Raw genomic sequence first — 72,089 nt, 5'->3', positions numbered from 1 at the left:
ATATATCCAGCTGACTCACTGCCGAGTTTGCCATAATGTTATTTTCCCTAATGATGCATTTATTTACTTCTGTCTACTCCTTTCACCAATGAGTGAAAAGGTTTTAAAAAGTATCAATTGCTGAGAGCTTTCTTAAGTGAAAAAATGGCAGCTTCATGAAAGCAAATACCAAGTAAAAATCATTACGTATGTTCGCAATTCAAATCATTCCTATGAAATTAATTTAGGAAGTGACAGCATAGATCTGTACTAGTTACCATATATAAAATACTGAGGACAAAAACCCTCCCCACAAGGAATTTATCACACATGATTTACTTCCATTGCATATTTAAGATGAGCCAGTCAATGTGCTAAGAATTTTATTGGCATTAACTCATTTAATTCTCACAGTAATTTAATGATATTTATGACAATTTCCCAGAATACATAATTTAATATGATACAAAGAAAACAAAGCCATTGAAGTCATTTGCATGCAGAGGCATGTGCATAAGCTAAAAAGGTAATAAGACTGAAAGATCAAACAGAGTAAAATTAAAGAGACTGCATTAAGTCCAGAAGATAAGAAATGAACAGTTTCTTACAGAAGGAAGGAAGAACACACTACTCCTCAGAGTCAGTAATTATAGACTATATTGTTTCCAGGGATCAGATTTTAAAACACAAGAATTACAAATGTAAAGGCAGAATTTTATTTCTGAGATTTTTTTATTACTAACCTGGGAAACCAAGACCTTTCAATTAATCGGTTAGTGAATTGTGGGATTACTTTCACCTTGCAACATAAAATTAACTCAGTGAGCACAATGAGCTAATCAGTAGTTTTATAAGATAAAACTTATTTTAGTTGGGATAAAATGAGGATTTTTTTTTCTGTCTTTATAAAAGAATAGATGGCTAAGGTCATTCTCAATTTAAATTTACTAGGATCAGGGAGATTATCTTAGACCCATGAAGACGGATAAAGCCTTTCTTCATGTGCTTCAGTAAAACATGTCAAGAACCCTATATCCAGTGCTGACACTGCTCTTGGGCACAACTACCAGAAAACCTTAGAGAAACAAATTAAGTGAAAATCTTTTTCCTTTCTCCCCAGTGGTAATATTTTTGGTTATCATTTTTGGCAATTCTACCTTTGGATAAATTATCAAGTCTTTTGAAATATGTGTCAGAGTACCTCTCTTTTCCTGACAGGTTCAAATCAAGAATCATCATAATTAAAATGCCAAAGGTTAAAGACAATGGGAGAATTCTAAGAACAGCAAGAGAAAGGTAACTAGTTGCTTACAAGGGAGCTCCCATAATAGTGTCAGCTGTTTTCTCACCAGAAGCTTTGCAGACCAGAAGGGATTGGTAAGAAATAGTCGAAGTGATAAAGCAAGGATCTACGACCAAGACAACCCATCAAGGCTATTAGTTAAAATGGAAGGTGAGACATAAAGCTTCCCTGACAGAAAAAAAAAAAAAAAGCTAATAAATTTATCACCAACAAGCCAGTGTTACAAGAAATGTTAAAGGGACTTTTTAAAGAAGAAGTGGAGAAAAATGTAAATATGAATAAAGATGGACAATAAATATGTAGCTATAATCACTCTATATGTAAATGGCTTAAATGTTCCAAAAAAAGACCGGGTAGCTGAATGGATAAGAAAACAAGAGCCATTCAGATCCTGTCTACAAGATAACCACTTCAGATGAAATGACATACACAGACTGAAAATAAAGGGATAGAAAAAGATATTTCATGTAAATGGAAATGAAAAAAAGCTGAAGTAGCAATACTTATACCAGAAAAAAATAAACTTAAAGAATATAATAAAAGAAAAAGAAGGATATTACATAGTGGTAAAGGAATCAATTCAACTAGTGAACATAATCCTAGTAAATAATTATGCACCCAACATAGGAGTACCTACATATATACAGCAAATATTGACCAAAATAAAGGGAGATATTGACAGTAATACAGTCATAGTAGGGGACTTCAATACTCCATCAGATCTGTCTGATCTTCTAGACATAAAATCAACAAGGAAATAGCAGCTTTAAATGACACACTAGACCGTATGGATTTAATTGATATTTTTAGAGGATTACACCCCACAGCAGCAGAATATACATTTTTCTCAAATGCACATGGAATATTTTTCAGGGTAGACAACATGTTATGTCACAAAAGGAGTCTCAATAAACTTGAGTGAAATCATAACAAGCATATTCTCTGACAACAATGGTGTTGTAACAGTGTAAAAAAATGTATTTCAATAACATCTTCCTTGTTCACATCTCCCCTCTTTATTCTGGCCATTACTACCTTGGAAAATATGTTGTTATGGTTATTGGTATCAATTCCTCAGTAAGTCAACCCCAAGGACAGAGCAGAGAGTGATATCTCCAGGTGCCAGCTGCCTAGGAGGAAATAGCTCCAAGGCTCCCAAGAAGAAAACTAAAACAATATTGCCGCTGAAGTACAGATAACATAGCTGTCCACTAGAAACCATATTTCTTTGCGGAAGACGCTAACAGCTAACTTCTGCTTTTAGTAATCTGCTTGCTTGCTTGATCAAGGCCAACCAGGACGTAGTTTCGGGCTTTATAAGCTGCCTCCTCCGAAGGCTCGGGGCTGATTCTCTAGTGGGGAGGGTTAGTCGCCAGCTGGCTAATGAAGGTGGCCTCTCTAGTGGGGAGGGTCAGTCGCTGGCTGGCTAATGAAGGCTGACTCTCTAGTGAGGAGGGTCAGGCTATGGCTGGCTAATGAAGGCTCATTCTCTAGTGGGGAGAATCGGTCACCAGCTGGCTAATAAAGGCTCGTAATTAATTTCAATTGGCTCCGTGGGTCTTAGATTTGAACGCGCCACAACAGTGAAACTAGAAATCAATCACAATAAAAAACTGATAAATATGCAAACACATGGAGGCTAAATAACATGCTACTAAACAATGAATAGGTTAACAATGAGATCAAGGGTAAAAAATCAAAAAAAATCTGGAACAAATGAATATAAAAACACAATGACCCCAAATCTATGGGTCACAGCAAAAACAGCCCTAAGAGGGAACTTTATAGCAATACAGGCCTACCTCAAGAAATAAGACATATCTCAAATAAACGCTCGAACCATACACTTCTTCTTAAAGAACTAGAAAAAGAATAGCAAACGAAGTCCAAAGCGAATAGAAGAAAGGAAATAATAAATATCAGAGTAGAAATACAATGGAGTAAAAAAAAAAAAAAAAAACAAAATATCAATGAAACCAAGAGCTAGTTCTTTGAAAAGATAAACATTATTGATAAATCTCATCAAGAAAAAAGAGAGAGGACCCCCAACAATGAAATCAGGAATGACAGAGAAGTGACAGCTGACCCCACAGAAATACAAAGTATTATAAGAAAATACTACAAGTAATTATATGCTAACAAATAGGACAATTTGGAAGCAAAAAATAAATTTCTAGAAACATACAATCTCCTGGGACTGAGTCAAGTAGAAACAGAAAATCCGACCCAACTGATTACTACTAATGAACTTTAAACAGTCATCAAAAAACTCCCAAGAAACAAAAGTCTTGAACTAGATGACTTTATAGGTGAATTTTACCAAGTTTTCAAAGACAAATTAAAACCTATTCTTCTCAAACTATTTGAAAAACTTCAAGATCAGGGAAGCCTCCCAAGAGCATTCTAGACCAACAGGACATATTAGACCAATTTCAGAGCCTTTCCTTTCAAAACAGCTGTTTATACATTCTTTTCTAGTGTACATGGAATGTTCTCAAGGATAGATCACATACTGAGGCACAGAGATAGCCTCAACAAATATAAGAGGTATGAAATTGTACCAACCATATTCTCTGATCATAATGCTTTGAAACTAAAGATCAAATGCAAAAAGAAAGCTGGAAGAACCACAAATACATGGAGATTAAATAACATGCTACTGAAGAATAACTGGGTCAGAGAAGAAATAAAGATATCAAGAGATACATAGAAATGAATGATAATGATAGTACAACATATCAAAACTTTTGGGACATGGCAAAATGGTCATAAGAAGAAAGTTAATATCATTACAGGCTTATCTCCAAAAACAGGAATGAGCCCAAATAAACAACCTAATGTTTCATCTTAAAAAACTAGAAAAGGAAGAACAAATGAAGCCTAAAGTCAGTAGAAGGAAAGAAATAATAAAAACTGGAGCAGAATTCAATGAAATTGAATAACAACAAAAAAAAAACAATAGAAAAAATAAATGCAACAAAGAGCTGGCTCTTTATGAAGATTAATAAAATTGACAAAACTCTGGCTAGGCTCACTAAAGAAAAAAAAGAAAGGACACAAATAAACAAAATCGGGGATGAAAGAGGAGAAATTACAACAGGCACCAAAGAAATATGCCGGAGCCAGCTGGCCTAGATTGAACAGCACCTGAGAGGGGGAGTGAGGATTAAGAAAAAGACAGAGACAAGAGATAGATTCGGGAGGGCTAACAGTCAATACTGCAGCAGCGAGTTTATTTTGCACAGCATATTTATACCCTACAGAGTGTGTAAGGAGCAAAACACCTCTAAGTAACAATCACTGAAACTTTGTAGCTATCTTAACACCCACATTCCCATGGTCAAAAAACATTCAGTGTCTCTCCCCCAAGCCAGGTATACTTCCCCCTGAGTCAGCAGACTGTACAGCTCGCCAACTCTGCAAAACTCCCAGCTTTACTGGCAGTTCAATCCTGCCTCAAAATGGCTCCCAAAAGAAATTCAAAGGCTCATACAAGAATACTATGAAAAAGTATAACATACCAAATTTAACTACCTAGAAGAAATAGACCAGTACTTAGAAAGATACAACCTTCGTAGACTGAATCAAGAACTGGAAAATCTAAATAGATCCATCAGCAGTAAGGAAATTGAAACAACCATCGAAAATCTTCCAAAGAGTAAAAGTCCAGGACCAGATGGCTTTACCAGTGAATTCTACCAAACATGTAAAGAAGATTCGACACCTATTCTCCTCAAACCCTTCCAAAAAATTGAAGAAGGAGGCAATACTTCCCACCTCTTTTTATGAGGCCAATATTACTCTGATACAAAAACCTGGTAAAGATAACACAGAAAAAGAAAACTACAGACTAATATCTCTCATAAACTCAGATGCAAAAATCCTAAATAAGATACTAGAGAACCAAAAACAGCAACATATTAAAAAGATTATATACCATGATCAAGTGGGCTTCATCCCTGAGGCACGGGGATGGTTCAACATATACAAATTGATTAATGTGATACATCACATAAAAAAATGAAAACATAAGAATCATATGATCATATTGTTGTGGCACGTTCAAATCTAAGACCCACGGAGCCAATTGAGATTAATTTCGAGCCTTTATTAGCCGGCTAGCAACTGATTCTCCCCACTAGAGAATCAGCCTTCATTAGCCAGCCAACGACTGACCCTCCCCACTAGAGTCAGCCTCAAGCCTCTGGAGGAGGCAGCTTATAAAGCCCGAAACTACGTCCTGGTTGGCCTTGATCAAGCAAGCAAGCAGATTACTAAAAGCAGAAGTTAGCTGTTAGCGTCTTCCGCAAAGAAATATGGTTTCTAGTGGACAGCTATGTTATCTGTACTTCAGCGGCAATATTGTTTTAGTTTTCTTCTTGGGAGCCTTGGAGCTATTTCCTCCTAGGCAGCTGGCACCTGGAGATATCACTCTCTGCTCTGTCCTTGGGGTTGACTTACTGAGGAATTGATACCAATAACCATAACAACATATTTTCCAAGGTAGTAATGGCTGGAATAAAGAGGGGAGATGTGAACAAGGAAGATGTTATTGAAATGCATTTTTTTACACTGTTACAATATCAATAGATACAGGAAAAGCCTTTGGCAAGATGCAGCATCCATTTCGATGAAAACACATTAAAATTAGTATAAAAGGAAAGAATCTTAATATAATAAAGCCATATATGATGAAACCTCAGCCAACATTATACTTAATCATGAAAAACTAAAAACCTTTCTTCTAAGATCAGGAATAAGGCAAGGCTGTCCACTATTGCCACTGTTATTCAATATAACATTGGAGATCCTAGCAAGTGCAGTATGGCAAGAGAAAGATTTGAAAAGCATCCAAATAGGAAACGAAGAAGTCGAATGGTCACTATTTGTAGATGGCATAATTCTCTATATAGAAAACCCTAAAGACTCCATAAGAACACTTGTAGAAACAATAAGCCAATACAACGAAGTCTCTGGATACAAAATCAACATTCGAAAATCTATATCATTCCTATACTCTAATAATGAAGTGTCAGAAAAATAAGTGGAAAAAATTCCTTTTGCATTTGCAAGGCAAATAATAAAATACCTAAAAATAAATTTAGAAAAACATGTGAGGACCTATATAATGAAAACCATAAGACCCTATTAAAAGAAATTGAGGAAGATACAAAGAAATGGAAAGATATTCTGCATTCTTGGATTGCAAGAATCAACAGAGTTAAAATGACCTTATTACCTAAAGCATTATACAGATTTAATGCAATCCTCATCAAAATCCCATCAACATTTTTAAAAGAAATAGAACAGAAATCATCAGATTTGTATGGAAACACAAAAGACCCCAAATTGCCAAAGCCATCCTGAGAAAAAGGAACAAGGCTGGAGGCATCATTCGGACCGACTTTATATTATACTACAAGCAACAATAATAAAAACGGCAGGGTATTGGCAGAAAAACAGACAGACCAGTGGAACACAATCGAAGAGTCCAGAAGTAAACCCATGTTTATATGGGCAAATAATTTTCTCCAAAAAAAAAAAAAAAAAAAAAGCCAAAAACATACAGTGGAGAAATAAATGCTTCTTCATTAAATGGTCCTGGGAAAACTGAAAAGACACCTACAAAAGAATGAATCTAGACTTTTTTCTATCACCACGCACCAAAATTAACTCAAAATGGATTAAGGACCTGAATATAAGACCTGAAACAATAAATTGCATTGAAGAAAACATAAGAACTAAACTCATGGCCTTGGACTTAAAGAGGATTTTATTATTTTAACCTCAAAGGCAAGGAAAGTAAAAGCAAAAATACATGAATAAAACTACATCAAACTAAAAAGCCTCTTTACGGCAAAAGAAACTATCAACAAGGTAAAGAGACAACCATCCAAATGTGAAAATATATTTGCAAACAATGCCTTCGATAAGGGCCTAATATAAAAAATATACAAAGAACTCATACAACCCAATAACGACAACAACAAAAAATGATCCAAGCAGAAAATGAGCAGAGGACCTGAACTTATCCCAAGAGAACATACAAATGGCCAAAAAACATATGAAAAGATACTCAGCTTTGCTAGCTATTATGGAAATGCAAATCAAAACCACAATGTGGTATCATCTCATACCTGTTAGAATAGCTGTTATCAAAGGACAATTAATAACAAGTGTTGGAGAGAATGTGGAGAAAAGTGAACCCTCATCCACTGCTGGTGGGACTGCAAATTGGTACAGCCACTGTGGAAAACAGTATGGAGTTTCCTCAAAAAACTAAGAATTGATCTACCATATGATCCAGCAATCTCTCTACTGGGTATTTATTCCAAAGACTTGAAAACCTATATCCAAAAAGATGTTTGCACACCGATGTTCACAGCAGGAATATTCATGGTAGCCAGGACGTGAAAGCAACCAAAGTGTCCTACAAAAGATGATTGGATAGAGAAACTGTGATACATACATACAATGGAATATTATTCAGTCGTAAGAAGAGATGAAATACTGCTATTTGTGACAACATATTGGACCTTTGGTTATTCATGCTATGCAAAATTAGCCAGACAGAAAAAGTTGAAAACCACTTGCTATTATTTATATGGGGGATATAAAGCTAAAAGCAACAAATGAACAAGACAAACATACATAGACTCATGGACATGGGCAATAGACTAGTGGTTACAAAAAGGTAAGGGGGGAGGATGGTGGAGGGAGGTAGATGGGGTAAAAGGAGTCAAATATGTGGTGACAGAAAGAAATCTAACTATGGTTGGAAACACACAATACGAATATAAAATATATATATTGTGTATAGTTTATACACAATAAAATATATATACATATATATACACATACATATATGTATATATATGTACATAAATATATATATATATGCCTTACTGTTACATGGTACACCCGAAACTTACTGGATTTTGTTAACCAATGTCACCATAATGAATATTAAAAACAACTAGATGCACACACACAAAATTAATAAAATTAAAGATTAATTAGAGTCAATAATTTGTGGGACAATATTAAATGATCTAGCACACCTTTAACTGAAATCCCAGGAGGAAAAAAGAATGATAATTGATCAGAAAATATATCAATATATATTGGCCAAAAACATAATATTTCATATTTGTTTAAAAAAAACCCCATATATCAAGGAAGTTTAGGAAAGACCAAGAAAGTCTAATAGAAGCCATATCTAGACACATTATTGTCAATTACAGAAAAATAAAGGATAAAGAATATTATCTATTCAGGAGCAGAGGAAAAAGGCACTTTATATATGGGAGACTCCAATAAGAATGAAAGTTATCTTTTCATCACTAAAATTGTAGATCATCAGATAATAAAACAAGATATTTAAATGCTAAGAAATAAAGAATTCTGTTAACCTAGAAGTCTGTATTCCCCCCTCCAAAAAAGATGTCATCCAGAATATAGGCCATATAATGACATTTAAGATAATTGTGTTGATACAAATTTCTGCCTTCACTATGGTAAGAAATTTCTATTACAATATATATTTTCCATGACTACAATTTAAAGCTTTAGGTAAGATACAAAAATCAACCACCTGAGGATTTTGAAATGTGAACAAAAGTAGATGGCTAATGAAGGGAAGTCAAAAATTAAGCAATCCGGAAGGTTTGTGGTGCACGCGCATGTGTGTGTGTGCATGTGTTCTATTATTTTTACACAGCTGCGTAGTAGAATAGTGGCATGGGAAGCCAAAACTTCTGTAGAAATCCTGTATACTTAATTATAAAAATCTGGAAAAGAAGCAGATCGTGTCAGAGTGCAGGGGGAAGGCATGGAGGGAATTTCAGGGAAAAGAGAGGGATTCCCTAACTCTGTGAACCTGCATAAGTCTTAGGCTCATCCCTTAGCTGTGCATAAATGAGACAGACTCAAAACAACACAACAAAGATGTTGATTGTTGAACTGCTTTGGACACTGGCCAAGTCTCAGACTAAACCTTGATTGTTATATGTGTGTGACAGAACCAAAGCAACACGGCCAAAGCTTTGAAAACTAAACTGATATTAGAACCATCACCTGCAGAAGGCAAGACAGAATTTGTGGTCTGAACCTAACTGCATTGATTACCTCCTGAAATAACAACAGTGAAAGCAGCACTTTCTAGAAGAGTTTAACATATGTGTGTGTGTGTGTGTGTATACACACATATATAATGGAATATTACTCAGCCATTAGAAAAGATGAGATGAGATATGCCATATGCAACAATATTAATGGATCTTGAGATTATCATGCTAAGCAAAATAAGTCCAACAGAAAAATTTAAGAACCATATGATTTCACTTATATGTGGGATATAAAAAAAACTGAAATTGACAAATGAACAAGACAAACAAACAAACATTCATAGACACAGACAACAGTTTAGTGGTTACCAGAGGGAAGCGGGGGAGGTGGATAAGGGTAAAGGGGGTCAAATATATGGTGATGGAAGGAGTTTTGACTCTGGGTGGTGAACACACAATGCAATATACAGATGATGTATTATTGAGTTGTACGCTTGAAACCTATATAATTGTATTTACCAATGTCACATCAATAAATTTAATTAAAAATTTTAGTCATATATATATACATATCATATATACCATCTTATACCCTATTTAATTTAATTTAATATTACAGCGGGAATACTTTCCAATGACTTTTCTCTATTTTTCTTTGTATAATATATATTCATACCTGGATTCTTATTGTTAAAAATTTAGGTTACTTTTGGTTTTTTGCTTTACTTTTCTAAATAATGCTGTGATAAATGTATCATAAATATCTTGTACAAGAAACTGCGCACATTTCAGATTGCTTATGCTGAATAAATTCCTAAAAATGGATATGCAGGGTAAAAGATATTTAAGACTTTGATAATGTCACCAGTGGCCCTCAAGAAAAATTAAATCACTTTACATTTGCACCAGCCTTGCGTAAGAGTCCATTTCTTGCATCTTTATTAAACCTAAGTATCATCTTTAATTTTTAATCTTTGGCATTTTGATGGATGAAATAGGATTTTACTGTATTGTTTTGCACCTCATTTTTAATGAGTTTAAAAATAAATTAAATACATTTATAAGTCATTTGAATTCCTTTTTATAAATTTTTATTCTTCAGTGAGTGCTATTAACACTGTATCTTCCATATATATTGAAAACAATTTTTTTTTTCTTTCTTGAGAGAAATTCCTGGACCAAGCAAACTAAGAGAATAGACAACTGATCAAAATTAATTATCAAAATTGTAGTTAATTTGATCACAAGCAACTCAACAAATTCTTTTTCTGTGTGCCAAGAAGCACACGGAGCACAGAGTGAGAACAGATAGACCCTGTGTTCTACACAGTACACAGTACTGTGAACAGTACATCCAGTACACACAGGTATGCAGGTGCATAAACAGCTAACTATGAAAAATGGCTAAGGCTTGAGGCATTTACCTGCTGTGTGGCTTTCCTAGGAGAAGTGAGGAGCCTGTGTTGTTACCAAATTCCTTTCTAATTCTTATTTTGCCTTGAAAATAGACACATGCACATGTTATACAGACATCACATACACACAAATATACCACAGAGCACATGCACGCTCTCTCTCCCTCTCCTCCTTCTCCTCTCTCATTTCTCTTTTTCTCTCTTCCCCCCACTCATATATCTTTTTTCCAGATGTCTTTCTCTCTACTGTTTATAATAAAAGGCAACTTGGCAGGCAAATATGGAAACAAAGGATGAGAAAGTTCTGTTGGAGCCATTATTTCCCTCATGCAGTCCTTTTGAAATTCATGTTCTGGAGACATTGTTCACGCATACAGTATTTTGCTTCCCAAGTTCTATCTGGCCGCCTGCCACACTAATCACACCGTAACACAAGCCAGGCTTAGCTGTTGGTTAATTACTCCACATCCCACTTACTTTCCCTGAATTTCCAAAAAGTGAGCTGAGAGCACAGCTTGGCTATTTATCGAGTTAAAAAACAATAAAGCTTGTTTCAGGCAAAATGATAAAAATAGTTGTCTCTGTCAAATTTAACAAAATTTTTAAATACTTTCTGGGATTATAATAAAATTTGCATTTAGTGTTCAGAATATAGGCAACATTTGAGTATAAGAAATATAGGCTTACTTTGCCACCCACTTATCCAAGACATAGTATGTAGGCCATATAAGGTATCTTAAGTGAATGTTGGAAGAAGGTGAGTGAAAGGCGGGGATTCAGTGTGACCTGCAGATGTCATTTCCTAATAGGTTAGGAAATGACATCTGCAGGTCACACTGATATCTAGATAAGGAAGGCCTCTGTCATCCTCATCATGGTTATCACCACCATCAACCACGTCTCTTGCTCTGTACTACCATAGCCTCCTGACAGTGGTCACTGTTTCAAATCTTATTCTCCTCAAGATTTGCGTGTGTCAGCCTACTCTTCAGCCTCATCTTCCACTGCTCCTTGATTTGAACTTGGCGCTGAAGACTTAGTTTATCCTTGTAGGAGGACTTCCTTATCTCCTTTATCTGAGTTAAGTACCAATGTTGTAGCTCCAATATGTTGTGTCCTTACTACACATAAAATATTTTATTAATATATTTAACAAAATCAGTCTTTTTTCATTATTGATATATTTAATTTTGACAAAGGAATCAAAGCAAATTTAGGAGGGTAATTATATTTGTATTATATATTAAATTAAATTATATTCATAAGTATATATGTCCAGAAAAACAATGAGCATCTTAGTATTATTATATTCTGGATTTATATTAACATTAAATTGCTGCTTACTTATCCATGTTTTATCTGCTGGCTTTTTAAAATAAGTTTTTAAATATTTCCATTACAATTAGCATATAATATCTGTAAGTTTTGGTACAAAACATGGTGGTTAGACATTTATATAATATATGAAGTGATCACCTTAATAAATCTAGGACCCACCTGACACTATACATAGTTATTACAATATTATTGGCCACATTCCTTATGCTGTAATTTACATTCCTATAACTATTTTGCAAGTATCAACTTGTACTTCCTAATCCCTTTCCCTTTTTTAGCCCCCTCCCTCCAAATTTGGCGGCCATCAAAAAAGTTCTCTGATCTATGAGTTTGTTTGTTTCATTTTCATTTTGTTCTTTAGAATCCACATGTAAGTGAAATCATATGGCATTTGTCTCTCTGACTTACTCCACTCAGCACAATATGCTCTAGGTCTATTGATGTTTTTTGCAAAGGGCAAGATTTTATTCTTTTTTTTTTATGGCTGAGTAATATTCCATTGTATATATGTACCATATCTTCTTTATCCATTCATCCACTGATGGACACCCAATTTGCATCCATATCTTGGCTATTGTAAACAATAGTGTAATGAACACATGAACTCAATGTCCCTTTGAAGTAGTATTTTGGGCTACTTCAGATAATTATCCGTAAGAGGAATTACTTGGTCCTTCCTTGTCTCTTATTATATAGTCTTTGTTTGAAAGTCTATTTTATCTGGTGTAAGTATTGCTACCCCAGTTTTTTTGTTTTTGTTTTTTTTTCCATTTTCATGAAATGTCTTTTTCCATCCCTTTACTTACAGTCTGTGTGTGTCTTTAGACCTGGTGTGAGTTTCTTGAGGGCAGCCTATGTAAGGGTCTTGTTTTCTTATCCATTCAGTCATCCTATCTTTTGATTAGAGCATCGAATCTATTTACATTTAAAGTAATTGTTGCTGGGTATGTAGTTATTACCATTTTATTTTTCATATTTTTGATCTTTATTTTCTTCTTAAAGAAGTCTCTCTAACATTTCTTGTAATACTGGTTTGGTGTCAATGACTTCTTTCAGGTTTTTGTTTGTTTGTTTGCTTGGTCTGGGAAGCTCATTATCTGTACTTTGATTCTAAAAGAGAGCTCTGTTAGATAGATTAATCTTGGTTGTAGATCCTTGTCTTTCATCACTTTGAATATTTCATGTCAATTCCTTCTAGCCTGCAATGTTTCTGTTAAAAATATCAGAGGACAGTCTTATAGGAGCTTCTTTGTAGGTAACTGCTTTTCTCTTGCTACTTTTAAGATTCATTTTTTGTCTTTAACTTTTGGCATTTTAATTACGGTGAGTCTTGGTGTACCCTCTTTGTGTGGGACTCTGAGCTTCCTGGTCTAAGATATCTATTTCCTTCACTACATAAGGAAAGTTTTCAGTCTTGATTTTAACAAATAGGTTTTCAATTCCTTGCTCTCTCTTCTTTTGGCACCCGTATTATGCAAAATTTGGTCTACCTATACTGTCCCAAAAGCCCATTAAACTATCCTCATATTTTTGAATGTTTTTTCTTGTTGCTGTTCTGATTGGGTGTTTTCTACTAATTTATCTCTGAATCACTGATTCCATCCTCTGTTTCACCTAATTACTGTTAATTCTTCCTAAGGTATTCTTCATTTCAGTTACTGTATTCTTCATTCTGACCAGTTCTTTTTTATGTTTTCCATATTTTTGTTAAAGTTCTCATTGAGTTCCTCTACTCTTCTAAGTTCATTGGGCATCCTTAAAACAAGCGTTTTTGGCCTCTGCATCTGGTAGATTGTCTCTATTTTGTTAGTCCTTTTTCTGGAGCTTTGTTCTGTTCTTTTGTTTAGGATACGTTCCTTTGTTTTCTCATTTTGGCGGACTACTTGTATCTGTTTCTATATATTAGGTAGGGCTGCTATGTCTCCCAGTCTTAGTAGAGTGGCCTTATGCAGGAAGTGTCTTGCGGGGCCTAGTGGCACAGTCTCCCTGGTCACATGAGCCCAGTGATCCAAGTATGTCCTTTGTATGAGCTGTGTATGCCCTTCTATGGTAGTTAAGCCTTGGTTACTGTCTGCACAACAAGGGGAGGGACTGACCCTCAGAATGATTAGTTCTGAAGACTGGCCAGTGAGGGGCTGACCTTATGGAGCAGAATATACTTTAGCAAGGCTCCGGTGGCTGCCCAGTCAGCTCTTTGGATGTGTCATCTTAGGATGTAGCCTTGGGTGGTGCTCAGTCTCTTTCCAAAGCCAGCCACCAGGTGTGCTGCTCCTGGAGCCTTCTAGAAGGAGCCCTGCCACAGGTCAAGTTTAACCACAGCCTGTTCCCTGCCTGGGTCCAACTGGCATAAGCACCCAAGTAATCCACAGATGGCCTCTACCTGCACTGAGCTTAGAGGTTCCCCAAAGGCCAAATCAGAAACTGATGCTGGCCGCCGCTAATGCTGGGCTTGAGGCTGTTCAGAAAGAAGCACATGGCATGCCAAGGTCAGATGCTGCTTGTTTTGGGCCATTTAAGAGAAATGTCTGCAACTCCTGCAGCCCTCTGTCTCATTCAGCCACAATCTCCATGTTTTCACAACCAGAATTTGTGGGGACATCTCTTCCTGGCACTAGAACTCTGGTTTGGGGAGCCTGATGTGGGATGTGGAGATGGGACCCCTTACTCCTCAGCGAGGACTTCTACAGCTGAGATATCCCTCCTGATTTTTAACTGCCACATGTGGGTATTACACCAATCTGTTCTGCATCTCTGCTCCCCCTACCAGTCTCAAACTGGCCTCTTCTGTATGGCCCCAGTTATAGGACTTCTGTTCAGCTAGACCTCAGGCGACTCCCAATGATGGGAGTGGTTCTGTAATTTATGGTAATTTTAATGTGGTAACGAGAGGAGGCAGGCACAGTATTTACCTACTCCGCCATGTTGACCAGAACCTATCGAAGTCTTATTTTTGTTTTAATCTTTAGTAAGCACTGAGGACATGTTTGCTAGGTAAGGACGTTGAATTTGGTAGTTTAAGGAATCAGATTCTGAGTTCCTGTCATGATGGTAGAGTAGGTAAATGCTGTGCTTGTCTCCTCGCACAACCATATCAAAATTACAACTAAACTACAGAATAGCCATAATTGGGAGTTGACTGAAACTAGCTGAACAGAAATCCTACAATTGGGAACATACAGAAAAGGCCACTTCAATACAGGTAGGAATGGCAGAAATGCAGAACAAGCTGGTTCCATACTCACATGAGGAAGTTAAAAATTGAAAGAGATATCTCAACTGAGGAGTTCCACACTGAGGAGCAAGTTGTCCCAGCCATGTACTGGGCATCCAGTGCTGGGAAGAGAAGTCCCCACAACTTCTAACTGTGAATACCAGTGGAGATTTTGTCTGAGTGAGACGAAGGGCCTCTGGAGTAGCAGGTGCTCCTCTTAAAGGGCCCGTGCATGGACTCACTTGCTAATTGACTTGCTCATACTGAGCTTCAGCACCGACATAGCAGCTCAACAGGTGCAAGGGACATATAGGGAGGAAATCAATAGTCTGGCTTCAGGGCAAAAGCTGCAGCAGCAGCTTTCTCCCAAACAGGAATACTGAAAGAGGGCATTGTTTCTTTGTTGAGCCCTTCCCCACCTGACTAGCAGACCCAGGCAGATGCCATATCTGAGTCTCCATCAACATAGCTAACAATGGTTGCCTGGCCCTGGTGATTCCCTGAGACACCACCCCTCCCAACTTGTGGCTTGCCCAAGCTGCTCCCATTGGATTTCTCATACAAACTGCCTGTCTTGGCTCATGCTACAGATTTTCCTAAAATCTCTAAAAGGCTCACAAAATTCAAGCAGCATCTGGCCTTGGCATGACCCATACTTCTTTCTGACCAGCCTGAAGCCTGGAACTAACAGCAGTCAGCCTTGGTTTGAGGCTTGGCCTCTTGACACTTCCAAGCCCAGCATGGGTGGCTACATTCTGTGGATTTCTTGGTGGCTCATGCCAAACGGCCCTGGGCAGAGCACAGGCTACAACTGAATTTGGCCTGGTGTAGGGCCCCTTCCAGGAGGCCCTGGCCTGCACATCCACTGTCTGGTTTTGGTCTGAGCCAGAGCACCACCCAGGATCATATGTGAGGATAACACACCCAAAGGGTAGACAGGACAACCAACAAAGCCCTGCTGGGGCAAATCCTGCTCTATGGGGTCAGCACTTGCATAACAACAGCTCCACTACTGGTCACAACCAGTCCTAACAATCAATCAATCTCTCCCATTGCTGAAACAGCAACCAAAAATCAACTACAACAATAGGGCACACACGATCCATACAAGGGGCACACAGCTCAGTTGACCAAGAAAGACTGTGCCACTGAGCCCATAGCAAATCTATTACATAAGGCAACTCTACTAAGACTAGGAGACACAGTAGCCCAATCTAATACATAGAAACAAACACAAGTAGGCAACCAAAATAGGAAAACAAAGAAATATGTCCCAAACAAAAGAACAGCATGAAGCTCCAGAAAAAAAGAACTAAACAAAATAGAGTCAAGCAATCTACCAGATGCAGAGTTCAAAACACTTGTTTATGAGGGTGCTCAAAGAACTTAGGGGAAGAGTAGAGGAACTCAGCGAGAACATTAACGAAAACATACTAAGCATAAAAGTGGAAATAGAAAATATCTTTAAAAAGTCAAAAATGAATAATAACTGAAATGAAGAATGTCTTAGAAGGAATTAACAGTAGATTAGATAAAGCAGAGGTTCAAATCAATGGTTTAGAAGATAAGGTAGAAGAAAGTACCCAATCACAACAGCAATAAGAGAAAAGAATCTAAAAAATGAGGACAGTTTAAGGGGCCTTTGGGAGAGCATAAAGGATACCAACATTCACATCATAGGAGTATCGCGAAGAGAATAAAGAGAGCAGGAATTGAAAACACATTTCAAGAAATAATGACTGAAAATTTTCTTAACCTGGTGAAGGAAATAGACATACAAGCCAGTAAGCATAGAGAGTCCTAAACAAGATGAACCTAAAGAGGCCCATACCAAGGCATATCATAATTAAAATGCCGAAAGTTAAGAACAAAGTATGAATCTTAAAAGCAGCAAGAGAAAAGCAGTTAGTTACCTACAAGAGAACTCCCATCAGAATGTCAGCTGATTTCTCCATAGAAATTTTGCAGGCCAGAAGGGACTGGTATGAAATATTTGATGTGATGAAAAGCAAGGATATATATCAAGATTACCCAGCAAAGTTATTATTTAGAATCAAAGGTCAGATAAAGAGCTTCCCAGACAAGAAAAAGCTAAGGGAGTTCAACACCAAACCAGTATTATAGGAAATGTTGGAGAGGGTGTGTGGGAGGAGAGGAGGGTGTGTGAAAGGAGAGGAGGAAGAGGAGGAGTGGGAAGGGGAGGAGGGGAGGTGGAGGAGGAGGAGGAGGAATGTAAATGGTTTATACGCTCCAATCAAAAGATAGGGTGGCCGAATGGATAAGACAAGACCCTTAAATATGTGCCTACAAGAGATTCACTTCAGATTGAAGGACACAAACAGACTGAAAGTAAAAGAATGAAGAGAGATGTTTTATAAAAATGGAAACACACAAACAAAAAGAGATAGGGTAGCAATACTTAGACCAGACAAAATAAGACTTTAAAACAAAGGCTATAACAAGAGACAAAAAAGGACCCAGTAATGCCACTTCTGAGTATTTATTGAAGAAATCCAACACACTACACATAATCCATATGCTCACTGCAGCATTACTGCAATACCTAAAATATGGAGGCAATTGAGGTCACCTAGGTATCCATCAATTGATGAATGGATAAAAAAGAGGTGGTACATATACACAATGGAATATTACTCAGCCATAAAAATAAATGAATTCTTGCCATCTGCAACAACATGGATGAACCTAGAGGATATTGTGGTGAGTGGAGTATGTCAGATAAAAACAAATATCATATGTGGAATCTAGAGAACAGGATAAACAAACAAACAACAGAAACAAGCTCGTAGATACAGAGGGCATTTTGATGGTTGTTAGATTTGGGGTTAGGGGATGGGTGAAGGGGGAGATTAAGAGGTGCAAATTGGTAGCTGCAAAATAGTCATGGGGATGTAGAGTATAGCATTGGGGAATATAGTTAGTATTTTATGCATGTAACTTTACATTGTGTTAGATGGGTACTAGATTTATCAGGATGATCACTTCATAAATTATATAAATGTCTAATCACTGTGTTGTACCCTTAAAACTAATATAATATTGTATGTCAACTATAATTTTAAAAAATAAAAAATATAAAAAGTAAAAAAAAAAAATTCAGATTCTGGATCCTGACTCTGGATTTGAATCATAATCCCATTTTTTAACTGTGTGACTTTGTGCAAGTTATTCAAGCTCTCTGTTCCTCAGTGTTTTGTCTATAAAATGGGATAATACTCTATAGAGTTATTGGGAATGTTAAATGAGTTAACATATACATAAAGCACTTAAAACAGTGGCTGGCAAATACATGCTATATAAGCTATATACATATTTGCTATTTCGATTGTCGACATAAAAAATGTACTTGCCCTTAAAGAGCGCAAAAAGAACTGCTAGAAAGAGAAAGCATATGTGTAATAAGAAAACTAATATTGTATTTAGACTATATTAGCAATGAACACAGAGGAATAGATAAAAAGTCTTTCTAAATTTCCTATGAGAGGCAGATCATTTCAGGTATGAGGGTAAGGGACATCAAAAACTTCATGGAGATGGTGGGGCTTGAGGAATGAATGAGATTCAGAGTCAGTGTTGTCAGAGTGTTGTATGGGCATTTGACACAGAGCAATTCTCTTTTGTATGGAGTTGTCCATGCAGCATGACACTGCAGATTGTTAAGCAGCCTCAGATTCCAGGAGTGTCATGCGAATAGCACCCCCATGGTGATAACCATGAATGCTGTGCACACTTCCAAGCACCTCCTAGGATAGTGGCACTGCACCTGGTTATGAATTTCTTGCAGATAGAGAAGAGTAGAAAAGGACATTCAAGGCAAAAAGAATAGATATAAGAGCATCCATAAAGGGTTTGTGGATCAGGGTGTAGGGTGAGGTGTAGCAAAGATACAATTCTAATAAAGACACCAGGGACCAGAATGTGAAAAACTCTGATGACAGGTTAAGAAATTAACGAACTATGTGCACTCTCTTCCTATGCCTCAGTTGATGGTACTAAGTGAAAGGAATATAAGCTTTGGTCTTAAACAAACATGGGTTTGAATCCTAATTCTACCATTTACTTGGTATAAAAGACATCTCATCACCCATCAAATAAAGATATAAATAGATCAATGCGAAGAACTAAGAGGTACCTTAGATAAAGCACTTAGCAAAGTCTATAAAACATATGATGTGCACCAAAAATGTAAGTTTGCTTTTAGTAGTCTGCCTCTGTTCTGCCATTCCTTCAGTTTAATGACTTGCACCTGGATAACTTTCCACTACATTTTACTTTTAACTCTAACTAAACACACCTAATTATCAAGTTTAGAGACTGGGAAAGAATGTATTTTGCTCAAAGTGTTTGGAAAAAATTATATGTTCGAGGCTCAATGGAAGAGTCCTAGAGGGTGTTGCTCTTAAGAGGGCCACATGGGAGCAGATTATTTTGAACATATAAAGCACCACAGAGAGGCAATTATTCTGTGCCTAGAATCTGGTAAGAGAAAGAAAATTATTACTTTGGCAGGCAGAAGGTATGTTCTTTTTTACATATGCTCTATCATTATTTTTTCCAATTTTACTGAAGAGAGCCTTTAGAAGCAGATTTTTAAAACCTTCTATTTGAGGTCTCTTCAAGAAATGTACCTATAATTGACGCCACTGCTTCTATTTCTCATTTAATGTGAAGCTTCCACATTAACTACTTCTCCCTGCTTACAGGTTGTTTCTTTAGAGAAAATTTTGGGCCCACACTTTTTTATATCAGATAGGTAGTTGAATGATGAGTACAGCTTCTTAGAGCTTTGCTAAGTAACACAGGCAATGGGAAGTAGTCTGGCTACTGAAAAGAAAAACAAAAAAGAACTATTTATGTGTTTGAATGATATGGTTGTATACAGTAAAATGTCCAAAGCCAAGAAATCTCCTTTCAGCAACTGTTAGAAACTTGAGCTGATAACTGGGAACTGTTTCTAAGGTGTCTAAATTACTACTAGCCAGAACTTCTGTTCCTTTCAGCTTCTTAACTTTAGAGTATTCCTCTGATCTTTGTGTTTCCAGGGAAAGATCTAAAGAAAAGAGAAACTCATAGTGTCATAGTGCTGCTTATCAGTGCTAGGCAATGGATTGTTGAGAGGCTAAAGTGAAAGGTGGGAACAAACAAGACAAACAGATTCATGGACACAGGCAACAGTTTTGTGGTTACCAGAAGGAAAGGGAGGAGCGAGGTGGTAGATAAGGGTAAAGAGGGTCAAATATAGGGTAAAGGAAGAAAATTTAACTTTGTATAGTGAATATACACATTATTGAATTGCACACTTGAAACCTATTTTTTTTTTTTTTTTAGGCGAGGCAACTCTTGGTTGACCTCACAGATTACAAGGACCTTGTCATCTTGAGATCCCTTATTTTTTCTTATTTTTTACATCTAAAGCACCTGGTCTTCCTAGGTGGTCTCCCATCCAAGTACTAACCAGGCTTGATCCTACTTAGTTTCTAAGATCAGACGGGATTGGGCTTGTTCATGGTTCATGGCCACAGACTTGAAACCTATAATTTTATTAACCAATACCACCTCAATAAATTTAAGAGAAATAAATAAGTTGCCTCAAAAAATTGTAAAAAATAAAGTCAATGCTGGGGATTAGTAATGCATTTCACTTTCTGTTTCCCCTTCCATTTATTCTAATTCATTCAATCGACTCTTAAAATTATGGAGCTTCATTCCTAAATTTCTGATTGGACTTGAGAATTGTAATTACATATGCAAAGCTTTTTGTTAGGATACATTTTGTAATTCATGTATTTAACATGTATACAGTCTTATCTGGAAAACTGCAACTGATTAATAGCATAAGATGGGTTCCTATAAATTGTGTTCCCCTTGTGAAAAGATGGTGTTGGATTCTGAACTTTAGTACCTCAGAAAGTGGCCTTATTTGGAAATTGTGTCATTATAGATGTAATTAGTTACAATGAAGTCACTAGAGTGGGCTCTAATCCAATATGATGGGTTTCCTTATAAAAAGAGAAAATTTGAACAAAGAGACAGATACATATAAAGGAAAGATGTGAAGAGACATAAGAGAAAGACTACCATCTATAAGCCAAAGAGAGAGGCCTGGAATAGATCTTCCTTTCACAGTCATCAAAAGAAACCAACCTTGCAGACACCTTGATTTTGGACTTCTAGGTTCCAGAATTGTGAAAGATACATTTCTGTGGTGTAAGTCACTCAGTTTCTGGTACTTTGTTAGAGCGGCCTTGGCAAATAAATACTAGGGTTACATTTTAAAATTGGTATGTCTTTCTTTAGACACCATGTTGTTCATTGACACTAACTTTGTCACTCTAGGTATTTGTTACAAGAACAGTTTTAGATGAAAAATTAATTTGAAGACATTGTTAATCTGACAGTTGAAGTTTCTAAAAAGTATTTGCCAGCACCTGTGTCTGTTCTTACTGACACCACACCATACTATATTAAACCTATTTAGTCATCTTCTTAATGTGGTTCTTCAGTTCCCACCAAGAGGCATTGGACAGATCAAGCCCTTGACTTCAGATTACCTCCCGCTTCTTAGCTGGGAGTTTGAATCCTAACCAGTCTTCCAGTTTAGTTTTTAGTTCCATCTGCATTCCTGAATTCTAAGCTTTGCCTATTTTTGTCGCTTTCTTCAGGTCACTACCTTGTTTCCTGGTCTTGCCTATTTTGCTTTACTTATGGTTTCTCACCCTATCTTCAGATTAATTGACCTTGGCCCCAGGCAGGGATCCTCTGCTCTTTAGTAGACACCATTTGAATTATACAACGTAGGCTAAAGTTTTGTGAGTTGAAAGCAGTAATGGGGTTTGTCAAACCTTAAACAAGGGGTGGGAAAAGCCAATGAGACCTATGAAAGATGGTTAAAGTAATTAGAAACTGCTGCTCAAGCCTCAGGATTTTTAACTTGGAAGGGCAGTGAACAGGTCTAATTCATCTTTGTAATCTTGATAAATGCCTGAATAAAAGGAATGAGAGAATCTCAAAAAGATAAATATGAAGAAATATGGATGTTAACTGTAGAGGCTTCCATTTATGTCACCCCCCTCCAACCCCACCCCGGCACCCTTTCTCAATGGCTTTAAGGTATATGAAAGGCTGAGAGAGTAGGACAGTATAAATAAGGAAGTAAGAGAGACAGAAGAGGTAGCACAGTTGCAAGTACCTGCATTCTGAGTTTTGAACTAGGCCCCTGAGAGAGGCTGTGTAGTATACCTGCTAAGAGTATATGCCCTGGGGCTTCATAGGTAGGGCTTGATTTACACTTTTGCTGCATTTGAGTTGTGTAACCTTGGAAAAATTACCGATCCTTTGACAGTTCTGACTTCTTTAAGTATGATGAAAAAACATTATTGACCTCAAAGACCATGACAAGGATTAAGTAAGCGTAACACATAAAACAGTGCCTGATACATAGTAAACACTCAAAAAATATTAGTTGTTCATGTGCACTACCTTTTTAAGTAAGAAAGACGTTAACAGTGATTCTTCCTCTATAAGACGTCAGGTTTAAGGCTCAAAGCGCCAGGTGTATCCTTTCCACACACAAAGATAACCAACCAACAAAAACAACTTACTAATTCAACAAATTTGTTTAAGTATCTTCTAATACTATGCCAAAACTGACAATATTGAGTAAGAGTCCAGCGGGCTCTTTATGGCAGAAGTCACAAAGGATCAAGACCTCTGTGACTCATTTATTTATTCATTGTCTCTTTTATTTAATTCCTACATAATTTGAGGATAATCTGAAGATAATTCAAAAATCCCTATTCCATCCATACATTTATCTAGAAAATCAGAAAAGGTCGCATCTCCACTTAAGATATCAAAATGCTTGTGGTAGTGACAACAAATATATAGTTTATAGCTCATCAGTTGAGAATTGTGCATTTAAGAATTTATTAAATCCAGTGTTACTCAGCTAAACAAATATTGACATAACGTATCATCACAATATGCTCTCAATAACAGCTTTTACATTGCTAATGAGTTTTGTCAGAAAATCAGAGATTTATGCCAAAAATTGGCTCCGCGTTTGTCGGCCAACCTTAGCCAGTGTTTTGTATGCAGTGACAAAATTACCAAAACATCCTCTGTATAGCAAAGCAGACAATGAAGCCATAAACCTATTTTTCAAATGCTCACAGTTCTGTTATAAATGTGTATTTACTAAAAGGGTCTATAAGTCTATTTATGGAGATTACTGAATGTTAAATATTCTCAAGCAAAGTGAGATCACAGCAATAGCAAGCTTGAGGACCCTTACAGATGTATCCTTTCTTAATTTTTGAAAAATATTTCAATAGAATTCTAAGGAAATGATGGTGAATATAACGATTGGCAGGGTGGACTTTTTAATTATATGCACCTAGGAGCCAATCTCATTTTAACTGTGGACACATTAACCTAAATCTTGTCTTCCTTTAACAGTAAAAAGAAGTCAACACTAGTATTTTCTAAACAGATTAAGAATTAAATCATGTATGTAAAGTGCATAGGACTGTGCCCATACTGTGCCCACAAAAAAGGAATGAGTCTTACTCATATTTCATCTCGTATTTAGCAATATCCATGATAAAGCTAATTTTAATATACATTTGTCTAAAAATGGGAGAACGTTTTTAATGTCCGAGACAGTAAACGCTTTGCTACAAGAAATGGTAAGGAATATGAGTAAATTGGTTAATCAAATATTCTGGCTAAAGGAGTTATTTCATATGTCTCAAATAGTTGAAACTTTCAAAGTTTTCATTCTTTTACGTAGTCTTTCAGTTATAAAGTACTTACAGAGTATCTATTATGGGCAAAGCATTTGGAAATCATTAGTCATCTTATGCTTTTATAAAATTTGTACATTAAATCAAACATTATAATTCTATATTTAACAATTGCTATAATAGAGGAATGTACAAATGTAATGGTCGTTAGACAGCTGATCACCTAACTGTGCTTAGGAGGAGTGAGGAAAGGCCCAAGGGCTTTTGAACTTGAAGAATGAGTCCTAGTTTTCCCAGGCAGACAAGTGGAGAAAGTATAGGCATAAGGCATAAGGACATGATACATCAAGATACTATTTGTAGTTCAGGGTAGCTGCAGTGTGAACTGGAGAAGGAAACTGGAAGAGTAGTGGTAACAGATGATTCTGAACAACGACCAGTTCATGAAGGGCCTCATATCGTGAAAAGTATAATTTTTATTCAATAGGATTTTGACAAGTTGAACTACATGATCCTCTCTCCACATCAAAAAGCTAATTTCAACAAGTGTAAAAGATGAAATATATCCGAAGCTAGACATTTGGGATGGCTAGAAGATATATTTTTGTAAAAAAGAATCAATAGAATTTTGATTCATTTGCTATGGTTAAGAAAAATTTTAAAAAACCTAGTAAGTTCCAAATATCTGGCTTAGACAATTTGGAGGATGAGGATAAGATTGGATAGATTGAGCCTTGTGAGAATGTCTCTTTTAATTAAATAGCCTGGTTTAAATAATGATTTATCTCTAACACTATCAGAGAGTAGTTCCATAATTTCTGTAGTGCAGGGCCTTATGAGTAACAGTCTAGTTGGAAAAGCAGGTAACTAGGGGACTAATCTTTGTAGCTGCGTGTGTGTGTGTGTGTGTGTGTGTGTGTGTAATTTGCAATTTTATAAATAGCCTTGGGAATATTAATATGCACTCACCTAATTCATGGTATATTTAATGCTCCATTATAAAGTATGTTGATGCTTCCAAGTCACAAATATTCAATTTCCTTAGGTAAAAAGACATGGTAGATATTTTTGATATCTTAATTCAGGAAGAAAGGGGCTTAAATGAAACTTTCTCCCCATTGACTTTCCTTTCAAATAACTAATCTTAAGAAATAAAATATTCCAAAAATAATTGGACTTGAAACACTTTAAAAAGGCAGCTTTATTACCAGTGAGACAATTAACTAGCATCTTTGCATTTACTCAGATACTGGAGAACCAAGCAGTGACATGTGTACTTTCCAAGATTCTATAACATCTGCTAGTTACTTTGACCCCTTAGATTTCATTTTGTTCACCTATAACATGAAAAAGCTGGCCTTATCATTCTCAAACCCAGCCATACAAAAGAACTCACAGGATTGCTTTTTGTAAAGAGATTCTTATACATTATTCCAGATTTAATAAATCGGAACTTTAGGGGTAGTTTGCAGAAATCTTTATTTTTAATCCTCTAAGTGATTTGGATGATTTGGATAATCACCCAGTTTTGGGATTAACTAGCCAAGACAATTACGATAAACTTTTTTTTCTTTCCTGAAATAGGACTGGCATTTGAAAGTATACACCCATTCCATGACCTAATGGTTATTATTCACCTTTGCCTTTTTTTTTTTTTTTTTTTTTGCGCTGGCTCTATAGGCATTCTGATTAAAAGCTTTAATAATAAAAGAGTAGAAAAAATGGCTTACAGAATAACAATGTATTTTCATAACATATTATGTCAATAATGCATTTAAACTAAATACAATACTTCAAAATATTCCACACAAAGAACTTACAGATCACATTTACTTAACGAAATGTCTAGTTTTTTAAGAAAATGTTTTTAAGTACTACCATAAAAATTTCAAAACCACAGAACAAATTACTTTGAAGTATAGGACATCATAAATTTATTTAACACAGCAGGCAGATTTTGTGCTAGAAACAGAGTAGGGGGAAATCTAAATTAAACAAAAACTTCAGGGAATGGGTATTCATAAGTTTCTGGTTAACTGAGGCTTCATACTGTTAAGGACCAGGAAGTCCTTCAGCATCAAATTTTGTTCATCAAAATAAAGACTTCCCCAAACATCATTAAGTATATTTTTCTACCTTAGCAGAGATTTTTCTGCCTTTACAATTCAGAACATTGCTGCTCATTCGTCAAATATATAAACAATATCTGAATAATTTCTTAAACTTAACTATCGATGCCCCCTTCAGATGCTGATTTTGTTGCATTTCCTAATACTTTTTTCTCCAATGAACCTAGAGCTTATGCTTAGATAAAAACTGGTCTTAGAGAAACTTTATTCGTGAATAATTCAGCAAGTATTTATTGAAATCCCACCACCTTACCAGGTCTAGAAAGAGCAAGAGAGACACAGGGCCTATCTCCACAGAGCTCATCATCTATAATATAGCAAATCGAGCATGGGTTCTGAACCGCCTTGAGCTGTCATTTTATTTTTAAAGATTTACATAGATACTGATCTCTGTAAGGGCATATAAAATCACCCCTTACACATATCACTTTTTAGATTCTCATAAAGGAAATTTTGAAATCTGTATATTGACAAGGACTGTGCTTTTTCCAATTGCCTTCTGCTCCTTATTACAATATAGCCTATTTTCTTTTCCTTCAATTCTCCCCACATAGCCTCTGCACTTCTGCCTATCCAGCTGGCTTTTTCTGTGACACTTTGCTACAGCTTTCTGTTCCCTTTCTTTCATTTCCTCCTTCCTAGAAACTTGATAATCTGAGCTTCTCCATCTTCCCTTAACTGGCTTCTTATTATCTGACTAATCTTAACACTTCCTAAATGCTTGACTTCAGTGAGTATAATTAATCAGCATTTCCAATTAGCATTTTCTTGAGCTTTGCTGTGAACTTCAAATCTTTACAATACTCTCTTCCTGAATGCTATTTAGAAATACTATCCTCAGAAAGACAATGTATGTTGAGGATTCCTGTTATAAAAGTTCTATTAGGAGACTAAAAAGGGAATGGATAACTCAGCAAAGGATGCTTCTACTTTAATTTCAGTTCTTACCATTACAACTATTGGATTCTGCAAGATTATAGTTAAAACTCTGGTGTGGGATAGCAATTTTACGCATAAGGGCTATATCAAAAATTCAGTTTTTGGCTCTTCAATAACTCAATTAAAAATCATAAAAACACATGAAGCTTGAAACTTAAAAAAAAAACCTAAATGATAAAAAGTTAAGACAGTTAAGTATTCAATTACATGTTTACATCCTTTATCAAAAATGACATATAATTCAGTATTCAATTACTTTTGAGTCTGCAAGTCAGATGCTGTCAAACAAACTGCCATGGATGATCAATAATCATTTTAAAATTTTAACTCAAAGACAAATAGGAAGATTCCATAAATTTTAATTTTCCAAATGTTCTCAGAATTATTAGAAGCATCCTCCAGTAATAGAACACAGTTGGATAATCCATTTAATCCCAATGAACTAGCTGCATGTGCTGTGAGGTAGTAATGAAAGAAAGACTAAGATCTTCTGTGTCCTCCTCAATGCATAAGCACTCTCTCTTCACACGCAGAGTGGGAATAATAAGAAGAGGCAGAGACTTTTTTGGCTCTTTCATTATTTCATCAACTATTGATGTTTTCATAGTATTTTAAATGCTTGATTTCAGTGTTATAACAATATCAAGATTTATTCTGAAAAATAATCCTATGTTCCAAGCAGCAGATATTAACAACTTCCAACACGATCTCTAGGAATAATTCGCAGTTCTGAACCATGCTTTAGAAAAACATTTCCTACACAAACAAAACATAAAGTTAGGTATTTACAAAACAACAAGTTATCTTAACAGTCCAACAATTAGACACAATAAAGTAGTATAAAGTAAGTAGGTACAAAAGCACAAACATTAGAACTTAATTCCATGCTGTTTAAGACTTGTTTTTATTCCATTCACATCTTCACAACCCAACTGTATGTCTGAAGTTTTAAATAAGAATATTAAGCCACAAAATGCTAACAAATACACTCAGCAAATAACAATGTAAATCAATTTAACCATCAATATTTGCTTAAATAAACAAATAGCAAAGGACAGAAATAATAATCTAAATTACCACAAGTGACAAAAGTTTAGACACTCTGACCTATTTTGATTCAACTGACTGAATTTTACTTCATGTCCCATGATGTGCACATTTCAACTTTTAAGAGTAACATAACAGGCAATGTGTTAAAATAAGCACAAATTCAAATTAATATAAACTGCCAAACATTTCTAGAGTAAAAATGAAAGCTTTAAACCTAAGTTTAAAGGCACTTATCTATATAATGAAATGTCTCATGATCTTCGATGAATAACCTTTTTAATTTAATAAAATTAAATACTGATGATTTAAGTTTAAAAAAATTTACAATTTTAAATCCCTCTTCATTTTCTATATGGGTTAATTTCAATCCCAAGATCTATGAGGATAATATAATTTTGTTATAAAATAGAAGTAATTTAAACATAAATACTGTTCAAGATTGAGATAACATTATATTAAAGCACGCTTAATTTCAAAAGATTATAATTAGATTATAAGCCTAAAAGGGTACATCTGAGAAAAACTATCTGTTAAAAAGTTTAAGATTACTTTTACCCTGCCTTTTTGTTAGGACATCAACATACAGCACTGTATAATATTAGGTTAGCTCTGAGTGTGGACTAAGCTCTTTGAAGTTTAAATTACTACTTCTTTAAAATAATAATATTAGCTAGCAATTATTGAATGCTTACTATGCATAATGCAAACTTTAAGCATTTTACATGTACCACCTCACTAACACCTAATGAGATAGGTCAAAACCATTATTCCCATAAAGGTACAATCTTAGCCTCAGATTCTTTGTTATAATTATTAAAAACCTTTAATGCTTATTAGTCCAGTTTTCTTTATGTAGCCAAAAGCATGCATAATTGATACATATAATGAAACAAATTATTATTCAGAGACACAGGTAAATAATGCTACAAAATCCCTAAAAAAATAGCTATTATCCTGTTAAAATCCTATTCAGTTCAATTAGAATTAAGCATTTAGTTCGACTGACATACAGCCCCACCCACATCTCCATGAGTTTCAGACAGATACTCACCAGCAGTCTGTGCAGGGTTTATTCCTATTCCATCTAGAAAATAAATTATAATATCATCCAAGTTATTTCTAAGCTAAAATGGTTTAATAGTAACAAGAGACTGGCCTAAATGGGGCTATTGTGAAATAGACACAAGCTAAACAATTTAAATCCAAGAACATGAATGAATGGCAATCATTCAGGCAAATTATCTGCTGAAGTTTTTTACTATTGTACATTCACACCCACTGCTGGATTAGATAAGAACATCTGTCAATGCAATAATCCTGATACGGCCTACAGAAGATAGTTTTGTATTTTATTATGTCATACATAGTGAAAAACATAACCAAGAGCACGTTAGGTATGTCATTATCATTTACATACTGCTCCATTGTATAAAAATCTTAGGCCAGGAGAACCTGGTCATATAATTCAAGTTCCACTGACACTTCATAAGAAGTTTACAAAGCACGTTCCTAATAGCTATTCATTTGTGAACCTAAAATTTTCTAGAATGTAGGCTAGTTTTCTTCTAGAGAAAAACTTCGATGTGACAGAATGCATAATGTTTTAGAGTAAGAAACTGTCATATCAAAACTGTATCATGCTACTGTACATTAAATCCATCTTCTCAGTCTAACCTAACTGTGCAGGAACTACTCACTAGCGCCCATAAATATTACTCTGTATTTCTGAAAAACAGTTAAGCCCTCACTGCCATCTTACTCCTCATCTTATTTCGGTATTTTCTCATAGAGCTAGTTCCATCAAACTTAACAGTCATATTTTAAGATATTCAGAATTTAAATTATATACCTAATTGAGTAAAATCCTCATTAGTGCAAGCATATAAGAATAATTTTCGTCAAGAAAATAGTTACACAGTATAGCAAATGTACATTCCTGCTTAACTTCCTAAATTCGAAAAGCATTTGCCAATACTATTTAAAAAAACTGTTAAAAAAAAGTTATTTTCAGTAATAATAGGGAATGCAGTGATAAAGACATAAGATATTACAAAATGTTATACCAAAGAAACTGAAAAAAGCTAATTATGGACAATAACTTTGACTCAGTGTTTACAATTATGCATAACATTTATATTGATATGCATTTTGGACTTTTATATTTAAGTCAATTTTAATTAATTTGAGTTATTTTAAATAATTTAAATAGTTATGAGATAAGTAGTTTTAAAATGAAATCTTACCATTGGTAATAATTGCACTTGTGGCTGCAGGAACTTTAAACTAGAGGGGAGAAAAAGAAAACTAATTTTGTATACATACATACTCTATCAAAGATTGTTAGCTTAGCAAGGATGATGTACATATAATCAATTTTATAATTCTAAAATGTGATTTATCTTTTAGAATAAGTAATATCATCAAAAAAAAAGGGCTATCATAATTTGCTCTAAATACTACATTTCACTGTATCTAGGACACCATGGATTGCAAAATGCACCTTATTTTATATACTACAAAAACAATAAACACTGCTGATGACTCTATGACTAACTCAATATTTACTCTTTCAGACTTAGACATGTTACTTTTATCATATACGTTACATAAGCAAAAATAAAAGCAAATCAATTGCTTAAAATATTACTAAAATTTCTTTTAGAAATAGTAAGCTCAAACAATAGTTCTCTTGTATTTAATGGGAGGTCAACAAAGGCTCATATTCTTTTCTCAAATTCTCCTTTAATGTATTGCTGAGTTAAATATCATGGGATGGCAACAGTCTAATTATGTGCTGATATCAACTAGACAATTATGTGACTGCCGGATGGCAAAGTGATAGTAAGACTCCACTGATCTACTTTCAGAGACGTTGTAAAAGGATGTGCTTTCCAAATCAATGAAATGTCGTATGGAACTTATTGGCAACTAAAAGGTAGATTTCTTCTCTTAATGCTCTCGAGACTAGCAGTTGTCCAAATGTATTCAGGTCCTCAGTTAATTTATCCAACAAATATTTATTATGCACGTCTATGCTAAGACAAGTTTTATAGATATTATAGTGAATTTTGTAATCAAATAAGTTTAGAAAACACTAAATTACACTAGTATTCTTTTTAAAATCCTTCAATATGCTGCTAATAGTTTATTTAACTTCAAGAAGGAAATAGTTAAAGAAGGATTCCCCATACTTTTTGGCCACTGATCACAGTTTTTCATGGAATTTTTTCTTTTTCTTTTTGGTGGTTCTAGTAGTCTGGGAATAATACTCTTGGAAATGCTGCTCTAGGTATTTTATGATGGGCACATATGCATAGTTGATAAAAACAACTAAAAGCTTATTTTATGATTCAAAGAATCACATTTTAAAATAAGAACTGAATGCATAAGAACAATTACTTGTTACAGGATTATGTACCTAATACATAATTTTACTGTCTATATAGTACATTCTTACTTGTAAAGGTCCTTTTAAAGATTTAAGAATTTTAAATAAACCTTGTAATGCTTAGAAAAACTTTGACCAATTACCCAAATTAATTATAGGACATGTTATTTTTAAAACTTGAATATTACAAAGTTTCTAGTTACCCTACTGTCTTATCTTTAGATTATATCCATTTCAATATAAGCTAAGTATTTTCTTGTTTACGCCCATATAGTGACAACATATTTTATGAACATTAAAAATTAAAAGCTACTGCTGATACGATTTTTCTCTTCTTGAATATAGAAGCAATGATTAAGGTAAAATTTGGGGAAGCATCACTAGTGATGTAAAATATACTATTATTTTTGTGCTAAATTACTGACAAGTTTTCTCCTGAATGCAGAGTATTTTATGCTCCTCAGTTTTCATTTTTCTTCCTCAGATTCCCTAAATTTTATAATTTAGAATGCTAAGAGAGAGGCTCTTCTCAGGCTTTTAACAACTCACTACTTAGTTAAATTAACCTAGCTGGGTATTGGGGAGTTTTATTACTATTATTAAGAGGATTTTACTAGGAATTTAAATCCACAGGCTCTTGGGTTTGTCAAGTCAATTTTTGTTATCATTGAAAGATTCTACAATGTCATCTTGTGAAAGGCCTTCTCACTGTTGCCTGAAAGTCATAACTTTTCTAAATGTGTAACACCCATGATTCACAAGTTATATGCTTTATTAAAACTTATATATGTAATTGTATAAAGTTTGTTAGTTTATTTTCTATTACATGTCTGTTAGGATGTTCTTATCTTGCAGTAGAAGATCAAGATCAGATCAATGCCTTTGCCTTATAGAAGGCAAACTAAAAACTATAAAAGGTAATAATAAATATTAATCATAGCTTGTACAGATCTACTTCATAAATTGGAAATCTGTGGTATCTGCTACACCACAGAGCAGGAATATTTCTTGTAAGTGCTCTGTATGGCAAAAAGTAATGATGATGCTATATTCAGATTTGTTTCCCATCTTTTTACTTATGCTTTCTGCACGAAGAATAGGTGAAAACTGACTATAAAACACTTTTCACTTTCCAGTTTACTTCTGAATGAGCAATAAACTATGTTGGTGGTCCCTGACAATAGTTTACAAGGCGCTACAAGAGTGCTGATGACTTGGCTGATTTTTCCATTAACCACTTATATATAGAGGATTGTGAGCTAAGCTAGTTTCTTATATACTTAGTTACCAAAATTATTTTTCCATAACTATAAACTTTTCTAAAGATTGTGAACCAAAACATTTGGATTTCAGTGACTCTGAAATACAACACTTTTACCTTCACAAGATTTCAGTAGATGCTGTATTTTTTACTCAAAATCACTTAACTACATAGAAAGGACAGGCATTAACTGCACATTCCCATTTTATAGATTAAGAATTTTGAGGAAGAGAGAAATTGAGAGGTTTGCTCATGTCACACAGATAGTTAATGACACATTTAAAATAGGAACCCTACAAGTCACATTTGGGTATCATTTCCACTCAAGCTACTCTTTCAAGTGTCATATCCAAAGAGTTGTTTTTTAGATTCTTCTGATAATAATTTTAGATGGAAAATTTTTATTTCATAAAAACAGAAAACCCAAACATTAAAAAAACTAGACACTTAAAAACAAATTTTACTAACAGTCCCCATATTCATACAGAAAATTTGAAAAATATATTTAAATTGTAATTCTAGAATCAAAGTAGTAAAAATGAATACAAAAACTACAGTGACATATTGCTATTTTTAAAATTTACACATGACTGTACCTTTTTAATTTCAATAAAAATTTTCCTTAACACTTATCAATGGCTGAATTGAATAAATGTGCCAATGCATTCTTCTTATATTTGTCAGTACTTTCATTCTATTATATCTGTAAGTAAAGCTTAATTTTTTGATAGCATAAACCTAGCCATGAATCCACATGAAAGTAGTGGGTCAAAGTACATGCAAAATTTAAAGGTTTTTGAAATACGCTGCCAAACTGCATTCCATACAGGTTGTTCCAATTTCTACACTTACTTCTTCGGCTGCAAACTTTAAGACTGCTGTGAAAGGTGTACTTTCAGGAACACTTAGCCTGCAAGAAGAATTAAAAACAATTTTTTAAAAAGCTGATTTTATTAAAAGATGATATTTTAAAGCTCTTTGTCCCTTATATCAGCTATTTCAGCAGACCTGAACAAATTTATCTTTTGAGTCTGAAGCTTGTGTATTTTGATTGCACACTACATTAATTAACTCTAAAATTTTAAAAAAGCAATTAGCCTTATATCAGAGATGGTACCCACAGTTCCACTTAAAAATTTACAACCTATACAGGTACAGATTTATATATTTTAATACGTTGGTACAAATAGGTCTAGCATATGGATTTGCTTCCAGAGATGGATTTCAAAAAGTTGACTCTCTTCTTAGTCTTCAGTCCACATTACCACCTCCAGGCCGTCCAAAGACCTTTTCATCCAAAGCAAGAATGTCATCATTTTCATTACAAAAGAAGGCTACCTGCGAAATATCACCAGATCATAAATCTTACAATGATTTTTTCTGTGCACTTTTAATAACCAAGTCTGAAATAGTACACCAAGCTGATGAAAATGAGCATTAACTACAGCAAAATATAAAGTCATTTCCCACAAAACTTTCATATCATCTTTAGACAAATGGCTTAATATAACCTGAAATAACATTTTGAAGAGCGACACAAGATTTTGATATTAACTTGTATGATGTCAAGTATATTCAAGACTATTAGTAAATGGTCAAATCTATGAGTTTTCCAATTTAAAAACTAAAAAAGAATTGACATTATACTCTAAAACAAACAAACACACAAACAATGTAAACACCTAAAGGCACGAGAAGAGGTTAAAAAAAAGTAAAATAAAAAATAGAATATTTCTAATGCAAAATAACTTACAATGAATAAAGATAGAAAAACAGATTCTTTTTCAAAGTAGGGAAGAGAGACTTACAAATTAACATTTCTCTTCAAAACTTCTCTTATTTGTCACCACAGGGTAGTCATTTGTCTAAAAATTATCTAATAAATTGGCAATGTAATAGTTTACAAAGTAAGGAACAGCACTGTAAATATTTTTGCATTACATTTATAGTTTAGATTCACTGTACTAAAACTTGTCCTCAAAAGGACAACTTCTAAAATCTTAGGTTTTCAATTCACTCTTGAACTAGAGACTGGAAATGTCCTTGTAACACATAAATAGAAAATCATATTGATGTTAAAATAAGTTGCTACATGTATATTAAATTGGTGAGACTGTCCAAAGATAATCCAATAAAACATAAAATAAAAGCATATTTTAATACATGTTCTATAAGGCAGAAAATTACAGATGGACTAGGAGTTATTGTGACTCCATAGACTTTATCTAGATTTGAATTTGTCATTTCTTGTATTTGCCAGTCACATTTTGTAAATTTGGTATTTTTACATTATATTAGTGTTTTTAAAAAATAAGAACTATTCCATATATTAAAGTGAATTTTTAAAATAAATTACTGGCAAAATTTATTTTTTTTAAATATATACTTCATATAAACAGAACTACGATATAACTTGACAAATGCTGTTATAAGGAAAAGGAATAGTTTCTATAGAAAATTGAAGAAGGATGAGATGAACTCCCTGGACAATTACAGACATCCTCAGAGGTGAAATTTTGATTATTAAAGGGTGGTGTTTGTCAAAAAGTGGTGGTCACACAAGACTACATGCCCTGCACAGAAAAGAACACGTGTAAAAGCGGGGAGGATTAAAAGGACTTCTCGTCAATTCTGGAATATGGTGGCTAAAGCTTTACAAAGTGATGATGGCAGTAGGAAAGGGAAGAGAATAAGAGTTAGAAATTATGACTGTAAAGATTGGAAATAGACTGAAAGAGCCAAGGGTGTTTTTAATTCATCCTTTACATAAGAGAACTGTTTTGATTTCAACATTTCTGTAACACAGTAGCAACACCAACTGCAGAAATATCAATAAACAAAAACATAAAAAAATGAAAAATCTGACATTTCACAGAATAAATTTAAAACCGAAACATCCTTCCTGGAATTCAACTATTAGCAATATTAGAAAGTCAAATAAAGTTTCTCTATCAAAGTATATGTTTACCTGCTTGACGAGTGAAAAGTGACATTAAAAAGTTAAAGCATGTTTCCCCACAAATCTTGAGTTGCTTTCATTAGTACCCAAGTAGTGGTTACTACTTACTTTGAATAGAAAACAGCATACACAGGTACATATGTTAGGCGTATTTTATACACACACATACTCATATATAGATTATATATACAACCACATGCACTAAACAATAGGTATGCCTATTAAATTCATTCACTCACCAATATTAATTGAACTGGTATAATGCCAGCCACTCTTATAGATACAGGTGCTGTCCTTCTCTTTCTTCCTTCCTCTTTCCTTCTCTCTTTTTCCATGAAGTATATTTACACATTAATGAGAATAATCAAGAAGGAGAAATCAAAGATGCTGAGGAGAGGGAGATGTCTAGAGTCTATCAAGACTGAAAAAAGTGAGATCCAGAGCCCAAGTGATACAGCTGGCTGTTCACAGGAGCTAAGTCACATTTTCCATTCTAACAGGGTCATAGACAGAGATTACACAGGTGGATAGATTTGGATGGAAAGATGAGAGAATTGCTCTGATGGATTCAGAGAACTGGGGAAAGGAACTGTTAAAAAAATCCTTTCAGAGGATAAAGAGGAAAACAAGCAAACTTGAGTACTACTGAGCATAGTTATGAATTTTACGTAAAACCTATCGGCCTAATTGTGTTATTTTCCCCTGGGACATTCAGGTATGTATGTACAGAGAACTCAGTGGCTGAGTTCAGAGTTGGTGTTTCACCAAGCTCTTGAAGTGAAATATACTGGAGATAGGAGGATACCAGAGTTGAGGATGTTTACAAGAAAGTGACTTAAAGATTGACCCTGGACTCTAAACTGGATAGAAAGGAAAGAAGTTGGGTAAGGCATGGAGAGAGTAGTGATAGATTAAAAAAGCAATCCTACCCATGAATTAAAAGGAATATTTTTATAGAAGAAACATTAGAGTAAATCGCCCATAAGAGAACGTGGTTATCCATAAGAAAGTGCTTAATAATAACATTTTACAGGTGGAGTAATTACTTGAAATAACGATGAAAGGAGATTCATCAGGAGATGAACCCATCAAGAAAGCTAAAAGTTATAAGTTGTATGGGTCACAGACAGCTAAGTCTGTGAGACTGATAACAGCAGCTATAATTCAGTAAGGTTGGCCATGATAGTAATTATTTATTGTTAATCAATATTATGCATAAAATCCTATTGAAGTCCTGCTCTGTGCTACCTTTCATATGACTTTCAGCTGCAATAACCTCAATGTTTATCTACAATCACAGAAAGTCCAGACGGAGATTCTAAGTGAGAAGATCTAGGTTATATCCGTACTAACTGCTAGGGGATAATAAAAGGCCCCGCATGAATACACTGCCCTATTTCTGCATTTCTCATTTCTACTAATCATCTCTTTACTAAATCCCAATATAGTTAAGATATGAGTTGAGGCTCATTACTTTGTGATACCTGATGGTAAGTCACTCACGCACAAGAATCAGAAGCCTGACACTAATAATACTTTTAGTAAATCGCGAGCTGACAAGGGCTGTTTAAGGGTTCCAATAATCCCTACAGCCCTGTCGACGTGTCCTCCTACCCCACAACCCACCAAATGAGTTCTGAAGGGAGATCACCAAGTCAGCAGCAACGTTCCGGTCACACACATACACCCCACCCCGCCCCCACAACCCCGTGTCAAGACCAGCTGACAGGAACCGACCCGGGATGCTCTCGAAGAAAGAGGGCGCAGGGAGAGGAAGGCTTTAGGGACCCTCGGGTGGGCGTTATTCCAGAGGCCCGGATCCACCCCGCCCAGACCCTGCTCGGCCACCTGAGGCTCACCGCGGTCAAATTACTCACACTTTGTAAGGCAGCCGCGGGTCGGACGTCAGTGTGATCTTAAAAGAGACCTTAGACCTGAGAAACAGAGCAGGGGAGAGTCAGAGTGAAGGTCGGGCCTCAGGCTCAAGGACTGGTCGGTGGTCGGTAAACACTTACATGGTGGAACCGGTCAGGACAGAAATCACACACCAACTACCCGGTGATAACCCCGCTTCCGCCGCGGTGCCGGGAACTGCTCCACCGCGCTCAGGTCCACGTCACCCTCGGCGAACCGGGGACCTCCACAGTTGCTGTTGTCCAAGACACTGCCTGAAAATCGGTCTCAGATGCTCACAGTAGGCGGAGCCTCTAAAATACAAAAAGCTACTGATTTTGCACTGTATTTCTGATAAGAACGTGTGGATCCTGTGGGATTAATATTTTTCTAAATGCAGTTATTTGTTGCCGTATTTTTGTCAGGCAGCACAAGCGCGAGCATAGGCAAGAGGACTCTAAGTCCCAGCGGGCCAACTGGGACGCAAGTCTGTGTACCTGGTGGGCTGGTGAGGAGCCTGGCGTGGCCGGGGGCGGGGACGTGGGCGGGATTGCGGGGCGGGCGCTCTCGGAAATTGCGAAAGCAACCTGCAAGCAGAAAAGCTCGCCTGAGGCTCAGCAAGCCATTTTCACCCGGCTTTCGTATTAGTAGTCTTGCTTTTCCAGCAACCTAATTCTGTTATATAATTAAGATTTCTCATTTTTCCTTCACACTTTACTCTGAAATACTTACATATTTAATTTTACAGATAAGTTATCAAGTTAGTGAGAAATAAAAGATCCCTGCGCTTGAGCAATTTGAGGTCTAATTGGGAGGTATAATACATTAATGGGAGATTTCAATTGTATGTTATATGGTCTACTAGGATTAAACCTAGTAGTCTAGGATTGGCACTAGGTTGCTGATCATCAGCCACATTTATTCACCACGCTTTTGATCCTTTCTATGTTCCAAGCACAGAAGCTAAACAAGAGGGATGTCAGGATGAGTAAGAAAGGTAGGTGTCAACCCACGAAGATGTAACAATCAGAAGTTCTCGTACAGTGAGAGAAGAAGACTACATGTTTTCTAAATTTTATTACAAATTCTAAACATCTGGAAAATAAACATCCCTCTTAAAATGTCTGTAATGCCCTTTTAAAGAAATATTGGAAATAGGAAGTAAAATAATGGGGAGATCGAGTTAATTTTTAGAATATTAAATCAGGTTTTTGGGGTTTTTTTACATTACATCCCCGTGATTTATATATTTTATAACTGGAAGTTTGTACCCTTTGAGCCTCTTCATTCATCCCTATCCCCACCCCCACCCCCATGACCAATCCGGTCTTAATATCTGTGAGCTTGTTTCCTAGATTTTACATATAAGTGAGATCATATCATTTGTCTTTGTTTGACTTACTTCACTTAGCATAATGGCCTCGAGTTTCATCTATGTTGTTGCAAATGGTAACATTTTATTCTTTTTAATGGCCAAGTACTACTATTCCGTTGTGTGTGTATGTGCACAGATCAGACTTATTTTAAATGAATATTATGTTACATTCTTAAGGAGAGAAATCTAATAGAGGAATAAGGATATAATTGTAGTGGGAAGTCTAAAGATTAATTTAATCTTTGCCATAATTTTGCAGCAGACTGCTCTTTTATGGTCACTTTTCCTTGTAGAAAGAGTGCCGATTCTAACTGTAGGAAAATGAGGTTCCAACCCTCTCATGACACACTTCTCGTCTTCACTTAAAAATATGTCTTTTCAAAAATAGAAAGATAGGGAGGCAAATGTCGATTGATTGATTTGGGGATGGAACGTTACAGCATTAATAGCTAAAACAATGGAAGTAGTTGGTATGACTAAGATTTTTGAGAATATCAATAAGAAGAAAATTGTATTTACCTGACGTCAAATAACAATGAAGAGATTAGAGTACATAATTACAGTCTCTATGTCTAAAAATACGTATCATATGTTTTTAAACAAAATTTGCATCTTATATTTCATAGTTTCATTTCTGTTTCTATATAAAAACATGGTGAAATACTAAAAAGAAAAACATTTTGATCAGAGAGTTTTTATTATATGTATAAAAAGTAATGAAGACAGGTTTAACCTCAGGTACTTATATCTGCTGCCTCTTCAGAAAATATGTCAATATATTATATCAAAATGACAAGGAGAAAACATTGTGTTCTTAAGAGATATCGAAAACTACCTATTACTCAACATTTTGAATTCTTCCTCTTCCCAATTTCCTAACTCTCCTCCCCGTATGGTTGTTTCCTCAGTCACTGCATAATTTCTAGCCAAGTTTATTTTTCTTGGAACAAGAAAAGAAATTATAAATGGATTCATTTATATTCAATATTTTAGTTTTTTTAACTTTGCTAAGGCATTTAGCAAAATTTGTCAAATGTAACAAAAGAAGGACCTTATTATTTACCGAAAAGTTTAAGTGCTGAGGTATATTTAATGATTGTAAACAAAAGCAAGTTCTGGATTTTAGGAGATAATTGGCAAATGTAACATTTTAAGACAACATACAGTACAAACAGCCTAATGTGTTTTGGAAGGGATCCAATTAGTATCATGTAGAGACAGAAATGATTGTAGAAGTGCACATTAGAACTCATAATATGTCAATGAAACATACCAATATTCTGTTTGCAAAAATATATAAATTTCTCATTATTAGAATATAATTAAGAGAAATTAAATTTACATAAGGATTAAAAGATTTGCTTACATGGTTATAAAAATTCTTACCAGTTATTGCTATAGCCAGCTTTAAATAAAATAGAAAACAGTCAGATTTGAATCCAAAAAAAAAAAATCTTACTACCTTTTCCACTTTGATATGACTGTATTATGACTTTGACTAAAATCACCAGATAGTTAAAGTATATAATCCTGGAGGGTTTACAGTGGGATATAAATCTTAGAATCTTATACTCCAAATACATCATATTACAGGATACAAATAGTAGCCTGACCAATTAATAATAAATACATATTTTTATTGTAATTTAATTTGGTCATTTTTTTTCTGTGTTATCTTTCCTCTCCCTACAGTTCTCTAAGGGGGCACTAATATAATTGCGGCAGTGATAATAATAATAATGACTCAAATTTTATCAAGATCTATTTTGTGCTAAGTAACTAAATATTATGCATTTAGTATAAGTGAAAAATACAGACTTTAAACTTTGACTTTAGCTATCAGTTATAATTCAAAGACAAGAAGCTATATGCAAAAGGAGAGTTGATCTGGTAGACAGAAGTACATGGGAATACAGAAATGCTACGGTGATCTTAAGGTAAGAACTATAAGGTTGGAGAGTATTTACATCCCTGTGAGGTCAGGAACAATGGGATATAGGCGAGATTAGAGCCTAGTAAGGGCAGGCAAAGGCCTTAGAGGATATTACAGCTTTAAATGTGTTGCACTTGGTTATTATGGTTAAATACCACTCTCAAATATTTCCTGAAATTTAATGAGAAAATTAAAAAAAGAAAAAAGCTTTTCTAAGATGGTCATTGTTTGACTATAAGCCTTGTAAATATGAGACAATCACAAGACGTGCAATATTTTAACTGCAGGATTTGTAAAATACCTTTATTATAAGAAAGCATTTTAAATTGTAAAAAGCAAGAGTTTGCCAGTCTTGTATTTTTTTAATGGGAATATTACTTTCTAGAAAAATTAAAGTAGCCTTTGGCAGATCTATTCCAAAACAAGATTATGTTTGTTTGTTTGTTTGTTTGTTTTTTACATATATATTTACTCATTTTATCCTTCCAACAGCTATACAAAGTTAGTACTATTAATATTCCATTTTCAGTAATGTAACGCATAGAAATTAAATAACATCCTAAGTTTAAGTGGCTGAAAAGAAACAATTTGGATGTCTGAGAATAAAACCAGGGTTCTAAATACTGCAGGAGGTTAAAAAGATCTAAGTCATATCCTTAACTACTAACAATTCTTTGAGGTAGGAAATACTGTTATCTCTATTTCACAAATAAGGAAGTTAAAACTCAGAGAGATTAAGTGATTTTTTCACAATTAGCAAAATGCCAGAGATGGAATTGGAAACCTGGTAGACGGAATCCAAAACCTTTACTCTTCAACATGATATCTCATAAATCTATGATTACTTGTTTATAAATACTATGATTATGCTACAGGTACTGTTTTTCCTACTTCAAATTCAAAGTCAGTTAGATTTCATATATTGTGCAAGATGTGATAATTTTTATTCTCATATAATAGTAGAATTATTTTATAGTATGTTAAAAGGAATTCAAAGAGCTCAGTAGAGAGTTCTATCTCTAAACCGTGCTTTGGAAATTTGTCAGGGCATTTTTGGTTGTTAGAATGTTTGGGGGTATAAAACTTGACACACAATACCTAAACGATAGTTTTAAACAGTAAAATTTCTCTCACCTTACTGGATGAAGAATAAATTGGTACAACCGCTTTGGAAAATGGTTTGACAGTATCTATTTAAGCAAACACACACATATACTCTATGTCCCAGTATTTCTAGTGCTTGAAATATATCCAACTAAAATATAATAACATATTCAGCAAGAAATATGTCCAAGAATGTTTATAAGAACACTCTTTTCTAGTAACCAAAACTGGGAATACCCAAATATTCACCAACAATAGGATGGATAAATAAAGTGTAATATATTCATGTTAATGGATTTCTATATAGCAATAAGAATGAACATCTATTACCATATGCAACGATATGGATGAATTTCATAAATATAATATTGAATAAGAGAAGACAGACAGAATAGTACAAATTAAATGAGTATTTATATATAAGGTTCAAAATCAGCAAAATTAACCTATGATGTTAGAAGTCAGGATAGAGTTTACTCTTGTGGGGATGTAGAGACTAGGATGGCATACAAAAGGAGATTCATGGGTGCTGATAATGTTGCTTGACCTAGATGCTGATTATACAGTTGACCCTTGGACAACATGGGTTTAAACTTCACAGGTCCACTTATACATAGATTTTTTTTTCAGTAAATACTGTAAATGTATTTTCCTTATAATTTTATTAACATTTTTCTCTAGTTTGCTTTACGAGAGGAATACAGCATATAATACCTATTTCACCAAATATGTGTTATTAACTGTTTAAGTATCACTAAGGCTTTGGGTCAAAGGTAGGCTGTTAGTAGTTAAGTTTTGGGGTAGTCAAAGGTTAGACATGGATTTTCAACTGCATGGGAGGTTGTAACTCCTAACCCCCACATTGTTCAGGGGTCAGTGGTACTGGTTTCTTAACTCTTTGAAAATGCATCAAGTTGTACACTTAGGATTTGTGCACTTTTCTCTGTGTGTATTCTATTTCAATAAAAGTTTATATTTAAAAATTCCAAAAACTGAAAGAAAACAATTACAACGAAATGGCTGGAGGTGATACTGGAATTTTAGTGGGGAGAGCCCAAGATGATCAGTGATGCAAAATGAAAAATGTGAGAAACAGTAAAAATTGTGTATTTTTAAGGTATGAAAGTACAAAGTAAATCACGGACGGATTTACCTTTTATTTTTTCCTGGTACTTGCCAAAACTTCTTCAGCTTTTTGAAATATCATGTCATCATCTGCTATACCTCTCAGCATTTGAATTTCCACTTAATATAGTTACATCACAGTGTATTTGTGACTGTCACATTCATGGCGACCTTACATATTGATGCAGATAGCCGCTTCACTACGACTGCTTCATTTTACTTTATGGCACTGTGTAGACATTATATGAAACATATATTAAAATACATATTGAATTATTATACTTAACTTTTATTTCTTATATATTATATATAGGATATAATATAGATTTTTAAAAACTATGTGTGTAGGTAGTTTTATTATCTAATAATTTATGTTTAGAATTAACAAGGGAGCTTTAAAATATTTGTAATAAAAAGGAGGCATTATTTCTGTAAACCAATACCTTTATAATAGATACTAACTTTTCACAGCACAAACTCATAGGTGCACTAAAAATATAATTCATTTTTTCTTTCTTTCTGTCTCTGTCTTTCTGTCTGTCTCTCACTTTCTCCTTATATCAAGCCAAATTCTGCCTAGTGGCACTAAGTTCACCTGAGTTTTCTTTGTCAAATCAAATTTTTCTTAGTCAAATCAAAATTTCTAGATCCATCATGGTTCCTCTCTATGTAATTCTTCTTGAGATAGTATGCAGAATATAAACTTTTAGAGAGCTATAGTATCCAGTCCTTTGTCATTTTATGTCCATATGCCCATTTAGTTTATTTTCTCTGACATCTTCTGAGACATCTGCAATCTCATTGTTCTCTAGTAATATCAGTACTTTTTAAACGGTGGCAAGGTGTCTTCAGTCCTCTCAGGAATATAAGAGAAGTGACCTCTTGGATTACTCTGCAGTTGTAGGAAATTCAGCATGGCTTGGTCATCTTTGACTAATTATAATGTACTTCCCTCCTCAGAATGGAGGGAACCTTGTTGTTTTCTTAGGTTTCACTGAAAGCAAGAGTTAGGTATCTTACCTCTGATTTTGTAATTCTCTAGGAGGTTTTTATCCTCCTAGGAATCAGGGTATAGAGCTATTTTTCAGGAATAATTTCCAATGTCTAACATTATCAATTTCCTCTTCTTTCTCCAGCCTATAGTATTTTAACATCTCTGGGAAGGATTGGGAAAGCATAAGAAAGTGTGGATGGATCAGTAATTATGCCTTCAAATATGTATAATATTTTGCAATTTATAAGGTTAGCATTATCTTATTTTACTCTCCATTACCTACGGTGGTTTTGCTTTTCTTTGAAGTGCTGGGGTCTAAGTACCTTTGAACAGAAGAAAGTATAATGAAATTTTAAAAAAGAAGAGGTTAAAAAAGGAGAAAAAGCCTCTGCTAATGCTTTGAAATATTTTTTCTGATATGTTTACAGTGAGAAATTCAAGGCCCAGAAATTATACAATCGGCTTGTGGGCAAACACAGTTCTTCCAGGTTTCTTGACATCTCGTTCTGTTCTCTTTCTAGTACACAGTGATATATGCTTTGAGTGCCTTAAATGATCTAATAATTTTACCATTGATGAAATCAGGTATTCTTTAAAGCCTCACAAAAGCAAGGCTATGTTTACTACTGAGATGGTTTCAGGGATACATATGTTCTTATCATAGTAGTTTCCCCTTATCTGTGGGGAATATGTTCTGAGAATATGTTCCTGAAGCTGCAGATAATAGTGAACCCAAACATACTATGTTTTTTTAATTATACATACATGCCTATGATAAAGTTTGACTTATGAATTAGGCTTAGTAAGAGATTATCAGTAATAACCAATAATAAAATAGGATAATTTTAACAATATACTATAATAAAAGTTATGTGAATGTGATCTCTCTCTTAAAATATCTGGAATTTTCCATTTAATATTTTTGGACCATGGCTGACCACAGAGAACTTAAACAGCAGAAAGTAGAACTGTAGATAAGGGGAAGCTATTGTAGGTATAATCTAAAACTTTTTTTTCCTGGTACAAAATCAGATTTTCTCTTTTATTTCTTGCTATTTTACTCATTTATTTTATAGTGGGGAGAGTGCAAGATGATCATATGTACATATATACACACACATTCCTAAATGTGGAGTTGTAGATGAAACTTGGCAAAAGATCATTCTCAAATCAAAACTGAATAACTGCTACTCGTACATTGAGGACATGTGACATTTTGGGCTTTATTGCAATGGGTAAGCAGTTTTGGTGATGGTGGGCAAGGAGTGGTGGTGGTGAGTTGTTATTTATGTCTAAAGTTCTTGCACAAAATTCTTAATTTACTGAATTGTTTTCATATCAACATATGAAAGAGTTGTTTCACAATCTATTATGTAGCAGAAATAAAATTGCAAAAGAAATAAATGGCATATAAAACAACAGTACAAGTCAGTGAAAGTTTCTCTCCCTTAACTAAGTTCTATTCTTAATGTTAAATAATTATTACAGGCATTTAAAAAATAAAATTATAATGACATAAGAAAATATAAATAATAGAATAATTTAAAAACAGAAAAATAGAAGACAAACATAAATCTATGTTATTTATAGAAAAAATCAGTGTTATTTAAATTAAAATAAATTGTTTATAAAGATAAAACAATGAGATAACTGATATAATAGAGTTTACAAATAGAAGAGTAGAAATGTACTTCAAAGTGAAGCATGTGCCTTCAAATGATAGATAACATGAAATGCTTAGTTACTAAGAAGAATAAAAAACATTTTAATATTTAATGAAAATTCTCACTTAATATTTTTGTAAATTGAACTTAGTAGTTATTTTAGGGTAAAACTTAAGTAAATTAAAGGTAAAATGAAATTGCCTTTTCCTTTACTGCTTATTTTACTGTTCTATCCCATATTTGTAAATTATTGTCCTAGATTTCTGTCAAAGTAATATTTTCTCTTTCCTTTTAGTTTTCCTGAGTGATATTTTATAATATTTATTTTCCCTAAAATATTAAATTTTTCATGGCTTTTCTTAAAAATTAACATGGTCATCACACATATATTTTCAGTTGTTATAAAGTGTTATTAATTGTTAGGATATGGATTGGTCTCAGAGAGCCTTTGAAAGTATTAAAACCAGTGGGATATCTTAATTATATAAGAACTGCATCATCACAAGAGCATAAGAAAGTATGAAACTCATTGGTAAATGTAAATATAGAAGCAAAAACAGAATATTGTCTTACCATAACAGTGATGGGCAAATGCTTTTGAATCTACTATAAAAATCAAAACACAAAATTATTAAAAACAACCATAACAAAATTACATTAATGTATATGTAACATACAAATATGTAAATTGTGACATCATGTAGCACATAATGTGAGAGAAATAGAAGTAAAAGCAAAGAATTCTTGTATGTAAATAAAGATAATTTGTTATCAACTTAAAATAGATATTACACTTTATAAATTTTTGTGTAAGTTCCATGGCAATCATAAAAAAAAAAGCTAAGAAGTTACACAAAATAAAAAAAAAAGAAAGAAAAATCTATCAATTAAAAAAAAAACAACTTCACAATTAAACACAAAGACAGCAAGAGAGAAAAAGGGGGTCAAAGAAGTACAAGATAACTAGAAAACAGGTAAAAAAAAAATAGCAATAGTAAGCCCTTTTCATCAAAAATCACTTTAGATAAAAATAGATTAAACTTCCCAATAAAAATGCACAGGGTAGCTGAATGAATAAAAAGAGAAAGGAAAGTTGTATGCTATCTATGAGAAACTCACTTTGGATTCAAGGACAGACAGGTTGAAATTGAAAGAATGAAAGTGAAAGTGTAAAGATAGTCCAGATAAATGGTAACCAAATGAAAATAGGAGTGGCTATACTAATGTCGGATAAAGTAGAATTTAAGTCAAAAACTGTTTCTACAGATAAGATAGTCATTACATAATGATAAAAAGGCCAGTTCTTAGGGGAAATATCTGTGCAGGTCCTCTGGTCACTTTTTTTATTGGATTATTTGTTTTTTGTTATTGTTGTTGTTGAGTTGTATGAATTCATTGTATATTTTGAATATTAGCCCCTTATCCTCCAATTTTTTGCAAATAGATTCTCCCATTCAGATGGTTGCCTCTTTACCTTGTTGACAGTTGCTTTTGCTGTGCAGGAAAACTTTTTAGTTTGATATAGAACCATTCATTTATTTTTTCTTTTGTTTCCCTTGGCTTTGAGATTAAATTCATAAAATCCTTTCTAAATCCAAGGTCCATTAGTTCAGTACCTATGTTTCAGATCTTATATTTAAGTCTTTGATGCATTCTGAGTTAATTTTGGTGTATGATGACAGATATCAGAGTAGTTTCATTGTTTTGCCTGTAGCTTTTAAATTTTCCCAGCACCATTTATTGGAGACTTCTCCTTTTCCATTGCATGTTTTTGGCACCTTTGTTGAAAATTATTTGCCCATATATATGGTGTTTGCTTCTGGGCTCTCAATTCTGTTCCATTGGTCTGTGTGTCTGTTTTTCTGTCAACGCCATACTGTTTTGATTATTGTCGCTTTGTAGTATAATTTGAAGTGAGGCAGAGTGATACCTCCAGCCTTGTTCTTTTTTCTCAGGTTTGCTTTGGCTATTTAGGGTATTTTGTGATTCCATACAAATCTGATGTTTTTTTGTTCCATTTCTCTAAAAAATATATTGGGATTTTGATGGGGTTGCATTAAATCGGTATATTGCTTTAAGAAATAAGGTCGTTTTAACTCTGTCGATTCTTTCAATTCATAAACATAGAATAACTATTTTTTTATTTGTTTCTTCTTCTGTTTCTTTTAATAATGTCTTGTAGTTTTCAGTGTATAAGTCCTTCACATACTTTGTTAGGTTTATTCTTAAGTGTTTTATTCTTTCTGTTGTAATTGTAAAAGGAATTTTTTTCACTTCTTTTTCTGAAAATGCATTGTAAGTGTGTAGAAATGCTATGAATTTTTGTAAATTGATTTTCTATTCTGAAAATTTACAGTTTGTTTATTGTTTCTAATAGTGTTTTAATGGACTTTTTAAGGCTTTCTATATAAAGAATCATGCCATTTGCAAAAAAAAATGACAATTTGATATCTTCATTTCCAGTTTGGGTGCCTTTTATTTCTTTTTCTTGTCTGATTGCTCTAGCTAGGACTTCCAACACTATATTAAATAAGAGTGGTGATTGCAGACAATCTTGTCTTGTTCCTGATCTTAGAGGGAAGCTATACATAATATATATATACATATATATACACACATCATGGTCACGTGGGTTTCATTCCAGGGGCAAAAGGATGGTTTAACATACACAAATCGATTAATGTGACATACCATATAAAATTAAAACACTTAATAAAATAGGTATAGAAGGTAAATACCTTAACATAACAAAGACCATATATGACAAACCCTCAGCTAATACTTTCTTTAATGGTGAACACCTATTACATTTGTTTTTGAAGTGCTTTTACATTCACTGCCTCATTTTTTTGTCTAAAATAAACATACAAAGCATTCAGATGATATTATTCATCATATATTTCAAAAATGAGAAAATGAACATGAAAAGGTTATGTACATGCCTAAGGTCACACACATAGTTTATGAGAGAATAGTGCAAAAACACAGCTATTAATCTTTCTTTATAAAATTTACTGGATTCTATAAAAATTTACTTTTAATATTTATTATTTAAAATACAAAAAAATAAATTAATAGACTTAGTTGATGAACTTCTTAAGGAGTTCTTACTCAATTTTTACTTTCCAGCATGTAGAATAATATCTGTCATATACCTGGTAATCAATCAATATTTGTTGAATGAATTAATGTTAGCTTAAAAATGCCATATATTGGTAATGCTTCCTAATTGCAGTAAATCTTTTACATTTTATTAATTGCAATCAGAAAGTTTTTAATGCAGTAGATCATACACTTTGATTCTTGCACTGGAGTTTTAAGGTTTATCTATTCAAAGGATAGGATTAATCACTCAATTCAGTTACTGGTGAGAACAGAGTTTAGAAATGGCTAATTAAAGGTTTGTATCAAATATGATTTAAAAGAAATCCATTTAATTAAAAAAATATGTGAATATCTTCCCATGATTCATCATCATTATTTTATGAAACATATTTATTCTGAAGCAGAGACCCTGAATTAGAGGTCTCATTGTTGAATCTTCTAGGACTGTATACTTCTGAGAATTGAAAGATTGCTCATTAATATTAATTTTCCTTATAGCTCCAGCAGAGGTGGCAAGCAGATGGCAAATAGCCCTGAGAAATTTGGAGTTTTTCTTGTACAGTGATGCTTAGTGTTGTTATATTGGGCGCAGATACAAATAGTTTAGCAGCTATCCTAATCACACTTTCATGTTTTCTATTTCTATCACCTGCAGTCATTTGAGCTTATACTCCTGTTGTTAATAATGCAATTTAGAAAAGCATTTGTAGTTGCAATTTCACTAGCCAAAAGAATCATATAAACACTTACATATTTTATTATGCAAGAATTTAAGATTTTAAACACCCAAATAGCTATGAGATAAACTTATCCATAGTTTAAGAGTTGTGTAATGAAGAGAAATTGATTTCAAAAGTTTCGTTTGAGAGCTTCTGATCAAGATGGCAGAATAAGTAAATATTGTGCTTGCTTCCTCTCACAAATATATCAAAATTACAACTAAACTACAGAATAGATATCATTTTGAGTTGCCTGAAGTCTAGCTAGACAGAAATCCTACACTGACACATAGAAGAGGCCACCTCGAGACTGATAGGAGGGGCAGAGATACAAAACAGGCTGGTCCCACTCCTGTGTGTGGTAGTTGAGAATTTGGAGAAATATCTTGGCTGCAGAGGTCTCTCCAGAAGAGCAAGGGGTCCTGGTCCCATAATGGGGTTCCCAGCTCAGGGTTTCAGCGTCAGGAAGAGAAGTCTCTATAACTCCTGGCTGTGAAAACCAGCAGAAGTTGTGGCTGAGTGAGACAAAGGGCTGAGGGAGTTGTAGGCGTTCTTCTTAAGGCAGGTATCCCTAACCCCCAGGTCACGAACTGTCACCAGTCTGTGGCCTGTTAGAAATCAGGCCACACAGCACCGGGTGAGCTATGGGAGAGTGAGCGATGCTTTATCTGTATTTGCAGCCTCTCCCCAGCACTAGCATCACTGCCTCAGCTCCACTTCAGATCATCAGGCATGAGATTCTCATAGGAGCACCAGTCCCTGGTGCAAAAACATTTGGGGACTAATGTCTTAAAAGGCCTACATATGGACTCCCTATTCAGGGACATACAGGGAGGAACTGAATTATCTGGCTTCAGGACAAGGACTGGAGGAGTGGCTTATTCCAGGACAGAGGTGCTGATAGAGGCCATTGGTCCTTTGTTGCCCTCCCCACTCTCAGCTTGTGGACATAGGCAGGCACCATATCCGAATCTCCATCAACATAGCTATCATTTGTCACCTTACTCTGGTGATTCCCTGAGATGTCACCCCTCTCAACCTGTGGGAACATCCAAGCTACTTCCAGCAGCTTTTCCACACAAATGGCCTGTCTTGGCTCCTGATGCAGACATTCCTAAAATCTCTAAAAGGTTCATAAGACATAAACAAGCAGCATCTTTCCTCAGTGTGCTTTGTACTTCTTGCTGAGCAATCCCAAGCAAAGCACTAGCAGCAGCTGACCTTGCTTTCTAGCTTGGTGCCCTGAGGTACTTCCAAGCCCAGCATGGGTGGCAGCCATCTGAAGATTGCTTGTGGGCTAATGCCAGGTGACCCTGGGCAGGACACAAGCTGCAGCTAAACTTAGCCCTTCCCAAGAGGTCCCAGCATGCACACCCATTGGCCAGCTTTAGTCTGAGCTAGAGTACCACCTGGGATTGCATCTGAGAGTGATGCACCCAAAGGACAGACAGGTCAGGTACTAGGGCCCTGCTGAAGCAAATCCTACTCTACAAGGTCACCCTTTGTAAAACAGCTCCTCTACTGGTCATGGCCAGGCATCACAAACAGTCACCCAGAGAGTCAAAACTTATTTGAAGAATAATGATGAAAAACTTCCCTAACCTGGTGAAGAAAATAGACATACTATCCCAGGAAGTTAAAAGAGTCCCAAACAAGATGAACCCAAAGAGGCCCACACCAAGACACATAATAATTAAAATGCCAAAGATTGAAGACAAAGAGAGAATTTTAAAAGCAGCAAGAGAAGAGCAATTAGTTACCTACAAGTGAGGTCCCATAAGTCTGTTAGCTGATTTCTCAATGGAAATTTTGTAGGTCAGAAGGGATTGGCAGGAAATATTCAAAGTGATGAAGAGTAAGCATCTCCAACTAAGTTTATTCTAACCAGCAAAAGTATCATTTAGAATCAAAGGACAGATACAGAGTTTCCCAGACCAAAATAATAATAATAATAACAATAATAATAATAATAATAATAATAATAATAAATAAAGCTAAAGGTCTTCATCATCACCAAGCAAGTGTTATGGGAAATGTTAGAGGAACTTCTTGAAGAAGAAGGAAAAAAATATATATGAATAAGAAATGGAAATAACTACTTATCTAACAATTACTTAAATGCAAATGAGTTAAATGCTCCAATCAAAGGACATAGAGTGGCTGAATGGAAAAGACCCTTGCATCTGCTGCCTATAAGAGACTCGCTTTAGGTCTAAAGACACAAGGACTGAAAGACATGTACTAAAAGTAAAGAGACGGAAAAAGATATTTCATGAAAATGGGAACAAGCAAACAAAAAAGCTAGGGTAGCAATACTTATCCCAGACTAAAAAAAAAACTTTAAAACGAAGTCTGTAACAAGAGATAAAGAAGGACTCAGTTAAATACACTTTTGAGTATCCAAAGAAACTCAAAACACTGCTTTGAAGTGTTATGTGAATCCATATATTCCTTGCACCCTTATTTACAGTAGCCAAGATATGGAGTCATCCTGGGATGGTACTCAGCCATAAAAAAAGAATGAAATTGCCTATGACCATGCTACCCTGAATAAACCCGATCTTGTCTAATCTCAGAAGCTAAGCAGGGTTAGGCCTAGTTAGTACTTGGATGGGAGACCACCTAGGAAGACCAGGAGCTGTAGGTGTAAAAAAAAAAAAAAAAAGTAAAGGATTGTAAACTGACAAGGTCCTTGCAATCTGTGAGGTCAACCAAGGGTTGCCTTACCTAAAATATTTTTTAAAAAGGAAAAAAAAGAATGAAATCTTGCCATCTGCAACAACATGGATGGACTTTGAGAGTACTGTGAAAGTCAGACAGAGAAAGACAAATGTTAAGTGGAATCTAGAGAGGAGGATAAGTAAACAAACAACAGAAACTGTTAAGGGTAGAAGATTTTCAAAGTGAGCCAACTAGCTAAGTCAGTTACAGGGAAGAAGTATCTTTAGATACCAGAAGTTGTCCTACTTGCTTGGGTGTGGGTTTAGGAAATGTATTGTATAGGATATGAAGATGGCCAGTGTCTGCTTCTGTAATTTGCTCACTTATTAACCAGAGTGTAGTACGAAGTGATGTATTTGTATTGCGTTAATGGTCGACTTCTGCTTCTGTAAACTACTTACTTGTTTAATGTAGTTTTGGGCTTTGTGAGCTGCCTCTTTTGAAATTGTAAGAGTGAAGACTTCCCAGTAAATCAGTAACAAGGAGGTGATTCCTTGAGGCACCAAAGTCCCAGGAAGAGGCACAACATTCCAAGATACAGATAACAAGACTGTCTACCAGACTATGTTTGATCTAGCAATTCCTCATATACATTTATCTTTGTAAAGGACATTAACGGTTAACTTCTGCTTTCTGTAATTTCCTTACTCTCTCTCTCTTTGTTCTAAGATGTAGTCAGAGGCTTCATAAACTGCCTCAAACAGAGACCTCGGGCTGATCTCCTCTAACCCTGCATGGTAGAGAGTCAGTCCCCGGCCGGCTAATAAAGGCTCATAATTAATCTCAATTGGCTCCGTGGGTCTTAGATTTGAACTCACCACAACAAAACAACCTTATAGATGCAAAGAACATTTTGATAGATGTCAGATTGGGAAGTGATGGGGTAGGTGAAGATGGGAGGGGATTAAGAGTTACAAATTGATAGTTATAAAATAGCCATGAAAGCCATGAAGATGTAGAGTATATCATGGAGAATATAGTCAGTAGTATTGTAATAAATATGTATAGCGTCAGGGAGTACTGGATTTATAGGGGCGATCACTTCATAAGTTATAAAATGTCTTGTCACTGTGTTATCTACCCGAAACTAATATAATATTGTTTGTCAATGATAATTAACAAACATAAAAATAAAAAAAGAATAAAGGTAATATAATAATAACAGTATAAAGAAATTTAGATTGAGTTACTTGGAGGAAGCAAAATATTTGCTCATGAGAAAGGTGATTTTTGAGAATCAGATTGAAAAAATGTGAAGTACAATTGAGCTCCAAAAGGTTAGGAGGGGCATAGTGGATGATCTTCCTGCTCTTAAAGAGAGTTTCAGAAAGGTTTCTGTTGTTGTTGTTGTTACATGATCAGAAAGAGTGATTGGGCCCCACACAATTTAGAGAGGAAAAGAGGCATCTAACTAGAGTGATCCCTGAGAGGGTGCGTCTGAAAGTATCGAACAAACATCATTTTTTAATATATTTTTTCTCTGATTCAAGCTGATTTTGCTCAGATAATGACATTATGACTCACTTCCTTCCCTCACCCTTTTTTCCTCTGTATGCTTGCTTCTTTGATCATTAAGCCTTAGGACATAAGATTAACCAAGCCTCCGTACTATAATTACAAGGACAAAACCTTAGTCCTATCCTTTAGACTAAGGATAACATTTTGGCTTTAGATGTGTTTCAGCCCAGGCCTATAGAGGGAGAACATTAATTCCACCAGCAACAGGACCAGATAGCATGGCACCATGGCTGATTCCAGAAGTGGACAAAATGATCAATTACCTCATCCCCTTCCAGCTGTCTAATTAGTAGCACCCAGAAGCCCGACTCCTTGTTTCAGCGACTACCCCTTTTTCCTTACGTAATCTGTACTCTCAAGACACCCGGGGAACCAGGCCTTTGAGTGATACCTTGCCTGTGTCTCCAGCACTTGCAACTCTTTAACAAACCTTATTTTCTTTGCTGCAAAAAATAAAAAAAATTAAAAAAAAATTGCAGTGGTCATGACCTATTAAACTGATTTTTTTAACCTATGAATGGGTTGTGATTCACAGTTGAAAAACATTCATTTAGACAATGGTGGCTTAAATAGCCATGCCTACTTTTCTGAGCAATTCAACTATTCTGAATAATCAAAGACCTAATAAAGACTCCTTTTTAGCTCCTAAAAAAGTTTAGTTTGAAAGAGCTACTCTAGATATTATAATTATCTAACTTATGTAATTTAAATGCTTAGATAATTCTAAAACTATTAATTGCTACAGAATTTAAATGTTATTGTGATCACATTGTCATCATTTGCAATTCAGAGTGTTTTTAGGCAGCTCTTTCCACCCTAGTTTAGTTGATTCTATCCAAAGTCTAGAATAATTCCTTTTAAATTTCTTGGGTTTGTTTTTCACTCATAGCTAATTTTCTTGCTTTCTAAGGGGTTAAAAATAATTTCTACAAAGTTTTAATTTTTGAGTATGTTTTGTATGTGTTTTGCTTAATGTTTTAAAAGTGGACTATCATAATAAATGAATAGGTAACAAACTTGAAATTGGTAAAACATTTTTTTGAAGCTATCACACTAATACAAAACAATGGAATTGTTTTCCTTCTCCTTAAGCATTAACTAGGAATATGATCTTCAGTTTGAGGAGAATAAAATATTGGTTCATTTATGTCCTACTTATTTGGTGGTTGTTAAATAAACTTTACTTACAAAAGTTTATTTTTTTACTACCATCAAAAACAGTCATTATCTTTTAAGAGATTTAGCATATCCTGGCTTTTTTGTTGTTGCTCTAACCCATTGATATGAACTTCAAAGTTTTATTACAGGAAATATATGATTTTTAAAATAATATTTGTATAATTAAAATTTTTTCCTGCTCAATTCTAGATCTCTTCAGTCAGATGTTCATAAATATACTTATTTAGCTTTTCATTTTACTTTTCTCTAGCATAAATAAAAGTTAAAGATGTTTATATCCAATATACCTTATCATAACAATATTTAAACATTGTTCAGAATACATTAAAATATTCTTTATGGAAAGCATAATATGAAGTGCTTTATTAATAAACTAAGTAATATTAGTAGGAACAATATTAATTTAGATGCTAATGATTATAATGATATAAACTTACTCTTGGTTTCCAACCTCATGTTATGTCTGAAGAGCTGGTAAATGTGCACTTATATTTCTAATTATATTAATCATGTTTTCTATTTTTGTACTTTTTGATGTTCTGACATTTTTAAAAGAATTTTGGCCAGGGAGAGGCTTGCCCTCTCAGGGCTAGCCAATTTATAGAGATGGTTATGGACTCAGTCAGGGTCATGCCTCTCATTTGCAAACCAATGAGTCCCAAGAAGTCTATAGCCCCTTATCTAATTCTCACACACCCATCCCATATTTTCCCTGCCCTAAATCAACCCAGGTACCAGGCAACTAGAGACCACCTATATAGCCCAAAGCCCATCAAAATTACTCAACCATGCATTCTAAATTGTTTACTTTGTCCTGCTTTGCCTTTTGCACAGAAATCCCTATGAAGTCTCCAAGTTAGTCTTTTCCCCTCACTTCATTTTTGACTGGCCCAAACCTGGTCCCTTCATGTGAACTTGCATGGCATGACGTGCCTCCTCTTGAAAAATGTATGTAATATAAATCTTTCAATGGCATTAGCCTCTTATTGTCATCACTGTCAACTCTATAGATTAAAATCTTGAGGGTACGACAATTGGAACACTATTTGATAAATGAGTGAATTTACATTATTTTTAGTGAAGGAATAACATAATTGATTGTGTGGTAAAATTTCCAAAATAGATATCTAGGTTAAGGAAGTATGTCAGTATAGTCAGCCCTTCATATCTGTAGGTTCTACATCTGCAAATTCAATCAGCCACTGATGGAAAATATTTGGAAAAAAAAAACTCTGAAAAGTTGATCCCTAAATAATATAACAACCATTTACATGACATTTACATTGTATTCGGTATTATGAGTAACTTAGAAATGATTTAAAGTATATGGGAGGATGTATGTAAGTTATGTGCAAATACTACCTCATTTTATATAAGGGACTTGAGCATCCTCAGATTTTAGTATCTACTGTGGTCCTGGAAACTTTGGAGACTGAGGGATAACTGTAATCTATAATATAGCCTTGCTAAATTTCCTTTGAAAAGCTGATGAAAGAATTAAACAAAACATGAATGATGACTGCAATAGGAACAAGTAAACTTAGCCTCTCAAGAATTTGACAAGTTAGACTAAACAAAAAATCACTTTCACTCTAAAAGAAGAGTAATGCATTATGAAAAGGGGAAATTTTTAAAAATGAAAGTAATAAATTCTGAAAATAAAAAATAGTGATTAAATTAAAAATTTAAAAGTCAAGAAAAACAGAGATAAAATAAATAGAAATTGTAATTAGTAAGCTAGAAATTCTACTTCTGGTCTAATGGAATAACAGGAATCAGATCTACTCCTCAGCATTAAACAACTAGAAAACTAGATAAAATATATGGAAAAACTATTATCAAATATTGTAAAATAGGAAAAAAAACTGAGAGAAGAAAAACAAGGTGAGTTCTCTGATCATTGCAGCTTACTACTTATAGACCACAGCACATGGAGAAGAACTCAAACAGAGCTCAATTGTCTCAATAAGCTCAGGGGGCAGACATCAGAATTGAAGGAGTCAAAATCCCTAAGATCTGCAGAAGGTCTTTCACTAAATTCTGATATGCACATGCATGAGAGGAGACTTTTCAAGGCTAGGGGTGAAGGTAGAGGGGATGGGAATCGAAAACCAGTAAGTCTAACAATTGCCAGTTCTCACAAAGAGCTGGAAATAATTTGCATACCCTCTAAAGGGTTCTTCTGCCTTAGTAGTAGTTCTAAATTAACTGTAGACTAAATGGTATACTTTACCCACATGAACAATCCTTGAAAGCAAGCCTCAAAAGGATTGAACTGATTTCAAGTACAAGCTTCTCCTGCTTTCTGAAAGTAGATCATTCCTATAAATATTTCTTAAGCAAAATGGTATAAAGCAAAGAGTATCCCCCACTTTCTGTTATGTAACTTTGCTTTTATGAAAAACTACCTAAGATGGTATTGCCTTATCTGTAAAAGGCAAAATCCCATTCATATTTCTTTAGGTTAGCCAAAACAAGTACTAAGGTAGAAATTTTGTAAAAGTTAAGTAGCATAGCATGAACTTTTAGAAGGCAGACGATACCTATAATTTTATTATATGCTGTAACATTGCCCAGCACTATTCAAAAGAGTACAGAAAAATACAGCGCCCAGGAGGTTTAGCATCCAATAAAAAGCTAGCAGACATTTAAAGAAGCAGGGGAAAAATTAGTCAATAAAAACAGACCAAAATGACAAAAATAAGGAAATTTATAGATAATGATCTTAAACAGCAATTGAAATTATTTCTACAAGTATAAGAAAATAGAGGAAAACATGCACATAATGAGAAGAGAAATAGAATATATTAAAATAACCCTGATGGAATATTTGGATAAAAACAACAATGTATAATACAAAAATCTTACCAGTTGTGGTTAACTGATGAGACATTGCAGAAAATTTAGCAATAAAAACTATCAAAAATTGAGGACAGAAAAAAATGAACAAACATCAATAGCCTATGGAGAAAATATCATATATGTATATAATATTATTTGTATATAATATATATTAGAGAGTGGGGGTATTCTGAATGTGATGACTATAGAAATGTATTTGAAAAAATAATGGCTAAAAATTCTTTTACAAATTGGATAAAAATTATAAGTTCAGAAACCCAAGTAAATAAACACACACAAAGAAACCTTAAGCTAACAAACTTCAACAAGGTACATAAAAATAGAATTTTTAAGAACTACTAATGAAGAAAAATATTTTAAAAGCAGTCAGAGAGTAAAAAGGAACATGAAATAAGAGGAACAGGGATAAGAATAACAGCCCACTTCTTGTCAGAAAGCTTGCATACTACAAAATAACAAAGTGCTATCTCTAATGAACTAGGAAATAAATTGTTAATCTAGAATTCTATATCTAAATATAATCTTTCCAAAATAAAGCTTAAACAATTTTTTTTTCAAGAAAAAATATTCTGATATATTTCATGGACAACAGTCCTACATTATAAGAAATTCTACAGGATTTTTTTTTTCCTATGGCACAAATAAAATAACACCAGGTACCAGAATGAAATTTAGATCTGCTTGAAGGAATGAAAAGTGCCAGAAATGGTGGCTATATGGATAAATGCACAAGATAGTTGTCTAATTTTTTAATCTCTTTAAGAGGTAGTTGTTTAAAGCAAATGTAATAAAAATGTGTTGTAGTTTTTAGAGCATATGTAGAAACAAAGTAAATAACATCATTGAAACAATGAAGAGTAGGTGGAGAATGGAAGCATGATGTTGTAAAGCTCTTTCAATATGAATGAATGGTATAATATCATTTGAAAGTGGACTGTGATAAATAAAATATGTATACTACAAACTCTAGACCAACCACTAAAACATAAAATAAAGAATTATACCTAATAAACCAATGATATAAAAGATAATTATAAAAATTTTTAATTAACTCCAAAAGAAGCAGACAAAGAAGAAACAGGAACTAAACAGATGTGATAAATGAAAAACAAATAATAAAATGGTAGATTTAAGCCCGATCATGTAGATAATTACATTGAGTGTAAATGTTCTAAATATAACAATAACAATATAAAGATTAAGATAAGCCTTCACTGACAATAAAATGAGAAAATATAAAATAATTACATGGAAACTTGAGTAAGAAAGTATATATCTCTTCATGTAAAGGAATTGCTAAATTTGTGTGTAAGACTATATAGCTTTAATATAATGCCATTTAGCTCATGAATGATTTACGTTTTTATTTGCGAGGAATTTATACAAACATTAGAGAATGAGAAATCTGTAAAATTGGAAGGAGTGCAGTTGTTTTGTTTGGTTGTGATTTTCAGCATCATAATCTGTTAAAATTTGGGTAATGGTCATTTTTATAATTTTAGATTTTGCCTGTAGCTAAGAAGAAAAAAAAATGTTCCTCTGTTTCACTGTTGGGATAATTTCTAGATATGTTGCATTCCCAAAGCAGGGCTTCTAAAATTAAATTTTTTTGGACTTATGAGCATCTCTTGACCAGCTGCTTGGCAACTAATGGATGATAGAGTCAAAGATTTCCCAAAGGACATTTATTTTAGATAACATTAAACATTTAGCTAAATAGTATAATTTAGACTGAATATACACGACACAGAATAAATTTTGATTGCTTTTATGTTCTAGGAGCTATAGTCATATGGCCTAGCAGTCTGAAATTAGAAATGCAAGCCAAAATTATTAAAACTCCCTGGCTACAAATGTATTAGTTTGCCTTCTAACATTTTCTTATTTATATTTCCTTATTTTTCGTCTTTCCTGGACATCACAAAATTTAATTTCGTAATAGTTCATTGGCCCTGAGGACTTCCAATGTGGTTGTAATTACAATTTGAAATTTTATTTTCTCCAAATTTTCTCCATTTTGGGATCTTAAAATAACATAATTTTCAAAGGAATGAGACTAAGATTCATGACTTGTTTATAGCTTTTAACAAATTGTTTTTTCTGCTTTTTTCAAATGCGTTGTATTCACCTTTTAAATTTTTTGATCTCCTACCATTTGCCATTTATTAAATAGGTATAGGTAATTACATATCAAAAAAAGTGTGGTTTCTTCCATCATAGCTATTACACTCCTTACAGTAACCTCTTTAGGCCAATGTAGAATACCAGACACCATTATCATGGAAAAAATGAGTCTTTGAAGTTCTTAAAATAACTTTGAATCTTTTTTATGTGTAAAATTTATAAATCAGTATGTCTATAAGTATGTCTTTAATTTTTTAAATTATTTTAAAAATTTTTATTGAATATATTAGGGTGACATTGGTTAGTAAAATTATATCAGTTTCAAGTGTACAATTCTATAATACATCTGTATATTGCACTGTGTGTTCACCACCAAAGCAAATCTTCTTTCACCACCCATTTTACCCTTTTCTATGTCCCTCCGGCCCCTCTTTCCCTCTGATAACTACTATACTGCTGTTTATATCAATAAGATTTAGTTGTTTGTCTTATTCATTTATTGCTTTCAGTTTTATATTCCACATGAGTGAAATCATATGGTTTGTACTTTTTCCATTTGACTTATTTCACTTAGAATGATAGTCTCAAGATCCATTTATGTTGTTGCAAATGGAATTATTTCATTTTTTCTTATGGCTGAGTAATATTCCTTTGTATAAATGTACCACATCTTCATTAAACCATCTATTGAAGGACACTTCAGTTGTTTCTATGCTTCGGCCACTGTGAATAATGCTGCAATGGATGTAGGGGTACATGTATCTTTACAAAAAATGTTTTAAAGAATTTAAAGTAGGTACTCAAAATGAAGTATGACTGGGTCATATGGTAATTCTGTTCTTAATTTTTTGAGGAACTTCCATACTGTTTTCTAAAGTAGTTGCAACAATTTACATTCCCACCAGCACCGTATGAGGGTTTTTCTTCACAACCTCTCCAATACTTGTTGTTACTTGTCATGTTGATAATAGCCATTTAAACAGGTATGAGGTGGTATCTCATTGTGGTTTTGATTTGCATTTCCCTAATAGCTAGTGAAATTGAGCATCTTTTTACATATCTGTTGGCCATTTGTATTTCTTGGGAGAGTGTCTGTTAATTATTATTCTATAGAGGTTGATTTTACCCAATTAGCACAAGGTTTTTGGGTATAATCAACCTCTATAAAAATGACATTTAACTTTGAGAGTACAAAGATGGTTTTCTGCAACAGTCTAACAAATATAATTTTCTGTAAGAAGTATCTTTAGTGACAATTTTCGAGTATCAGTTCTCCGAATATTTATTATAAACTATATTATAGAATCACTTTGATTTTCTTGGTAAGAAGACTTAGATATATGAACTTCAAATGGATATATATATATATATATATATATGCATGCTATATATAGACATTCATATTACTTTGTTAAAAAAAATAAAACAATAATTTTGCAAGTAAGTCTTAGTTTTCATAGTCTTAATTAAAAGGAAGCTAACAAAATAAAGTGTTTTGATAACCAACCTGTGAAGTAAAGTTGCTACAAGAATAGATTAAAGTACACTCTTTAATGTTTCAAGTGACAATTTTCTTTTTCTATATGAATTTTTCTTGTCCAGTGTGAAGTGATAACAACGTAATGTGACACATTAAGATGCTTTTACTAACTAGACTGTTTTTAGGCACCTGATAGGTAAGTTTTTAATTTTTAAATTTGAGCAAATTATCTTGAATTATAAAACATAAAAAGATAAATACAGTAGTTTCCCCCTTATCTGAGTTAGATACCTTCCACGACCCCCAGTGGATGCCTGAAACCCAGAATAGTACAAAAGCCAAGTCAACTTCTTTAACTCTAGAAGAAAAGTGGCAGCAGCTTCTTCATCAGTAGATGTTGCTTCTCCAGTATTTGTTATAATTTTCAGCCCAAACCTATTTCTGAATCTTTGTAATCATTCCTCACTTACAGTAAATGACTTGGTGTCACTCATTTCAAGGGATCCCTTGCTGAAGACTTTATATAGGCTCAATGCTTTCTGGAGTAACATCTTACCATCGGTCAGAATGGGTTTACTGTTTCTGTCTTCTACTCACACAATTAATGCCTTTTACAAATTAGCACTTATTATGCACTTTTGGCTGTAACTTTTGAAGTTTGTGTTGTGACAGAAAAACTTGCACGGATTTCTCTTTCCTCATAGTTTCATAGATAGAAGATTTGTTCTTACCATAGATCTTAGTGGCCTCAGCACATGATTTTTTCCTTAAGTGAACTTTCACCTTACCTTTCAAGGGAACACTTAAAACTTCAAAGAAGCTTCTCTTTGGCATATCCAAAATGCCAGCATCACTACTCTTGTGCTTTAGGACATTATTAAATAAAATAAGGGTCACTTGAACACAAGCACTGTGATACTGCACAGTCAATCTGATAATCAGTAGAGAAAAATACTAAGTGACCAATGGTTGGGGAGGAGAACATATACAGTATGAATATACTGAACAGAGGGTGATTCACTTCCCCAGGTAAGAGGGAATAAAATAGCATGAGATTTCATCATGCTATGCAGAATGATCACAATTTAAAATTTACGAATTGTTTATTTCTGAAATTTTGCACTTAATATTTTTGGACTGTAGTTGAGTGCAGGTAACTGAAACTGCAGATAAGGGAGGAATACTGTAGTCACCATTCATAAAAAAACATACATAATTATTTTCTCTAATGTTTAAATAATATTATCAATGTAGTTCTCATTTTTTCATTTTCTAAGAAACTATAAGAAGTTAAAAAACTAAATTTTTTAGATAGCTTCTGTGATTTGTCATCTCTCTCAGCAATTTAATTAAAGTGTTTTTAATAAATTCAGAGTAAAGAAGGATAAAAACCAGGGAGTTGACTATTCTTCAACTGATAGAAAATTATCACTGAAGACAAGATGTAGAATGCAAATAGATTTAGATGTATGCTAATTAACATGTAATTATTCATTAACCTCTGACCTAACTGCTAACAAGGCATAATGGCTGGTGAGTGCTTATCTTCTAAATAAACAGTTTTAATATTTATTAGTAAACAGGGAATTATGGCTTCCAATTTTTGGCTTCAGTTTAATGCCCAGTTATAACTAAAGTAGAAAATGTTGAGTTTATACATTTCTGTTCCACATGTAGTGAATAAGACTATAGCATCTATAGCTAGACTAGTTTTCAAGTCCTGTCTTTAGCATAGGATTTTTCAAAACATACTAACAGTCACATAAAACCTACCTAAGAATAATTGTTCTTAAACAAGTGAAATAAAATACATGGGATTACAAAAAAATTAGCTATAATAAAAGTTATAAAATATTTTTAAATCAATATATTCTATACTATTACTTATATTTTCTTAGCACATTATATAAAATACAATATATTTATATATAAGTAAAGTAGTTAATTTAATTTTATTTGATATGTAATTTACATATAAGATGCATAGTTGTTAAGTGTACAATTCAATCTTTGATAAATGTACACATACATGAAACCAACACCTTATAAAAATAAAAACTATTTCCATCATTCCAGAAACTTTCCTTGTGTTCTTTTTTAGTTAATTCATCTCATCCAGAAGCAACCATTAATGTGATTCTTATTGCAATAGTTAAGAATTGCTGTTATAAAATTTATATAATGGAATAATACAGTATAGTATCTTTTGTGTTGAGCTTCTTTTGCTTGGTATAATGATTAATTCATGTTATTAGTTAATTACTCAGTAATATTCTATTGTATGGATATAAATAATTTGTGTATCTATTCTTTTGTTCATGGACATTTGGGTTACTTAGAGGGTTTTTCTTGACTATTGTAAGGCTGCTATAAACAATTTCTACAAGTCACTTTGGTTATATAAATTTTATTTATTCTGAATAAATTTCTAGTAATGGAATTGCTAGGTAGGTGTACGTTTGACTTTAAAAGGAAGTGCATAAGCAATTTCTAAAGTAGTTAGACCATCTTATGATCCCATGAGCAATATATGAAGTGCCAATTGTTCCTTTCCCTTGTGAGTACATTGCATTATCATTTTAAAAAAGCCATTTTAGTGGTTGTGTAGTGGTAACTTAGCGTGGTTTTGATTTGCATTTCCACGATGACTTATGAAGTTGAACATTTTCCTATGTATATTTTCAAATTCCATATCTACTTTAGTGAAATGACTGTTCGAAGCTTTTGCCTATTTCCAATTTCCCATTGTAGGCCTACACTTATAAAATAAATGCTTCATGTAGGTTTGAATAAAGGATAATGATAACTAATAACTGACTAAAGAAATTAACTATTGATGTGCAATCACAGATATGTGAGAAGTAAGATTCTATCCAAAACTTTTGAAATCTTTTAAGCATTTTAAATTAATGAATTTCTCCTAGGTTGTCCATTTCTTTTTCCACACTTCAGCTGGCTTGCAGACTTTTAATTTTCTTACATAACTTCTTTGGCAGATTCCAAGTGTTTGATAATATGTGTATTTGCTCTTGTACTATCAAGAGCAATAACCATTCCGAAAATAGTGTGACTTTGTTTGTTTTAGTTTCAACATCAGTTTGAAACAACCAACAAACCAAAAACATTTCTTGGCCACATTAATTTGTTTTCATATATTGTTTCAAAATCAAATAGATTTGTTTCCTTAGACAAAATAATATATTAAAATCATTTCTTTCTTATGAATTTGGTAAGAAGGTACTTCTCAGACAAAGTTTCTTTCTCATATTTTTATTAATCTTATATATAATATTATAAAGATTAATAAGGAGCTTTGCACAAAATAGAGTATTCATAAATAGTAATGACTAAATCCGATATGAGTTTTTTATAATTATGAGGCTAAGATTAGAGTATATATAATTTAGAAACTTTGGTACTGCTGCACTAGCTCCTGATTAAACTTGTTACCAGGCAATCTGCATTAGAACACTAGTGAACTCCAGAGCTCATCATAGGATATCATTGTCATCATCATTCACAACGACAAATGTCAAAACAAAAAAAAGGGCAAAGGAACGAAAGGGGTGATACATGTAAGGCAACTAGCATTTTTTTGAGAATCTATGTTGCGCTCATATCAATAAATGTGAAAATGAAAATTTAATTAACTTGGACATTCAGCTTATATAAGGCTGACATGAAGTTGGCATCTAAATACCATTAAGTTTCCACTATGCAAAAGCTTTTAAATATAAATATTATACTTACTCATTAATAATACATATTATCAATTTTCTATAGGAAATGAAGAATCATTTCTTTTGGTCTGAGGTTTATATTTAGATGAATGTATATAATTAAGTCTATAAAAATCTTTTGTCCATTTCCTTATTAGGTTATTAAAGTCCTTTTTTTTTTTTTTTGGTCTTACAGTTGGTGCTTTTTTGTTCTACCTAGTATAAGAAGTCTTCGCTTAATCCAAAGTCATGAGGTTTATCTCTTATATTGCCTCATCAAAGCCTAATAGTTTAGGTTTCATATTTAGGACCATAATCAGTTTCAAAGTAATTTTGTGGGTGGTTTAAAGTCAAGGTCAAGATGAATTTTTTTTTTCCCCTAGAGGCATAGAATTGTTTTTGCACCATTTGTTTTTGCACCATTTGTAAACAAAAGAAATCTAAAAAATAACACTTTCCCTCACTATATTACCTTAGCAACATGGCTGAAGACCAATTGATTGTATACATGTAGATCTATTTATGGAATCTTTACTAATTCTTCTCTGCTATGTTTTTATCCTTATGCTAGTGCTACACTTTCTTGATTACTATAGCTTTAAAGTTATTCCACAATCAGGTGGAGTAAGTGCTCGAGCTTTATTTTTTTATTGTTTTAAGATTGTGTTGGCTATTGTAAATGCTGTGGATGTCCATGTTACAAATTGGGAAGGATATCTCAGCTACAGAGATTTCCTTGGAGGAGTGAGGGGTGCCAGCCTCACACCAGGCTCCTCTTCCCAAGACTTCAGTGCTGGGGAGAGAATTTCCCACAAATTCTAGCTGTGAAAACAAGCAGAGATTATAACTGAGCAAGATGGAAGGCTGCTGGACTGCTAAACACTCCTTTTAAAAGACCTGTACATGGACTCACTCACTGACAGACTCACTTTCTCTGAGCTCCAGTGTTGGGGAATGAGCTCAAAAGGTGCCAGGGACCTATGGAGAAGAACTGAGTTGTCTGGCTTCAGGAAAAAGGCTGAAGGGGCAGCTTTTTTTCCAGACAGAAATGCTAGCAGAAGCCATTGTTCCTTTATTGAACCCTTCCCCTTCCCATTGTGCAGATGCAGGAGGATGCCACACCTGAGTCTCCATCAAAGAAACTAACACTGGTAGCCTTGCTCTGATGATTCCTGAGATCCCACTCCATCCAATTTATGGACCCATCCAAGTATCTTTCTTTAAGTAATTTTTCCTGTCTTGGCTCATGCTGTGGTCTTTCCTAAAATCTTTCAAAAGTTCACAAACTCCAAAGAAACGGCATCTGGCCTTGACATGCCTCAAACACCTTGATAAGCAGCCCCAAGCCTGGAATTAGTGGTAATCAGACTCAGTTCATGGATTAGCCTCTTGAGGTACTTCTAAACCTATAATAAGTCCAGCCATTTGCAGATTGCTTGGTGGCTCATGCCAGGTAATCCCAGGCAGGGAAAATATTGTGGCTAAATTTAGCTTGGGTTCCTCCCAGGAGGCTCTGGAACAAGTTTGTCCAGTGGCAGCTTTGGACTAAGCCATTGCACTATTGGGGCCATATTTGAGAATGACACACTCAAAAGGGAGAATGGGCAAGAATTAGATCCCTGCTAAAGCAAATCCTGTTCTGTAGGGTCAGCCCCCGCACAACAGCTCCTCTACTATAGTCATTGGCCAGTTCTCACAGCAGATCAACCTGAGGGGCAATCCCTACCATTGGTGTATAAATAAAAATCAAGGCTCAACTACAACAGCAGTACACACAAAACCCATACAAAAGACACTCTTGGAGCACCTGGCTCAAGTGAACAGGGAGACTGTGCTCCTGGGCCCCACATAACACCTACTACATAAAGCTACACCACTAAGACTGAGAGAAATAATAGCTCTAATACGTAGAAACAAACACAGGGAGTCTTCCAAAATGGAGAGACAAAGAGACATGTCCCACATGAAAGAACAGAAAAAAACTTCAGAAAAACAACTAAACACCTAAACTGTTGAGGGAATCAACAGTAGAGTAGATAAATCAGAGCATCAATTCAGTGATTTAGAGGATTAACTAGCAGAAAACATGCAACCAGAACAGCAAAAAAGAATTAAAGAAATGGAGATACTTTAAAGGGCTTCTGAGACAACAGCAATTGCCACAACATTTGCATCATAGGGGTGCCAGAAAGAGAAGAGAGGGCAAAGAATTGAAAATCTATTTCAAGAAATAATAATGAACAACTTCCTTAACTTGTGAAGAAAAGAGACATAAATGTTTAAGAAGCTCAGAGTTCCAACAATATGAACCCAAAAAGGCCCACACCAAGACATATCATAATTAAAATGCCAAAGGTTAAAAACGAATAGAATATTAAAAGCAAGAAGAGAAAATCAGTTATTTACCTACAAGGGAGCTCCCATAAAATTGGTAGCTGATTTCTCAACAGAAACATTGTAGGCCAGAAGGGATTGGTCAAAGTGATGAAAAGGACCTACAACTAAGATTACTCTATCCAGAAAAACTATCATTTAGAAACAAAGGACAGATGGAGTCTTCCAGACAAGAAAAAGCTAAAGTAGTCCATTAATACATCAATATTATAATAAAAAAATGTTAAAGTGACTTTTTTAAAAATAAGAAAAAGAAAAAAAATATATATATATATGAATAATAAAATGCAGTAACTACATATTTAACAAAAATTACTTTAAATATAAATGGATTAAATTCTTCAATGAAAAGACATATGGTAGCTGAATGGATAAGAAAACAAGACCATTACATATGTGCCTATAACAGACACTTCAGATCAAAAGACACACACAGACTAAAAATAGAGGGATGTAAAAAGATATTTCAAGAAAATGGAAATAGACGAACAAACAAAAAGCTAGGAAAGCGATCCTTATACAGATCAAACAGAATTTAAAATAAAGATTGTAACAAGAGATGAAGAATGACCCATTTATCCCACTTATGAGTATTTATCCAAAGAAACCCCAAGTATTTCAAAGGCACATGAGAATTCATGCATTCATTGCAACATTACTTACAATAGCTATGGAGATGAACTAGGTGTCCATGAATGGACTAATAAAAAAGAGGAGGTATTACTCAGACATAACAAAAGAAAGATCTTGTCATCTGTCACTTTGTGAATGGACTGAGAGGGTATTGTGCTGAGTGGAGTAAGTCAGACAGAGAATGATAAATGCCATATCATTACACTTATATGTGGAATCTAAAGGAAAAAAAAATAAGCAAAATAGAAACAGACTCATAAATACAGAGAACATTTTAATGGTTGCCTGACGTGAGGAGTATTGTGGGCATGGGTGAAAAAGGGGAAGGGATTAAGTACAAATGCATAGTTACAAAATAGTCATGGGGTTGCAAAGTAGAGCATAAGGAATACAGTCAATAATATTTCAATAACAATTATGATATCAAATGGTACTAGATTTATGGACTATCACTTTATAAGTTGTATAAATGTCCAGCCACTATGTTATACACCTGAAACTGACAGAATATTGAATGCCAACTGTAATTGAAAAATAAAATTATTAAAGAAAAAAAAGATATAGTTCTTAGTGGATTTTGACATGGCATGAATTTATGGAACCAAGGATGTATGTGAAGAGATTTCCTTTTGTTAGAAGGAATACTAATAAAAATATCATAATCAATTAAACAAAAGTAATTACAGTTTGTAGGATCTAGTATATTGCTAAATGATTGATTATAGAAATAGTTTAAAGTTATATTCCTTCAGGAAGGAGGTTGAAAGTGGTGTAAATTGTTGGAAAGAATTAATTAACAGTTAAATTAAAAAGCTAAGAAGGTTGTTCTACTGAACTAGAAATCAAGAAATTTAAAATCTACTATCACATCATGACTTCAACATTCTATGTCTCTACTTCTCCATCTAACCAGAAGGAGTGCTTTAGAATTTTCTGAGCATCTGCCCAGTCTAGGCTTATGGCTAGATATTTATTTAGGTTTACTTACAATTTATAGCATTTGTAAAACAGAGATATTAATCTCTTAATTTATAGATAAAAAATCAAATAAATGGACAATAAGATACCTAAGGTCATTGGATCATAAAAGAGTCTGAGAGGGACTAAAAATTCATGTTTGCACAATTCTACCTCCTTTTTACATTAAAGGGATGTTGGAAAATATAAATATACCATAATTAGTAAGTTATCTTGTACTCTTTTCAGAATAAAGTTTATTATATATTTAGGATAATTTTAAAAATATGTTAATAGCAGAGCTATTGTGTATATCTTAAAAATGTACGTAACCAGAAACAGGAGATAAAAATAATCTGCAAATATTCAGTATTCTCACAAAATTTACATTGATTTGTCTTTATTTTCCAGAGCCATCCCTCCTCCTCATCACAGCCATCTGGTTTCCTTTTACGTCTTGCTATCTCAGTAAAGCTAAAGGAACAGACAGATCTGCCAGAAGCAAATCAATTTCTCATTATCTTTAATGTGTAAAGATGAAACTTCTGACAGCGATCACAGTCTTTGTCTACTGATCTGATCGAAAACTTATGTTCACATAAGAGAGAATGTTTTCATATAGAAAATGAGAAATGGGCATACATGACTGTGGGATGCTGTGTCTTAATATCAAAACTGATTAATCTCAACAAATAAACAACATTTCTCTATGTTTAGGTTTAGTATGTCTATTTCTGAGAATGTGGAGCAATTTGAAAGAGGTGTGCATTTTTCAAATTCTTCAAAGTGCTTGAAGGAATCTGTCAGACAGAACTTAGAGGTTGGAAAATAAAAACAAGAAGGCCAACTGTGCAAATGTAAAGAGAAGAGCCCCACTCATAATTCATTCCTTCCTTTCTTCATCCATTCAACCAGCGCCCACTGTACTGGGAACTGTTCAAGATACTGTTGCTAGAGCAGTAAGGAAAAAATGATAAATTTACTATTATAAAATATACATTATAACAGAGGAAGACATTGTAAAAACAAATAAAAAAATGAAAGATGCCAGTGGTAAGCACCATATGGAGAGTTAGAGACTGTAATTGATTATGACTGGGTGACTATATTATTTTGGTGTTTAAGAAGGGATTCTTTGAAGAAGTGACATTTAGCTGCAGAATGCACTTATAGGAATAATCCAGCTGTGCACAAATTATGTAGAAGAGCATTTTGAGCAAAGGAAAATAACAAGTATAAAATCGTAAAAAAATTTGGAGCTTTCAATGGTAGAAAAGATAAGTGAAGTTGCTCATACCTTGCAGATAGTGGTTAAATGAGTTAAGATGAAATTAAAAGTTTGGCAGGGACTGAAACTTATGGTGCTCTGTGGGCCAGAGTAAAATCTCCACTTTTTATTTCATGTGTATAACAAATCTATTGGACAGTTTTAAGTAGGAGAAGAAAGTAATCTGATTTACTCTGGGAGATATATGGAGGGCTGATTTTTAGGCAGTAGGGATATAAAAACAGAATCTGTAGAAGTCTTGCACATTTATCTGTCATAGCAGAAGTAAAGTTTTTTACATAATTTTTAAAGGTTATGCTGCTAAAAAAAAGAAATCATCATCAAAAATTATAATTCTGGGGGAGAAAAAAATAACATAAATGATAGAGGCTCTGTTCGCCCCTCTTATGACCAAGTCAAAGTTGTGACAGAAACCAGAAGAAAACAGCAAGGAACATTGCCTGGGATCTAGATAAACAATCCCTACAACTAGGGAGAGGTATAAGAAATCACCCTGCAATCTTCACCCCTTTCCCTTCCCAGTGTGCTGTTCTCAGCACTGCCATGGCTGAGACATCATCAAACTGAAAAACAGAGGTTGCTCCACCCAGAGGGTTCACTGAAACTCCACTTCTCTCAATTCACCACCCAACCCAAGCCACATCCTGGTGTGTCCTCCAAGAGTTAGGTGCTCCTTGCTGAGCAGTGCCTAAACTCACACTGGTGGCAGCTGACCATGGTTTCTGGCATGGTCTCTTAAGGCAACTATAAGCACAGAATCTGAGGATTGCTTGCCGAATCTTAACAGGTGGCCCTGGAGAGACACAGGAAAGGCTAAAGTTGACCTGCAGCTGAACTCCTCTCAAGACTGTGCCACTGGACACCTACTACACAAAGTCACACCAAAAAGCCCAGAAGAGTCAGGAGTTTTGCTTATTATATAGAAATAGACACAGAAAATCAGCAAAAATGGGAAGTCGAAGAAGCAGAAACCATATGAGAGAACAGAACAGAGATCCAGAAATAATGGAGTCAAGCATTCTAACAGATGCAGAGTTCAAAACACTGGTTATAAAGATGTTCAATGAATTTAGGGGAAGTGTAGTTGAATTCAGTGAGAACTTTAACAGAGAGATAACAAATATAAAATAGGAATTATAAAAGGGAACTAGTCAGAAATGAAGAACACATTATTAGGGATGAAAAGTATATTCAATGGAATAAACTGAGTAAATAAAGAAAAGGATTAAATGATGGGGAAGCCAAGGACACTTAATCGGAATGGTAAGAAAAAAGAAGTCAAGACTATAATAATTATTTAAGGTGTCTATGGGACACTATTAATGTAAAAATATCCATGTTATAGGAGTACCAGAAGAAAAACAAGATGTTGAAGAGGTATTTGAAGAAATGATGGGAAACTTCCCTAACCTTATGAAGGAAATAGACATAAAACTCCTGGAAACACTTGGAGTCTCAAAAACCAGGAACCCAAAGTTTCTCTTACCAAGACACATTAT

General features: G+C 34.1%; 1 protein-coding gene, 1 long non-coding RNA gene and 1 pseudogene across 2 annotated transcripts; 1 reads left to right on the top strand and 2 right to left on the bottom strand.

Moving 5' to 3' along the window:
- Positions 1-25,260: 25,260 nt before the first annotated feature.
- Positions 25,261-37,953, bottom strand: UFM1 (ubiquitin fold modifier 1). The gene is made up of 6 exons (XM_016137534.2): positions 37,819-37,953; positions 37,681-37,737; positions 33,697-33,754; positions 30,439-30,478; positions 29,247-29,279; positions 25,261-27,901 (listed from the first exon to the last, which is right to left on the bottom strand). Coding segments are annotated over exons 1-6 (258 nt in total). The 5' UTR covers positions 37,821-37,953; the 3' UTR covers positions 25,261-27,833.
- LOC118609344 lies at positions 33,998-37,674 on the bottom strand. Its single transcript, XR_004953314.1, has 2 exons — positions 36,043-37,674; positions 33,998-34,182 (listed from the first exon to the last, which is right to left on the bottom strand). It is a non-coding gene; the product is annotated as an uncharacterized LOC118609344 (long non-coding RNA).
- A 14,290-nt stretch (positions 37,954-52,243) lies between the features above and the next one.
- LOC118609714 lies at positions 52,244-52,362 on the top strand (annotated as a pseudogene).
- Positions 52,363-72,089: the final 19,727 nt, after the last annotated feature.

The sequence above is a fragment of the Rousettus aegyptiacus genome, unplaced genomic scaffold (assembly GCF_014176215.1).
Source record: "Rousettus aegyptiacus isolate mRouAeg1 unplaced genomic scaffold, mRouAeg1.p scaffold_m13_p_11, whole genome shotgun sequence".
Classification (NCBI taxonomy): Eukaryota; Metazoa; Chordata; class Mammalia; order Chiroptera; family Pteropodidae; genus Rousettus; species Rousettus aegyptiacus.
Note: the sequence above shows the minus strand (reverse complement) of the source record. Positions and strands in the feature narration are given on the sequence as shown.

What these genes read in the sequence shown, in the direction of transcription:
- UFM1 (XM_016137534.2), bottom strand. An exon ending in TAAAGTTTGCAGCCGAAGAA is followed by an intron (nt 30,479 to 33,696) that starts GTAAGTGTAGAA and finishes TCTCCCCTCTAG; the next exon opens with TTTAAAGTTCCTGCAGCCAC. An exon ending in AAACCCTGCACAGACTGCTG is followed by an intron (nt 27,902 to 29,246) that starts GTGAGTATCTGT and finishes TTGTTTGTGTAG; the next exon opens with GAAATGTTTTTCTAAAGCAT.